Genomic DNA, 72,089 nt, shown 5'->3' on the forward strand with positions numbered 1-72,089 from the left:
GTTTACATGCAACACAGACTGAAATATAAAATAATTAAATATTTATGTTATGTATTCCTCACCATAGTTCTATTGCACACTAAAACGTCACGTCAGGTCAGAGGTCATAGGGGGAAAAAATTACATCCGGGTTCTTCATGTCTGTAAACCATCGAACGAAGACACTGATCATCATGTTTATAACCGCTTATAACACATTTATTAAGCACGCAAGTTGAAAAAAAATACAGTAGTGAGAAAAAAATGTTCTAAGGTTACTATCGAGAGTTCAAGATTATAAAGCTTCATTCATTTTTCTTAAATTTGAGCTTGTAAAATAGGTGAGTGGAACCTATGAAATTGTCTGCTCTTTACTTTCACTTCGCTTTGTTTTCTGTCACACTAGTTAGAAATTTGATTAATAAACCACAAGCATAATTTTTTAAAGAGTTTTTTGGTGACGGGAATACTAATGCATATTTTCAGATATTCAGCACTAATCAATGTCGGTAAATGTGCTTTTTTTGTGTTGTGTTTTACTTACGTTGTTGACAGTTTTATACAACTTCCAAAAGCTTTGTGCTAATAATCACAAACTCTGTTTTAATCTTATTATGTCTAAAAGAAGCTGTTGTGTGAAAGGATGCACAAACAGCTGGTATACATTACAAAAATGGAGACAACAGTTTTGTTCGATTCATAATACAAATTATGGAACAGGAAAATGTATTTGTGAACCTCCATTTATCCTCATTCCATTCCCAACTGTGGCAAAAGACCCTCATGCAAGAGCTGTCTGGGTAACAAATGTAAACCGTTCCTCAGGGAATCGCAACTGGGAGCCAGATTCCTACTACTCGAAGGTGTGCTCATACCATTTTGTAGATGGGAAACCAGCCACACCTAACCCCTACCTTACTCTACACATGGGTCACTCTAATCCAGTAAAGCAAGGAAGAGCTCCCCCGAAAGAAAGAAATTATTTCTCTCATGCAATCAAAAAAAGAAAATTTCAAGATGAAGTGAGAGAGAATGATCATCAATTGGACAAAGATGATATAAAGTAAAGTGTTTCTTTTGATCATGATTATGTTGAAGTTTGTGATCCTTGCACGTACAAAAGTTTTGAAATTTTAAATCTTAAATCAAAAATCAAAGTTCTTGAATACGAACTTGCCAAGTCAAGGGAAGAGAATCACAAGCTGAAGAGAAAAACATTCAATGTAAGACCTACTGACATTTTAAAATCTGACAAAAAAGTGAGGTTTTATACAGGTTTTCCTTCACTGAGTTCATTCAATAATCTACATAATGCTCTTGAACCTAAGCTGAAAAGTGTAAGGTACTAGAAGGGTCCATCCTTCCATTGCAATACACTGAAACATAAGATTTTCAAGAAATCTAGAGCCTCTAGAAAGTTGTCTACAAAAGATGAGTTACTTTAAACCTTAATGAAAATCCGTCTTGGGTTACTGGATGAAGATTTAGCTGACAGGTTTTCTATTTCTGTGTCGTATGTATCAAGAATCTTTACCACTTGGTTGAAGATTCTTAGCAAATATCTTAGTAAGCTAGTTTTCAATCCTCCAAAAGAAGTTGTTCGTGCAAATCTTCCCCCAAAATTCAAAACACAGAGATACTCCTCAGTTCGACACATTATTGATTGTTCCGAGGTCTTCATTGAGAAACCTCAGAGTATGATGGTTTCAAACCAGTGCTGGAGTGATTAATTTTGTGTCAAACTGTTGGGGAGGTAGAGCTAGTGACAAATGTATAGCAATGAACTCTGGCTTCCTTGATTTGATAGAACCTCACGATAGTGTCATGGCTGACAAAGGGTTCAGTAATCTTATTGAAGAGCTGACGCTTTCTCATGCAAACTTGCTTGTTCCTCCAGGAAGGCATGGTATTGCACAGATGACTGCATGTGATGTACAGAAAACAAAAGAAATAGCAAATAGGAGAATATATGTAGAACAAGCCATAAGACGTATTAAATTCTTTCGCTTACTGAAATTTGAAGTTCCTGTTACAATTTGTCAACATTTAGACGACATACTCAAAATTGTTTGTGGAATATGCAATCTTTATCCACAACTTCCTAGGTATGATTGAAATGATACAAAACTAAGATATAAAGAGTTTGTTTCTCTTAGAAACTGTTATATTTTAAAATTTTGCAATAACAAACATGAAATCAGTAGATGACAATCCTTTAACTAATATAAATTACACATTTGTCAATACATTCTTGACATTGTTTTTGTCATTCTCAGAAAGTTCACATTTTATGGTACTTATGCCCTAAGGTAGTACACAATAGATATAAATCTCTCTTTATATATAATATGGAAGAAATTCAACAATAATTTTTTCCCCTATAGTTTGAAATATGGCCCATCAGACCCCTGTAAGAAGATTGTGAAATCAGACATTCGACCTGAGAATGTGTATTTTTTAAAAATTACCAGTCAATCTATTACAAACTTGTGTGATGTTGTTTTTGTTACTAAAATTCAGTATAATATATTAATACCAGTATATCTGAGACAAATGTGATGTAAAAATAAAACATACATAATCCAGAAATGGAAAATTCACAGGTAAATATGCATAAACACAATCCAATATGTAGGCTTCCGAATGACCAATATATAGGATCCAATGTCTTTAATTTTATATAAAATGCGGCAAAAATATGTCACAGCTTATTATTTTTCTTACAAAGATCCTTGACAATTGACAATATAGTGACATTATTTGCTTTTTCTGGTGTACTTAATAAGAAATGACTTAAAACAGATTTCATGAGTGTTTTGTACTACCTTAACACTTAACAGCTGTATACAAAAGTACATATAGCTTCTGCTATTCACATAGAACACTCGCTACAGTACCAAGATAGTGTTTTCTTTAGTTTTGCATCTGTTAGATTAACACATTTAAAGTGGTACCAAAGACCACATAAATCACAACAAATACTTCTATCTTTTAAAGCAGTGACATTGTTAACAATGACTTGATTACAACATGGACAAACATATGTCTCTCCTTCAACATTATTTGCATTTTCATCTACTTCCATTGCTTCCTCCAGTAGTGATTTTCCTATACTGTGGGATTTTAACTCTGGTAACACAAAAGAAAAGAAAAAGTACTGAAGGCTTTGGAGAATATCTGTAAAATAGGTTTCATTGTACTCTATTCTCTCTGTGAAAGTACCATTACAAGTATAAACAAAAAAATCACACCATTTTCTTCTAGTAACAAACATCTGTCCTTGAACTTGAGCAAAATAAGAATGATTACTTTTTAATGACAATTTCCCTGACTTGTTAATAAGATAAACTGATATTTTGCATGTACAAAATGACAAACATGAACTACATTTTGTTATCAAAGGACACTTGATTTCAACACAGCCATCGCCACAGCACGAACATGAAACCAACAAATCTGGACTAGCTGCAATATAAGCGTGTACAGAATCAAGAAAAATACCACATTCATCTGATTTGACATTCTTATGTGCAGTACAAAATTCTTTCAAATAAATACCCTTTGCAACTGGTTCCATTTCCCTACCATATTTTAGGGACCTGATGTTAGGATTCACTTTTGTATAACCCATAATATGTTTCACAAGTGGTTTAACATCATGGACAACAGTAGGTTTATTATTGATAGAACCAACTTTTGTATGAATAGAATAAAAGTTGGAGGATGTCAAACGACCAATCCTCATATCATGCCATGTACTATTGGAAGATTGACCTTTAGTACTATTACTTATATATGTAATGGTAGAGGAAGGGATCTTGATGCTAGTATCAGATTGTTCAAATGACGAGATCCTAGACTTCATGTAGTATTGTTGAACGTCGTCGATCTGTGAGCAATCCTCCTCAATGATATCTTCTCCCCCTTGGCTTGGTGAGGTGGATCAACATCTAGACCTTTAATGAAATTTAACAATTTACCAGGCATAAAATACTACCAATTAATATATAGCTATAGAACTTTTCTTGTTTGCACAATCAAAATTCGAAAATCCAGTTGACAGGTGTACAGAATCGTTTGCAAATCTATTTAACTTTAATCCCGAAACTATCTCCAAGGAAACACTGAAAACTAAACTTTATCATTTTGTTGCGAAGAAAAAGACATTGGGTGGGAATGGTACCAAGCTCTTTATGGATGAGCATGCCAAGAAAAGGTACGCATTCTAGTTTTAGAGCGAACTCAATAAAAGCGGAATTAGCGTTAATCTGTGATTTTTCCCCAGGGAGATGTGTGCGAGGCAATTAATGTCAGCAGTTTTGAGGGAAGGATCTTAAATTTTACTGGTTTGAAATTAAAGCTAGAATACTTACTATTTAGAAGCCTTTGCACCTTTTTTCCTGTTGGTGTTTTTTTAAAGAGGGGGGGGGGGGCGATTTTCCATGCAAATCATATGCGGTTAAAAAAGTAAAAAAAAAAAAAAAAAAAGAAAAAGAAAGTGAAATAAATCGTAGTGAACTAATTAATTGTTCAGTAAAAATTAGACGCCTTTCAAATTTTTCAGTGTTTATATATCAAAATATTTTTTTCCTAGTATAAATTAACATCGGGCACGATGAACTTGGTTGTTGTGGAAGTCTCGCGCCTTATTAAGGTATCATAGCGGTAATTGACCAATGAAAATGAACTTAGTCAATTGTAGTTCCATACATATAAAATTATTATTTTTTCCTTTTGAATTTTTTTTTAATTTCCTTCCAGTCTATTTTTACAATTTTGGTACCTGTGTCTAGTGCATTTTACATATTTTGTAAATAAATAAAGGTTTTTAACAGGAACTATTTTTTTTCAGGGCATAGGAGGCTACTTCCTGGGGTAGAAGTTTATTTTTCTTTGACTAAGAAAACGGAAAACTTAGGATCCACCCCCTCAAATCTGCTGCCGTTAATTGTCTCGCCAGCGTTAGGGGAATATGGGTGATTTGCATCAATTACACTTATTGACTCCATCGCTGTGGAAAAATGGACGGGATTTCTTGGCATGCCATTTTTTTTATTCCCAATGCCATAGCTGGAAAAGAATCGGGGGAAAAGGTTTACCAATGGAAGAGAAAAAGCAAAAGAGACTATTGCAAACATTAAATATGAAAATATTCTTGTGAAGCGAAAACTGAAAAGGACACAGGACAAAATAGATCACTTGAAAGAATCTTCAAAGGCAATTTCAAAACAAAAGGTTTCACATATCAAAGAAATTGAAAACATTATTGTCAAAATGCACATTGATACAATCAAATGTTTTAGAACCAGAGAGAAGACAGGTAGGAGTGCCTTTCCTAGCATTTAAGGTAATTGTTGTGACCGGCGGTTTTGTCTTCATAGATCCCGATAGGAATCATGTTTAGGAGTTTATTTATTATATGCGGAATAATCCCGGACCTCTGAGCACGTCAGAGGGCGGTACTGGAGGAGTAAATCGGTGAGACACGCCGAATACAATCTCATCTTGGGCCTTTCCAACAGAACTCGGAAATGCACATTATATGTAATTCAAAAGAACTTACTTATGTCGATCCATGGTGTAGATCCATTGGGAAAACCAAGTATGATCCCAAGGAGATCACTCGGGTCTAGCTACAATAAGCAGATGTTTTTTTTTTTACCAGATTTTTGAAATTCTTGGGCAAAATTGCTTTGTCTATCAGCTAATTTTGTTTTATACGTCTGTGGATCCTTTACAGTGTTGTATTATACTTAAGTGACCGTTAAGTCCCTTGAGCCTCTTGTATCAAGTTGAAGTTGTCCAAGTAAGACTGTGAATATTTCAAATCATGAAGCTTTAGAGGAAATGTGGAACAATTGTTTTATTTATTAAAACTGAACACGACTCGTAAATCAGCACCGGGGTATACCCATCGCATTCGTTACACCTGACTGCGTTATTGTCACGGGTATCGGCAATGGCGACACATGTTCGTGCAAGTCATCTTACATGACCTTTGTTTACATTTTATTGCAGTTACGTGTATCTGTGTTTGTTTGTTAACTTCACTGACCTGTGCAACTGTTGTTAAATAAAAAAATTACAATATATAAACAAACTGAAGATAGACTAAAGACAATACAAATCCAGAACGGGTCTCACCCTGTACGCTGGAGTGGGGGCCTTTTTATTTTCTAAAATGGCTCTCGCCGTGTACTCTGGAATGATGTTTTTTTATTTATCTAAAATAGCTCTCACTTGGTACACCACGTTGTATTTTTTATTTCAGATCATTTTTTGAAAATTTAGAATGGTTCTCATACACCGGTGTCGCCCGCGTGGCGCAGTGGATAGAGCGTCTGCTTTAGAGTCGCGAAGTAAGGAGTTGATCCTTACGTCGCGGGTTTGAATCCTTGTGTGGGACGTGGAGACCGGTCCTTCGGATGAGACCGTATAAACCGAGGTCCGTGTCGCAGTAGGTGCTGGCACGAAAAAGATCTCTCACTGCTCAATGGCCGTAAGTGCCGAGTATAGGACAAAATTTGCAGCTCTTCACCGGCAAGTGGTGGCGTCTCCATATGAGTGAAAAATTCTCGAGATGGACGTTAAACAACATACAAACAAACAAACATACACCAATCACGGTAGCCTAGTGGTAGGGCGCTCGCCTCCTGATCGGGAAGCCCGGGTTCGACTCGCGTTCGCCGCGCGTAAGACGTAGACATAGGAAGTGACTGTTCCTTCGTCAAGCGCCCGGCACTAGAAGTGAAACTCAAGGGTATTTCGGATGAGACCTTAAAAACCAAGGTCACGGTAGGCGTTGGCACGATAAAGAACCCTCACTGCTCAGTGACCCTGAGTGCCGAGTATAGGTCTAAATTTGAAGCTCTTCACCGGCATATGGTGACGTCTCTCTATATGAATTAAAAAATCTCCAATGGGACGTTAAACAACATACAATCAAACTTGGTTCTCATACAGTACGCCAGATTGAGGGCTTTTTTTTTTAAATTAAGAACGGCACTCTGTGTTACATCTGAGTTGGGGCTTTATTTTTAAAATTTAGAATGATCGTCATCGGGTACACAGGAGTCAGAGTTGTTTTCCCCCAAACGATTGTTGCATCCGAGAAACTTCAACTTAAATCATATCTGAATGTAATTTCTCGCGAAAGGTTCACTTCTATATAAATAGGGATCTGACCTATAGAGTCACTCTATTGTTCTCTATCATTGTTCTCCTTCCATTGTTAGGGGGTGGTATAAATCCTCGTTATGTCATTTAATACCTCTCCTCATTTTCAGTGTAACTAGATCTCGGTCAGGGTCATTTCGTAACTAGATCTCGGTCAGGGTCACTTCATTGTTCTCCTTCCCCATTGTTCTCCCACCTTTATTCTCCCCCATTGTTCTCCTATTGTTCTCCAGCACAATCGACCCCCATTGTTAGGGGAGGTAAATGTCCTCCCTTACTACTCATACAACTGGGTGAGAAAGAGGGTTTTCTACACAGAATCATATCCTTACAAAACTGAGAAGCTGGTTATTAATATGTTCTCTACGGGCCTTTACCGTTCACGGTAGCTCAGTCGGTAGAGCGCTCGCTCCGTGATCGGGAGGTCGTGAGTTCGAATCTCGGCCGCGACAGACCCAAGTCGATAAAAAATAGGTAGCAACTGTTCCTTCGCCATGCGCTCGGCACTTTGAAGTGAAAGTTGCGGGTCCTTCGGACGAGACCTTAAAAACCGAGGCCCCGTGTCACGGCAGGCGTTGGCACGATAAAGATCCCTCACTGCTCAATGGCCCTGATTGCCGAGTAAGGGTCAAAATTTGAAGCCCTTCACCGGTATATGGTGACGTCTCTATATGAGTGAAAAATTCTCGAATGGGACGTAAAACAACATACAATGAATCAATCAATCAATCTACGGGCCTTTACCAATTACTGTAATTGTGTTTGTGCCAATAAAATATTTGTATTTGTAAAAGAGTTTAGTATATTTTTGTTTAAAATGAAAAGATTTAAAAAACAAAATGGGTTTAAAAATAATTCTTCCCTCCGGGTGCATGGGTTTGACTTTGAATGTTTTCCCCGCAACCCCAAGATCTGCACTGTAGATTGCAAAGATGTGGGCTAGATCAAGTTAGCAAAGTGCAGGAAAACATTGTCCTTTGCAACAAACTAACAGAAAGAATGACATGCGAGGATGTTGGGATGAAGCTGAGGTCGGCGAAGAGACTAACTTGCAAGCCCCTAGAAGCCGTTTTATCAAGATCACCCCTAAATGTCTGCCAAAGTTGATGTGCGGGGTACTGACCTGTTAACCTGTGACGATTTCAAGGGGTTTCCCCTAGTGATCATTAACAGGAGGATCTGTGGAGAATCGGTAAGTGGTTTTTATTTTTTATTTCTCAGCTATTTGAATGGAATTGTTCATGTAGTTTATGATGTTCCACTCATTCTTTTAACAGACTACGTTGTCATCCGCCACCCAGTCCACAAGGAAACCTCAAATTCCGGTGAAAACCAGACTTCCCCCCAGCACCACGACAATATATATATGAAAAGAAATACATATATTGTGTTTGTTTTTTTAATTTCTCAATCGCGACTTCAACGACTAAATACATCAATCACCACAGAGTCACTTAAATCAACAATAAATGCCTCCAGCACCGTTGAGTTCTTGAAAACCACGCTGAAACCAGACTTTGATGCAGTCAAGGAGAAGGGTAAATATATTTTTTAGAAATCTATGTTTATTTATTTCGAGGGGAAAAATATCTCTAAATATTATAATTAAACTTTTTAAAAATTTTTAGAGCACGCCTTAATGATAGCTGTCATCTTCCTTTCCTGTCTCGCGTTCTTGATGACGATCCTGAACAAGAAGAAACTGAGGCGGCTAGAAAACTAATTTAATATGTTTCGACAAACGCTATTTGGAATTAGATGCAACTAGTTGTACATTTTATTGCTCGACAACCTACATTTTTTGTTGCTTTTATAACGTGATGGTATTGACCTAAAAGTGTTGTATATAATTTGTGATCTCATTTGAATATGCTACGTTTTGTGAGAAGTTGTTTTTGTATATTATTCTTAATACTTTGTATTGATCTCATTTGAATATGTTACGTTTAAGAAGTACGTCTTCATTCCATGATGCAAAATTTGACTTCATTTGGAAATAATTTAATTCTGGTTGTAACGCTTTATTTGATTGGATAAAAAATTTACTTTACATTGTGTCAAATGGGTTGCCTACGTCACAATGACTTGCGTCAAAAACGTATCGATCCGTCTGACGTTACATTCAAATTTTGTACAAATTGAAGTCATTTTTTAAGGACAATCATCTTTTTTTTCTTACACCAAATAAATGAAAATTAAATTATAAGGAATGAATTTAATAGCTACCCAATTTATACGGTATAAACTGGGTTGGAACAATTTACGTTTTTTTTTTATAACCGCTTCGCGGTTTCTAAAGCGTAAACTGTCCCAACCTAGTTTTTACTGTATAAAATGGGTAGCTATTAAATTCATTCCTTAAAAATGTAGTTTCTAAAGATAAACAGAATCAGGTTAACCTCAAATCAATCTGTATCTACTTTATTTGAAGTAAAAAAAAAACACAACATTCTGCTGTCAACTTAACCAATTATTTGATTAGGGTCAGGTCAGATTTGAGTATAACTGGTACGTTGGTGTAAAGCACGCAAAGAAAGAGTTGGACCCGGTAAGGAAGGTGATAATCTGACGCTATATGTGTTTCTTTTTTCCCCGAGTTTACATCAGAGGGTGCGTGGAGAGAAAGAATCGTCACAAAAAAATCAAAGAGTGCCTTAGGAGAAACGACAAACGTGTGAAAAATGACTGTCACAGTATTTCCGCATCCTTCATTCTTTCAGAAATCAACCAACACTGTCCAAGTGATGTGTTCGACTTTGTAGACAAAAGTGTTCCTAAAACCCTCGGTGTTTGATTTATGTTTTACCCATGACCGTGCAATATATATGTCATGAAATAGTGTGCATCATTTACCAGCTGATTACATGTTGGTTAAACATTTTGATTAGAATTACAAACACAATCCAAAAATAAAAGGGAAAATCAACATTCCCTTTTTTGACTCCTTTTTCATATATGCGGTCAATTTGAGCAAAAAAGACTAATAATGAGCCTTCAGAAGTAAAACTTTGAGGAACGTTCCTCTTTTTTTTACCTTTGAAGGTTCTTGATATTGGAAAGTGTTTAGAAAGAAGATGCTTAAGGAACGTTCCTCTTTCAAAGCTTATATTTAACATCCAAGATTTGTGGAACCTTCCACATTTAATTTTGGGCATTTTCACGAGGAACGTTCCTCTTTCAATTCAATTAAAAGCATTTGGGGAACATACCTATTATTTTGTTTACAAAGATTTCAAATACGTCTCAATTCTTGTTCTCTAATATTTGCTGGTATGTTCCTCTTTTACTTTGAAATCATTTCAAATCTGCCTGAAACATTTTATTACCTAGATTAGAGGAATGTTCCTCTTCTTTACAACCTTTTCAAATTCGTCTGAGATTTGGGGAACGTTCCTCTTTTACTTTCTAAAGGTTTCAAATCTTTCTGGCATTTGGGGAACTTTCCTCTTTTACTTTCTAAAGGTTTCAAATCTTTCTGGAATTTGGGGAACGTTCCTCTTTTACTTTCTAAAGTTTCAAATCTTTCTGGCATTTGAGGAATGTTCCTCTCTTAATTTCTAACGGTTTCAAATCTTTCTGGCATTTGGGGAACGTTCCTCTTTTACTTTCTGAAGGTTTCAAATCTTTCTGGAATTTGGGGAATGTTCCTCTTTTACTTTCTAAAGGTTTCAAATCTTTCTGGCATTTGAGGAACGTTCCTCTCTTAGATTTCTAAAGGTTTCAAATCTTTCTGACAATCCGGGAACGTTCCTCTTTTACTCTCTAAAAGTTTCAAATCTATCTGGCATTTGGGGAACGTTCCTCTTTTACTTTCTAAAGGTTTCAAATCTTTCTGGCATTTGAGGAACGTTCCTCTCTTAATTTCTAAAGGTTTCAAATCTTTCTGGAATTTGGGGAACGTTCCTCTTTTACTTTCTGAAAGTTTCAAATCTTTCTGGCATTTGAGGAACGTCCCTCTCTTACTTTCGAAAGGTTTTAAATCTTTGTGAGAATTGAAGAACGTTCCCCTTTTACTGTACAAAGGTTTGAAATCTGTCCAAGTTTTTTTAGGAACGTTCCTCTTTTACTTTATGCAGTTTTCAAATCTTTCGGAGATTTTGGGAATGTTCCTCTTCTATTTTACAAAGGTTTCAAATCTGTCTCTGATTATTAGCATCCGAATTTGAGGAAGGTGTCAATCTGAAGAACGCTATTTTCTTTACTCATCACATAATAATTTAATTTTTTTAAGAACATTCTTTTTTACAGGGTATCCGGGCTCATTACAAGAAAAATATGATAATCTCTTTTATGACAAAATCTTTGCAAAAAAGTCCTCATTGCATTATATGACTCTAACATTTTTACAGTCTAATTAAATTAATTGATCAATTGTAATATAAAAAACAATTTTAATCAGAACCATTATCTCCATCAGTAATAAACGCAGTCATATACACAGGTTTAGGAAATATAAGTATTTCAAAACACTCATTCATGTATCTTTATGATAGACCTCATAACATTAAATTTGTAATTAAATCCTCTATTTCAGTATAAAAACAATACATGTACTGGTATGTCTGCTTTTCACCAGATTGAAAAATGTTTATACATTGAAAAATGTGAACTCACTGTACATTGTCAAATATTTATTCCAGAGCTTTACCCCCTTATCGTCTTTGATCCATTTATGTACCACTTGTTTAAAATTACTCAAAGAATGTTTAACATTATCACAAGTGAAAAGGAAAGACATGAAAACTATACAAGTCAGTTGAACAAACATCATCAAAAGAGAGCTCTATATTACAATATATACACAAGTAGATTCACATTCACATAAATGGTAAATCTATTTCTAGAGTTTACATAAAGGAATTTAGCTCTCTCATTTCTCATATCTAACATCATATGTATATAAATTTAAAATGTAATTAACAATTCTGAATTTAAAGTAAACGGCTTGTACTATGTACTAGAATTGAATCCCCTTCACACAAAGATGTTTTGTGATAAGTTTGGTTGCAATTAGTACAAAAATGTAAAATTAAACAGACAGACAGATGAACAGCTATACAAATAGACAATGGACGAATCGTAATCAGAAAAGCTCACACTGAATCAATTGTTCATGTGAGATAAAAATGCTCAAAGGATATGTAATGCTTCTTATCCTGAAAGTGCAAAGCTGTGCTTGTTCTCTAAATATTATGAGGCTTAATTTATGTTTTTGTTTTTTTTTAAACACAGATGAAACCTGTGCTTTTAAAAGACTTTGTCCTACATTAAAAAAGTTCCGTTATCAATTATCCTGTTGCATTACCAAGAAAAACTTTTGACCCCATTTGACCAAATACATGTAGAATCGAAAACATATGGCAATGGTTATTTTAAGCTGAAGGCAAAGAAATAGACACACGGATAGATAAAATATTAAGTCAGAAGGACAACATAATAAGTTCCCCCCCCCCTTTTAAATAAATTTTAGGATCTCATTTACAAGATTGCATCTGAAATATTTCAACAAGAGGCCCAGGGCCCACATCGCTCTCTTGAGTACTTTGGCTAGGAAAAAGCAAAAAAAAATATCATTTCAGTATTGAAAAGTTCAGAAGTATAAATATGACCAATCGCAGCTTTGCTGTTTTCAAGAAAAAAGATTTTTAAAGATTTTCCAATGTATTCCTTGTAAAACTTTGATCCCCATTGTGGCCTAACTTTACCCCCTAGGGTCATGATTTGAACAAACTTGAATTTACACTACTTGAGGATGCTTCCATATAATTATGCCCAATCATGGCATTGCTGTTCTTGAGAACAAGATTTTTAAAGATTTTCCCTATGTAGCCCTTCATTTGAATAGACTTGAACCCCCTTTACCCAAGAATACTTTATGGCAAGTTTGGTTGAAATTGGCCCAGTGGTTTTTGAGAAGATGAAAATCTGAAAAGTTTACAAGAACAACAGCGACAGACAAATTCGATCAGAAAAGCTCACTTGAGCCTTCGGCTTAGGTGAGCTAAAAATGTAAATGTACCATTTTTTCAAAATTAACTAAAATATACATCTGGGTTTTCCTCTTCCTCTGTTAGAATCCGCTGAAGATGCTCTGGCACTGCAGAAAGGTCGTCATCATTTTCAAGTGACTCTTGAGCATACTTCGGAATCTTTGAGAGGCCCCAAACAGCTCCTGTTCTTGAGTAGTTTCGTGGGTTGTTTGATGTCTCATCTAAGGTTTTGAGAAAATTCTCCCACCACGCAATATCTTCTTCTGACATCATATTTTTCCAAATCTTCATGTTCTTTCTGAGATTAGGGATGTCAATTTTTTCAAATGTTGCATTTAACACGGCGGGTTGTCTTGTTGGCATGCTGACAGAGCCATCTGATTTTTGATTAAAAAAGCTTCCATGCAGTGCTTTCCAACAATGGTCAACATTTTTGCGATAATAAATGTTGATATCCCCAGTTTCCTCATTCAGTCTGTATCTGAAATGAATATAAATATAGAAATTTTAATTTGTTTTCCTTTCGAAAAAGTAAGAGTTTAGATGTCAACTATGTTAAATGTTCCAAGAATGGCACAGTGGTTAAAGCATTTGCTCCGGAGTCGCAGAGAAAGGAGTTGATTCTTGCATTGCAGGTTCTGGATGGAAATTGAAAATGCAATCTTATTACCTTCTTTATATGTTTAAAATCTTCATTTGTTAACAAAGTTACTGTATACATGTAGGAAAGGTAATATAGAAATCCTTACTAGATACGACTGTGCCATACTCAGTACCAATTATAATCTGTGTGTCAAGTGACTCATACTAAAATAGAATTGTTCAGCTGAATTTTTAAATGATGCTAGTGCAAGGTCATATGCATGTTTTAAAGGAAAAAAAAAGATGCACATTAAGAAAGGTTTACATCGTCTCCGAAAAGTGCTGGGAGGTAGTTAGTGCTATTTGGGAAGTACTAGCAAATCTGCCAAAAATGTGTACAATAGCTAAGAATCCCTACTTCGCTTTATTTTTGTTATGAATAAAGTTATGAAATCATCAGCTCCATGCACTTTTTAAAATAAACATTATATAAGCAATTGATAATCCATAATTCAGCTCAAACAGACTAGTCTATGCCCTTGCACTTTTGGGGCTCATTAGGAATATTCTCATCATGAAAGCAATATTCTTTATATTCCCTGTTGCTATGCAGCCTCATAGCAACTAGATAAATTGATATACATGTATCTATATAATTGTTTTTAAAAAATCCGTTTGTTTTATTGATTAAATTTATAAATTGACAATGGTTACATATTTATTTAAGGATTTTTGTAATTATTAAACCAGTGAATCTACTCCTCTGGATCACTTGTGCCGCGTCACACCAAGGCTAGTGACGTCATTTATGGCACAAGAGTAAGGTCTTATTACTTGGCAGTATTGTTATCAAATATTGTGATTTTTCAGGATTTTATAAATAATCAATAAAATAAATCAATGCAATTTGTTTTTTATATATATTAGGGATGTCAACGAATAGTCGACTATTCGACTGTCAGTCGAATGGACCGACGATCGAATAATGAAACGACATTAGAATATTATAATTTAAAAAATGCAATTAAAGAGTGATAACGATATGGAATTTTCATTACAAAATTGAGAAACCGTCTTTCCTCGAAGACAATTGATAAGATAATTTTCCTCTATAAAAAACTTGATTTTCCGTGTGTGTATAGAAAGTAGAGTAATTATAAATGCTTCATTACCGCGAGAATTATCTATCAGTTACTGCTTGTGTTGTTTTTGTAATAAATCAGCCATCAATATATTTACTGGGCTTTGTTTGTAAAATAATTAATTGGACTTGATTTTATACGTTGTACCAATTATCTTTTATTTTAAGATTGCTCAAATGCAAGGAACAAACCATAGCTGTGATATGTTTTGACGCTAATTATTAAAACAATTCGCTTGCATTTTTAAACTGTTAATAATTAAGGACATTCTGATAGCCAGAGCAATCAATTAATGAATAAGCAGTTACTAACTGTTTAATAATTTAACAACCACCTGGCGTTTGGAAAGTGTGAAATTACCCCCCCCCCCCAATTTATTTCATAATAAGCTTTAAAAAATATCGGCTAGCAATTTTTGAATGCTCACTCTGCATGTACAGACCAATTTATGAATTCGATTGATGGGGAAATCATAAATTTTGGAGAATTAGATTTCTAATTTTTTTTTTTCAAATAATCATGCTATCAAACGTTACGTTGCATTAATTCTTATGTTACTTTTTAAACATATTTAAGTAAAAGGGTTTTTGAGTTATAAATACGTCAAGTACCAGTGAAGTTGGAAATAAAATTTTATTTTCAGAAAATGTTCCGAATAATCGACTATCGTTCGAATAATGGAATCGACTAAGGAAAATAAATATTTTGACATCCCTAATATATATATATATATATATATATATATATATATATATATATATATATATATATATATATATATATGCATCATCATGTGGTTAAATTGAATGTTGTTGTTTGTTAATGTTTTTATTACATCACAATTAAACTTCCCATATGTGACCTCAGACCCTCTGTAACATATTATGTGAGTTTGAATCCCGCTGTGGGACGTGGAATCAGGCCTTTGGATGAGATTATATAAACTGAAGTATCGTGTCTCAGTAGGTGCTGGTACGACAAAAGACCCCTCACTGCTCAAAGTTCTTAAGTGCCAAGTACAGATCCATATTTGCTGCCCTCCACCGGCAAGTGGTGGCATCTCATAATGAGTGAAAATTCTCAAAGGGACGTTGAGCAACAAACATTCAAACATATCAACAACTGCAGATTAAGATTGATTCTTAGACAATACAATAATTAAATACCTGAATGTATTTGTCCTTGTGTGATGTTTAACACCTCTTAGATGAGGACTTAACCAACCCGAGATATCAAAACAACTTCCGAGCTCTTCTGCATCATAGAGAATGTTGCTAAGTACTGGTAAAGTTGTAGCATCCTTATGCCTCAAATGGTCTGCGATAACACTAAACATTTGGTCTATATCTTCTTGTGTATGGCCCACATGTAGAAAAGATAACTGAACCTGTGAAAAGTTTATATCAGTATTTAATATTTCTAGTCCATCAGATACTTTGCTTGTTGTAAAGATATGTCAATACAAGAGGTCCATGGGCAACAACGCTCACCCGAGTTACTTTGGCCCTGCTGACCTGCATCAGATCCCCCCCCCCTCCTCCAAGAAGATTTTTATAGATTTTTTATTAATACATGTATTTCAATCTAAACTTTGAAACTATGATTCCGTATCTTGGCTCCAGCCTACCCCCCAAGGCTTGATTTGAACAATTTAGAATCTATACTAACTAAGAAACCTTCCAAATAAGTTTCAGCTCTTTTGGACAACTGTTTCTTGAGAAGATTTTTTAATGACTGCACTCTATTTTTGCCGTTTGTTGATTATCTCCACTTGAAAGTAGGCTTGGCCCTTCATTTTAACAATTAGGTATTCCCTTCAAATAGTGATGCGTTGTACAAACTTTGGTTAAAATTAATCCAGTGGTTCTTGAGAAGAAGTTTAAAATGTTAAAGTCTACAGATTGGCAGAAGGATGAACACCAGACACCAGGTGATCAGAAAAGCCCACTTGAGCTTTCAGCTCAGGTGAGCTAAAAAACTTTACATTCAGTGCATTAAAATCTGCTTATGTATTGTGTATAGTTAATGAAATTACCTCGTAAAAAATCCGTCTTCTGACTAACAGTTCCAAGAAAGAGAGTACATACTTGTTTTTGTTCTCCCTAAAGCAGTTGTCTGCTTGAAGATGCAGAACAGGTGGCAATGGTTTTCCCTATTAAAGAAGGTTTTTTAAATTTATAAGAAGTTGAACAATTTAATCAAAGCAGTTGTATGTAGAAACATAGATTGTCATACTAAATTATAATATATTTCAATACCTTTGAATGATTCCAAAGAACTTTAAGAAGAACATTCAGTGTTAGATTGGAATCATGCTTATACTGGTGGAAATCTGTGTACAGAATCTTCTTATTGCGGCTATGGCTTAGGACCCCAGTCACGTGAACATTTGTCTTGTAGCTGCGAATTCCTACAGTTGCAAAATATAAAAAAAATTCCAATACGATATAAGAATTTACAATATACTTTATCAATTCACAGTAATAAGTTACAAGAAGTATTTGATTTGAAATTAATAATTGTAAAAACAATACTAGCTAAATCCTTACAAAAATATTGACCTCTGTAAAGGAGAAACTTAAGATGTACTGTTCTACAGTATAATAAAGAAGTGCTGTAAATCACATGTGGATTGATCTTTCTCAAAAATTATAAAGAACTTTTAGAAAATTTAAATTCACCAATTTTTTCTTAAGTCGGTAAGATCAAAACAATCATATTTCCTCAACTTTATAGAACCATTCCTCACAATAAATAAAAAAGTAGCTTTTTTATATTACAGACAACTGCTTTTTCAATAAAGAAGGAAATAGTTAATTTTGTATCTGGGGACAGGTCATGACCTATGACCTATCATTGGGTCGTATTTTGGCTGATTGTGTGTCATACCAATGGTTAGGCCTTTGGTTTTTGATATTAAATTTGAAAGGGGGGGGGGGATTTATGTGTACATGTAACTGAACTTATAACTTACATTGGGATATGTAATTAACCCCACCCCCAGTGATTTGTACCTTTGAACCATTAAGTAGACCCAACTGCTGCCTCCTTATAATTTTGAGAACCCTTTGCTTTACAGGTATCAAACATAGAACACTGGTAATTGCTAGAAACATTGTAAAAGAAATTAATGAAAGTTGAACAAGAAAAAAAAATATTGGTTAAAAATTTTGAGTTATACTGGTTTATAGTTGATATGACCTTTAGTGCTGACACTAGTTGATGCGAGTGTATATGTTTAACAAAACTCTTAGAAGTAATCTCTATAGTTAGAGGAGTTTTAAAGAGGATTTGCTGTACCATATTGGCATTAACATGTAGTTTAAAAGTTTCTTGATATTTATAGTAATACATACCTTACTTTGTCTTCCCTTGAAATGGGGAATGTTTGTTTTAGATTGATCCATTCCATCTATGATTAAGCTAAGGTACTTGTCTGGCCTGCGTCTGCTTACAACCTTTCTCCTATAATATGCTGTCTTTTCCTTCCTAGATTAAAACATAAAAATTCTCACAATCAAATCAACAAAAAACAGATACATGCATATACCAATACAAGACTGCATACAGTATAAGCATATAAATATAAAGGTTCTTAATTATTTTTAATGTATTTTAAGCACTGGATTTGAATAAAAAGTAAGTCTGGTAAATAATAGCATTTATTTAAGAAATAAATAATAAGTTTCAAAAGTTCACAGGGAAATGAACTTGGTTGGTCACAGAAGCCTGAAGGGCTTCCCGGTAAACTTGATCACATATCAACCAATGTCATTTCCCTGTGAACATTTAGTCCCCTCTCAACAAAGTTGAAGGGGATATAGTAATGCACTGGTGTGTGAGAGAGTGAATGAGTGCATGCATAATACACAGATACATATTTGGGGATTGATGTGCTAATTTTGAAGGGGATGCTCCACTTTTCTGTGTCCTTGTTAACCTCTTTATTTCTTACTTATATAAATTAATACTTTAATAGAAATATTACAAGATCAACTTCTCATATCACTATGTTATGACAAGCAATGGCCTAAAATTATTTAAACAATGAAATGCTTTCTTTGGTTGTAAGTATGGATCATGGGAATAAATATTGCAGCTAAATTGCAGAACTAGATGTGTCGTAACGCCATTAATCCCCCCGCAGGCAGCCAAAATTTGAAATGCCATATTTAGTTTTTAATAATTTGCTCATTTTTTTTTCCAAGTTCAAGGGGCATAACTAGCATGTTAACCTTATTAAGGTGGCTTTATGCTTCGATGCTTATACTTTTTTATGACACTGCGTAACAAGATGGCAATTTAAATGTTTGGTGAAATTGTTTGTACATGTATAGATCGATTTGGCCAACTATTATCATTTCATTAGAAATTTCATAAGATATTAGTAGTACATATATTAAGTGGATATAAATATTAATTCATGAAAGTTTCATAGCTTCAACATTTAAATGTTGCAATCAAATTCAGGATATTTCTGTTTATAATCACAACAATCTCTATTTTTAGCTAATCTTACTACTGGATTTAAAGAGATAAATTCTTTATATATTATATATGTGATGTCAAATGAGTAGTATTTAATTAAATGTCCGTATCAGTTAAGGCCTACAAACCTTCAAAGGAAGATTCTTTTGGGTTTAGAAAAAAAAGTGCATTTTTAATACTGTTTAAACCATTCTTCAAACAACGGGAATACCTAATACTAGGCAGGCATCTAATGAGTAAAAAAAAATACCCATTTTTTCAAGTTTTCTATCCCTGTAATCACTATCTATTTAGTTATCAATTTGGTTACAGAACTGTTATGAATTTTACAACTTTTAATACAATGACCTTGAACTTGCCAGAATGACTTTTGGTCAATCTCTGTACCAGGTATAAGCTTCCAATGATTCTATAATATAAATTAATAATCCAGACAAGATTGCTTAGACAGACAGCTAGACAGACAGACAGACAGGCAGATGGCAAGGTGATTCCTAAATACATGCACCTCCAAACTTTGTTAAAAGGGTGGAGGTATAATGAATGTACATGTACCATTAAATTCTATTGATGCTGTTCACATTTTTCGAAAGAAATATATATACTTACATTTGCCTGTGAAGATGATCTTGTTTCTTAGTCAATATGCTTCTTTTTTTCTCTGGATTCAATTGTTTATGCAACTCCCTGTCAAGTTTATCACATGTTGTACATCTTGTGAATAAGCTACTCTGAAAATTAACAAATGAATTTCTAAGCTTATTGACACACCAATAAAATAAGTATACAGGTACATTTACAATAATGAAAGCACATTGTTAATTTAAGGGGGGGGGGGGGAGGGGGTGCTCAAAAGTAACTGAACCATAAATTTTAAAAAAAAGTAAGCATAAACTACTAGTATATAATAAAGTACTTGATATGTTACATTTTTTCTAGTAGTTCACGTACATTTAAAATATAGGTCACCCGTCGAACAATAATAATTGGTTTGTTTTCTTTAAATGCTAAAAAATTTAACCTCATTAACTTCAATATAAATTTGGTTAATTATTTCACAAATTCCTATGATATTGAACATGTTGAATATTATAATATGTTTTGAAATTGACTTTGGTGTGCATAAATCAATGCAATTATTCAACTAAACTAAATTAAAGATACATCTGTATGTAATATATCATATTTAGCACTGAGTTCTGTTAATATTGCACTTCTCAAATTTGAATTGTGTTTAAAAATAGTCTAAGAATGCAGTCTTATCAATATCATTAAAGCTGCATCATGTTTTAAGTGTGAGCCAATAAAAATTACATATGTAATTTCTATACGGAGACCAGATTTGTTTCTCTTACCAGTTTTATTCTTACATGCGAGTAATGATCATTCCAGATGTTCAAAAAGGTTTGGTGTGATACACACTCTTTATCATCCAGCTCCATTTCCATTTTATATGCTTGATATATTTCATTCTTACGAAGTCCAAAAGGAAGCCAGATCTCTTGAACATGCGGAGGATTCTCTCCCCTTGATGCTACATTCTCTCCAAACCAATTCAGTGCTTCCATTTTTTTCTCTCCCAGTGATGCTTGTCGATGACGTGGAACTTCTTTTTTCATCCATATCCTCCTTTGTCTATAGAAGACGGATTTTGAAAGACCATGGGCAATTAACCAGCTCCTGAGGCAGACAGAATGACCCCTTAACTTGAAGACAAATTTTCCTCTCCTTAAACTTTGGAAAACTTCAAATTTTTTTCTGAACCAATGTGTCGTGTCCTTTGGATTTAAACTCCATAATGCATAATGGCACTCCTCAGCTACGTTAAGGAGGTTGGATCCTGCCATCAAAAGTAATGAGCATTTTTTATCAAGTATATTTTTAGAATTTAGACACATAGCTTATTTAAAAATCAAAACAAAAAATGGAGGTCAATGCGCTTCTTTTGGCGCTACAGAGCATTTAGTTTGACCTTTTTGCACCCTAAATACGTCTTACATATAAACCAATTTTAAAAGTTTTTCCTCCAATATTTTTTATTCAAATAAATTATGGGAACAAACACAGTCTTATGTCATCTTGAATAGACACATTAAAATTTGTGACAATGAAAAACATTTTCAAATTACTCCGCATGTTCAATAATTTGACCTTTTTGCACTCAGAAAATTTCATTTTTCTGGCATTAAAAATTTAACAAGCAAAAATGTCATTTGAAAGTAATGACATTTTACTGAATTTAAGAAGAATAGTTTAAAGTATCTTATATATTCAGAAAAGAAAATTAAAAGTGGGGGTCTATGATGTTAATTTTTAGATATTTCTAAAATAGTGCTAATTTAAAGCTGAAAAAAGGGATATTTTTTTTCTTGACTTTCACAATATATTTGCTATATTTATCAAATATGATGATAGAATTCATGACAGTTTATTTAGTATATAATTTAGGACCAGTATAAAACAGTTCACTGCACAAAATAACTCTGTGTGCAGACTGCATGGAAAAATAGGAATTCAAACTTAACATACTTTAAATACTTGGAAAGAGAAAAAATGATCATTTTCTTCTAAAAAACCTTCCGCCACAAAATATAGTTCCTCACTTTATTCTTTTGGTATGGAATTTAATCATGGAGTTTTAACTGAATATAGTTTAATTGGCATTGTAGAATCCAAAAATATTGTAAGAATTAAAACTTTATGCAGAATGTTTGAAATATAGGTTAAGATATAAATCTGCTCAAAAGCTCAGGAGCGAACCTCGTTAAGGAAGGCCTGAGTTCACATTTGTGATGCACTGTATGGGAAGTTTCATTGTGACGTCATTAAAAATTTCACAAGCAACAAAAATCTATTTAACTACATGATAATGCATAAATGAAAACTTGCATTCATTTATTTTATCAATTATTTATAAAAGAATGTAAAATCAGAACATTTGATAACAATACTGCCGAGTAATTAGAAGCAAATCTTATGTCAGAAATGACGTCACTAACCTTGACTTAACGCAGTACAAGTGATCCAGAGGAGTGGATCCATTGGTTTAATAATTACAAAAATGCTTAAATAAATATAAAACCATCGCAAATGTTTAAATCTAATCAATAAAATTGAAAGTCAATAATTTATTTGAAACACATATGTAGATTATTATTTTATCTAGGTGCTATGGAGCCGCACAACGACAGAGAATGTCAAGAATATTGCTAACACGATAATTATATTCCTAATTAACCTCAAAAGTGCAAGGGCATAGACTACACTGTTTGTGCTGAAATACGGAATATCAATTGCATATATCATGTATATTTTAAAAAGTGCTGGGAGCTGATTATGGTCGGTGTAGCATTATATTTATTCATGACAGAATTAAAGCAAAGTAGGAATTTTTAGCTATTGCGCAGCTAGGTTAAGGACTCCCATATATACGTCAGTATATGCAGAGGTTCGGGAAAGCTATTATGACGTCACGTTAAATCAATACAAATGAATCTCGATGAATAAATGCTGTATGTTCTTTTTAAAACCCACTAAATACTTTCGTTTCTTATAAATATTATAAAGATAAATGGGTGTGCAATTTATCTTGCCATAATAGCGCTTAGCGTAAGTAGAATGAAAGCCAGCTTGATTTCGCTGTACTTACTAAGATGACGTCATTTCTTAGTTTGACACGCAGTTTCTCTGTACTTGAGGCGTGGATCAAGCTTTTATCGTAGCTTGTAAAAATAAAAATAGATACGAAACACGCGTAGTCGGACCAAAAGAAAGACATATCCTGAAATATATTAGTCCACATTTTACTGTCAAACTAAATTGATAATGTGTAGACTTTATATAAAGCCGTAGGGAGCACATTTGTACAGTAACATGCTAGAATGACAGGTCCAGCCCCTCGAAAATATCAAAAGTTCAACGATATCCGCTTCACTATAAATTCCGAATTTTTAAACATGTGTAGCTATTATACCTACTATTCTGAAAGGTGCTGGGAGCTGGTTGTGCATTGTTTATTTATTCTGTAATGTAACATCATTTCAATGCGTATTACATTTTTGTCTGGAGTTTATAGAAAGACAGCTAAATTTTAAACAATTCTCGAGCATGAGGAAGTTGCTCCCAGCACTTTTCGTGTTAAGGAATTTGTCTCAAAGAAAACACAATCAATTTCATAGCGGAAAGATACCCGTATATCGTTGAACTTTTACGATCTTTGTAGTGGTACATATATCTTATAATTTTAAACCTGTCACGTGACAAACAGCTGATGTAAGCGATGTCGCTTTGGCCGAACTCAGCAGAGACTCGATATATATACACGTGCAAACACCACAATTTACATTTATCAAAAGTAATGCTGTTAAAAAAAAAATATTAAAATTGTATTCATTTTCCCTGAATATATTAAGGCGTATATCTCATGGGCGTCCTTAACCTAGCTGCGTGTACGCATTTTCAGCAAAATTACGAGCATTTCCGAAGCAGTTCAAACTAGCTCCCAGCACTTTTCGGGTAGCAGATGTAAATCTTTTTTAATGTGTAACAATTTTTCTCTCCAAAAACATGCGTATGCCCTTGCACTAGTGTCATTTTCTACATTCAGCTTATCAATTCTATTTTTATACCAGTCACGTGACACACAGCTGATACATGCGATATAAATGGTACTGTGTGCGGACCCAAACCTATCCATTATGGATATCTATATTACCTTTCCTACATGTAAACAGTTACTTTGTTATAAAGATTTTTAAAAATAATACATTTTAAGAAGGTACTTAGATCGCATTTTTCATTTCCTTCCTTAACATAGCTGAGTCCTCTATCATCTCTTTAGAGTAAAATGTCCTACCTGTGCATCTCTTTGGACAATCACACTGCTCTGCAGTGGCCTTTTTCAGTGTAGCTTTCGATGTTTTTTCTTTTGAAGCTTTAAAGACCATTCACCTGAAATATATTATAAAGGTTTCCAGTGCCAACAAAAATATACATAGACTATTTTATAGCCAGTAATTTTCACATGAATGAAATAAGAATAATTTATGAAACAAGTTCAAAGAAGAAATAATACACACTCTTATAGTAAAACTATCAAGAAGCTTATGATGCATCATGGCAGACTTTATAAACACGCTTTGCTAGCAAAAATATTTTTCATGGAAATAGAAAACAATTTGCCTGAAAAAAATAGTCATTACTTAATAAAAATCAAAGACCATTATTAATAATATAAATAAATGCAAAACAATTCGAAATACATGAAAATGCAGGTCAAGAGAACAATTTGGTCATTCTTGCACCATAAACTCAACACTGAAACTCTTACAAAAATATCCCCCCTTAAAATTGTCAAAGTTAGCGTAAATCATAGTTTCTTCGAGAAAATGTAAAAATGTACAAAATCTACAAAATCTCTAGAATCCAGGAGCTTAAGGGGGCTTCACCCCCTGGACCCACTGGGGGCCTCAAGGCAGCCCCAGACCCCCTGACTACTTTTTCGCACCCCCTCTTACTTCAATTCCTGGATCCGCGCCTGGATATATCTGCCAAACCGTATTTGGCATTGACATCCAAATTCCAAATTGAAAGAACAGAAAAAGTGAAATTAATAAAAATATCATAAATAATGTTTAAACAAGTTTTTTTTTCTATGTCGTAGAGATAAAATACTAATATTAAGATCAAACTAAATTAAACTTATAAGCTGTTGAACAGATGATCAATCCTCCAGTATGATTTTTACAATATATTTGGAACCCCCAGTGAGCTGTGTCTAATCTGCCTGTGTAAATGGGTGGAGTTTCATTCAAATCCAAGCTAACAAATAACATACCAACATGTAGGCACGTGTATAATCTACTAGAAGTTTTAATCAAATTACGTTTTTACTGGTATTTCACATGTATCTGTATTGTGCAGACACGTGTTGTTGCGTTCTATTTACATAACAATGCAATAAAGGTGAATTTTCGCGATCATTTACTTCTTTGATCCGCGCCTCTTATGTATACGCAGACAAATTTTTCTATTAATTAGAAAAACGAGATGTAACGCCTGTAAGGTAATTAATTATATTGAATAACATATTAATGAATAAGAGTTATAATTTATTGGTATTTTAAACTTGTTAAAGTATTCTTTTATAGACGGAAACGATTTTCCGGTGTTCCATGTTGTTTTGGCGGATACCCATGGCAAGAAAACTCGTCCGGTAAAGCTTTGGCTTGAACTCAATAAAAGTGCAATTAACGCTGATCACTCAAATACCCATGATGAGAGTGATTCGAGACAACTGATGGCAACAGCTTTGAGAGGTGGATCTAGAGTTCTTCAGCTTCCCTTGTTGAAGTCAAAACTTCTAAATGTTATTAAATATCATTGTAAGTTTTTTTTTCTTTTTAAAATGCATATTTGGAATGGAATTTAATTAATGCTAGTCGTATTCAATTCAACCCACACAAATACTTATTTGAACTTTATGCCTATTATTTCAAGCAGTCCCGAACCCGACCTTCTTTTTCCCATATGTACACCGTCTCGCCACTGTAGGTCTTATCTGTTTCATATGCTCTAAACTGATTATCTTGATTCATTTAAAATATGAGAAAACCCAAATAAGAAGTTTATCAGAAAATCGGCATTTTTATTTTACATCAATCAAATAACACAAGCTATTTTCTACTCGGCACTTTGCCACACCAAAAAAAAAAATGTCCACTGTACCCGATATTTATTAAAAGAGAATTCTTGTTTTTTATAGATTTAATTTTCTTGCAGTTTCTTCTTTTTTTTTCAATTCAAATTATATGGAAACATTCTAGAAAGTAGAAAGGCCTCTAAATATTCAGTGATCAATTAGCCTGCTATTTTCATATTTGTTTAATTTCAATTTTTTATTTCTTTTTTTTTAATCGATTTTTATTTCAGAGTACAAAATATAAAGAACACCCCCCCCCCAAAAAAAAAGCAGAACAGAGATTGAAAGCCTCAGATTGTTCAGTTCCTGCTGTTAAGTTTAAACGTTTTAAATTTAGGATCCCTTCCTCAAAACTGCAGATATAGATAGCCTCGCACCGCGCTCATGGGAATATCAAAGATTAGCCTAAGGGTTAATTCCGCTTTGGTTATGTTCTGTCTAAATCTAAATCGGAGAAAATGCGCAGAATTTCTTTGGATGGTTCCCCAGGGGTATATAAGTGAGCAAGCATTCTACAGGGATTCCAAATTTTTGGGTTGTTCCAGGGATAAGATGTAGGTAAAATTTTAAGAACTATGGGGATTTTTTTTCTTTATACTACCACACAGTAACTTGAAGAAAGCTAAAGCCTATAGTTATCTATTAGAGTCTTTAATAAATTAGGGAAGTATGAAGTTAAATATTTTGGGGGAATTAAGAGTTAAGTCGACTGCAGTATTGTATTTTTACTGGCTGAATTTTATCACTGATGAAATTTCATTTAATTTGTTAATTAGAGATTAATACAAAATAAACCACCATCTCAAGTTATTTAAAACGTATTTTGATATACTGGAATCTATCATTTAATTTAAAATCAGTTGGTTTAAAGTTCAGTAAATTTTAGGTTAATTGTTCACAGTACCGTCTATACATCTTAGCGTTATTTTGAGTGCCATCCCGTTATACATTTATTATAATATATTTAGGTCAACTGTACTCTTGAAGTTTTATGGATGGCTCAAGGTATTTCCTTGGAGGATGTGGGGGTGTTCTATACAAAGTATTTTCATAGGCACTGCCAGGCAGAAGGTCTGGGGCTGCCTTGAGGTCTCTTAAAGGTCCAAGATGCTTCTAAATTTTGAATTTAAGTCATTGTTATCTTTTAATTAACCTCCATATATAGACATTTTAGTCTTAAGTATAAAATTTTCTTGAAAGGCTATTTTTGTAAAATAAAAACAGCAGATAATTTATTGCATCTTTTTTTCACAGTGGGCGAGGAAGATGGTTGTTTGGGGGGGGGGGGGGGGGGGGCAGGCAAAAATAAATAACTTGGTGACAAAGAAAAAAAAAAACTTAAATGGTAAAGGGGAGTATAGGGAAAATAACTTAACTATTTGGGTAGAGATACAAAGGATTAAGGTGGTGGGGCAACCTTTCTTTGAAAATATAATTCTAAACTGACATTGCTATAACAGCAAGTCAATTCTCAGAAATAAAATGGCACCCCAGCATACCACAGGCCTGATTAGAAAAATTTGTTCAAAAGCCATGCATATATAGATTACAATAAATTGCCTCTTTTTTATTAAATACAGGGTTTTCTGCAAAAATGTACAGGTACATGTATAGCCCCCAAGTCTGTCAACCAGCTTTATACCAGAGAGCTAGAACCACCTAATGTCTGAGAGAAATTGTCTTAAAATGGTTTTGGTATTAATCTAACCGTGAGAGGTCTGCATTGTAGAATATGACAATTTATAGGAAAACATTTCTCTTGTGATATAGATTGCTTGAAATCAAGTACAATCGTGAAAATTTGATTGTACAAAATTCCCAAAACTTGTATTAAATAATAACTGTAAATTCATCATTTCCCTAAAATTATTCACATATTCTAGGAGGAATGCTGTCCAAACTGTATTTTGGGGGAACAAAAATCTCAATTATTAATCATTATAACTTTAATTAATAGGTTACTTTTATCACCAGAACACAATTTCTAAAATACAAAATTTATCCAACACATTGATTTAATTAAAAATTGCATTTCTCTATGAAACCAGCTCTTTGACTGAAAGATGTGGTATATATAGTTCTAACAAGAGCAAGATTAATGCCACAATGTACATTCTTTCACATTGATACTTATATATATTAAACAAAAGAAAGTTTTTGAAAAGAATGACTTACTTTTTGATTTCTTCGGAGTACTGGTCATCAAGGTTTCAGTAAAGTGCACATTTCCAAACGGTTGTGAATCTGTTGAACTCCCACTTGTGTGCAAATCAGATGAAATAAGTGAAACCTCCTTGCTAATGCTATTGCTTTGTTCACTGAAATATTCATACAAATCTTCATCGCAAACGGTGGGCGCACGAATGGCAGGTGGTGTATCGTCGCGAAAAGAGAATATATCACCAGATGCATTATTTTGAGACACAGAATTAAAGGAATGTTCAAAATTTGATATTTCCTGTAATGATTTGTCAGCATGGTCAGTATAAATGTTAATATGATCTAAGGAAGACTCATATTCCTCTGCTTCAATGAGACAATCACCCATTTCTAGCTAAGTAACAAGTGTTACAAGCAACCTGATCTCTGATACTACAAACATCAAATGTCAATCACAAACTGGATGCTGATAAGATTTTAGGGGCGTGAACACTCAGAGTAACTGTAGCCAGCTTTCTACTAAGATATTACAGATTTCGTACTGATACAAAATGTGGTCCATTTCCAAAGGAAAAAATAATGCATTGTTCATGAAACAGAATGGAAACATTGTAGGAAAAATTTGGGATATAGGTGTTGCAAACAATGCGGGATGTGTCAAGGTAATATTTTTTTCTTTATTCATTTGTTCAATATTATTTATTGAATTTATTCCCATGGATTTCCATGAAATAGATAAATTGATAGATTTGCTTGTATGTTTAATGCTAATTTGAAGGAAAAGTTATCTGTTTTAAAACATTACTAGAAAATATTTCACATCTTCTTCTAAAACAAATTGATTAAAGATGGATCATAATAAACTTTAAAGGTTATGATGAATGGCCATGATAAAATACTGCGCCTAGAAGATTTTGATGTGAGTGACAGTGATTTTTGTAGATTGTTTGCTGGGCATGTGACTGGACGGACTGCATTTGTACAAAGATGGAAAACACTTCAAAATTCAGGTTTGTTAATCCCTTACTACATTTATAAATGGATAATGTAATCATATCTCAAGAAGCTTCAGACATTAATTACCACTATTTTAAAAATTGTTTTACTTTTCATAAATAATATATTTCCCATTCTGGAATATATATTGTGCAATAATACATGCACTTGATTGTTAAAATAATGCCATCTGTCCTCGCCACAAAAACCAGGCACAGATCCGGGAATGTATTATGGGTAGAGGGAGTCCATCCCAGTCAAAGAAAAAAATCCAAGAAATTTCTTGACAAACAAAAAACAGATAAAACCTAAACCCCAGATGTGAAAATCCTATTTAGCGGGTGGGGGTGGGGGGGGGGGGGGGTAGCCATCCAATCCTACGTAAGCATCATATGTATGACTTTTCATATCCACTTAACACGGGTTCACATTTTTTTTGGGGTGGGAAGGTCCAAGATCATTTTAGTTGGATTAGTATATACATTTAAACTCTGCAAATTCCAGAGGGGGGACCCCTGACAGCCCCCCCCCCCCATCTAGATCCGTGCATAAAAACTGTTGGTTTTATATCCGATATGTTTCAATTTCTAAATGTTATGCTTTTTTTATTTGCTTACTTGTATTGCAGATCTGATTTAAAATGAATGATTTTCAACTTTATGTTATAAGTTCTTGCAATTTTGACCAGATTTAGTTATAGGGATTTAAAGTACATTCATTCATGTTACACTTGTGTCTGAGAAAAGCTATAAAGCAATGTCATCCCCTTCGTTAAAATATAAATAGAAAGGATTACAAAAGGGGAATTTGAAGACATTGCTGTATAATAATCAAGGATGAATTGCTCCACAGCTTTAAAGAAATAAAAATGTAATGACTGTCAAACAGAAAATTACTATAATTAGTTTTTTATTTTGCAACACTTTTACCACAAAACCGATTTAGGTACAGATGTAGATAAAAAAGCCTTCAAGTGATGTTATCAAAATAAATTGACAATGGTTTTACAGTTCCTTTGCAATGTATAGGAGTATTTAGGAATCTGTACACGATTATTTAAATGATTTTGATACAAAAATTAAAATTAAATACACACTAGGGCTAGGTATTGGCTAGAATTTTTGTATTGCGATATTTTTTACTGTATTGCGATATATAATGCAATATTTTCAACAAAAATTTAAATGGAATTTTCTATATCAACTTCCTTCTACATGTAAAATGTGTACATAACTATTATAAATAACCAATAAAAGTTACCCTGTTGATTGAATTAGTTATGCAACTAAATACACCCAGCTTTTTGTCTTACTGTTTGGCATGATCGCAAACCTTTCTGACAACTTTTCTTTATATTTTATGGTAGGATTCCTGAGTCCAAGCATTTTGCCGGTATTCAGTATTACAAAAAATGTATTGCAATACGATATTTTTTTGTCAACATACTGTAATACATGTATACCGGAATACTGGAATTATTGCCTAGCCCTACTACACACACAATACCCATGCTCTAATGTATAGATCAGGATGACAGTAAAATGAGTTTCATAATAAGTTCGTATATTCAGTTGCCCCTAAAATTTCCTAAAATAGGTAATAATGAACATACAGATAATTTCTGTAATTGTTATTTTTTTTTACATATTGTCTAAATCTGTCTTGTTATACTTTTCATAATGGGTTAGTTTGATACATGTTTAAGATTTACTTGAGCATATTTTTATTGTGACAGTCTATAAACTTTACAACTGGGACTGGGTAAAAGTTCTAAAAAACTTAGAAATATATTTATTTAATTCATGCTTTCATAAGGATTTTGTAATCAGATGGTTTTTCACCTTATTTGCATTGAACAGATTTTATTGATAAGAAGTCAAATTGATTAGATTAATAGTTGTTCTTTCTGAAACCAACACATTAATTCAAAATTTTAATTGAAAGCTAGATCAAAGATTGAATTTAAATTATATTGATTTATAATGTTATATATTGATTTCTCTATTAAGAAAAAGGACTAAAATATTCCAAACAATTTAAAAAATCGATTTCCTTCAAAGTATTTTCATTAGGTTTAACAAATCAAAGAGAAATGGAAACCAATACCGACAAACAATCTCACAAGTGAATATATCAGATGGATAAGGTTTTCAACAGGATCTAAAGATAAAAATAAAAATAATAAACAGATCACCACCACATCATGAGAAGGCACTAGTAAATTTATATTCTTCTTTTGACTGGTCCAGGGTCAAACACTCACAGATGTTTATTGTGGTAATTAAGTTTACACTATAGTCTTGAATGTCTTCATCAATAATACGAATTTCAAATTAATTTTATACTCATTTTATTTCAAATTTTGTTTTTATTTGCAATTAGTTATTAAATTGTAATTAAATTGAGCTGGACATCATTTATTTCTACATGATATCAAACAAATATACATTCTCCCAGACATATCTGTAACTTAATTATTGCTAAAATCTTTTGCCAATGTTGATAACCATAAAGATTTTTTTTTATATAACGAGTTCATTAAAGTCAATATTTATTTTGTTTTTTTTTTAATGGATATCCAGTGTTATTTCAAAATAAGAAACACTTCATTTTTATATTAAAAAAAAAGAGCTCAGAATTTGGTCATAGAAAACTCCACTAATTAAATCTTTCTTTGAGGAAACATTCACTTGATAAGATAAATACAGTATCTCTTTTAATCTCAAATCCCCGGTCATATTTCATCCCTGCTTTATAATTGTTGGACATAGTGAATTATCCCTGCTTTAAATTGGCGAGTCGAAACCCATTAACTGCCTCGCTTGAACAAATCATTTAGAGCTATCATCCATTCTCTACTCACAGACACGTCTAGCTGAGATAATAATTGCACTGGGATTTGATGAGGTGCTATAAGACCAATTTAACTGCATGGAATGGCCAACCTATTCTGGGCGGATCTAGTTATTTTTACTTGGAAGGGTTGGTCTTCACTTTAAAAAGTTATCAAACTGTCCAAAATACAGAATATTTATAGGTTTATGAGTTTTTGTAAAATGTGCTTTATAAATAATAATTAATTTTATCACAATGTATATTATATCGGTAATGATCCTCTAATAAAACTAATGTCCAAGTAACTGTATCTCACTTTCCTTCTCAATGACCGTGTAGTGTAGGGTGATGCCACTAGAATTCCATCGGCATCAAGCGTTTTTGACTGGCCTAGATGGCCGAGCGGTCCTAGCGCGCTGTTCATGTGCTTCTAGGAAACAGGTTCCGTAGATCGAGAGTTCAACCCCGGGTTTGGGGGTATGGGGATATCTTTATAAAAGTTAATATATAATATATGACACTATGAAATAACCTATTTTATGTAATTTAGAATCAACTAAGAATTATCTAGCTGCATAAAATAATTCTATGTTGTCTGCAAACTGGAAGTCTCAAAATATCTCTCTCTCTCTCTATATATATATGATGCAAACTTTTCAGTTTATAGGTTCAGAGAGAAACCTTCCCAAAAGCTCAGGATTGAAACTCCCTTACTGCTAAGGGACAGCTGATAACCTCAAAATGTTTTGTAATTATTAACATAATCAAAAAATACACAATTTATTTAAAAAATAATAATAATTTTATACATCTGTTAATTAATAAAAATATACAGAGTATCGAAAGCTACATATTTTAACATTGACAAAACATTTCACCTATAGAAGTGCCAAAATTGCATAAATCTGTATTTTTCCCTAATTAATAACGACAAATCATATGATGTACTTCTCTTTTCAAAGTATTATATAACGATCGAGTCACAGTTTTTCTGTTGTGTTTAAAGTATTTTTTAGTTTCTGTAGTTTTTAATTTGTTATAGTGATTTTATATTGTTCTTCAAAATATTTTTTCAGCATCATTTGTTTCCTTTCTTTTTGATATACACTGTTGGGTCACATAATAATGCATAAAGAATTTCCCTTTCAAAGACATTTTTACATTATTTCTTAATTCTTTTTTGGCCAATTAATAACACTATCATATTTTTAAGAAACTCCCTTTGTTAATGCTCAAAATTTATAATTTGTTATCATTTATTGACAAACTGACTATTTTAAACAAAATTGAATGAACATTTCTTTGGAATCATTTGACGGGGAATTGACTATTCTTAGCAAAAACCGAGTGAACATTACTTTTAGGTACTGGCATTATATCAATTAAAGCTGTCAAGATTTTAAGGCTTTGTTGTTTGGGATGACAGAAGTAAAATGTTTCATTATCAATCAGCATTTGTAATGAAATCAAATTGGATCACTTAAAAGTTACTCTATTACAGTATTTTGGAATTCAAGATCGGGTCTATCAGTTGCAAAATTATCAAAATTAATTTGATATATTATCAAATCATATTTTTTAAAAATATTTCTAAACAAATTGCTGGGTGTCATGACTCAGATAAGAAGTGATTGTTATAGACAAAAATATATATATACAATGATTTCGTATTTTTTATGTTTTTAGATTGACCATCTTTCATAAAAATACATTTTTCTTACGAGTCAGTATTTATCTACAACCCGTGCGTACATGTTATTGTATCTGAATTATCTCATATTGAACAGTTGTTAATTATTTCAATCTTCTGGCTTTTGTTTCCACTTAAGCTTAAATTAGATGGATAATATCTTAATTTATAATGTATACTTCAGTCTTATTCATAGTCTGTCTTTAAAACATTTAAGATTTTGGAATTTCCAGTTATAGTCATATATTTCCTTGCTATATATAACTTTTGCAATTCATGATGTCAGATCTCAAACCCTTTTGAGACTACCATATTTAAATGTTCAGATGCAACCGTTTGTATCGGATACAGTGATATTGTAGCAGATGGTGTATAGGGAACTTATACTGCCTCGCTAGTGAGGTTTCAGGCAAGTTAATCAACGGCGAGCCTGTATAACACTTGGATGGGTGACCGCTTCTCATTCCAAAATCAAATGACCTTGAACATTGAAAAGTTATCTACATTAAAAATAGAGTAACAAAATATTTTTCAGACCTTTTTTAATTATTTGCCTTTTTAAATAATTTATTAGTTAAACCATTAAAATTAAATGAGGTGATTTTACTTGTGTTTGGAAAAGTTCAAAATAAAGACTTGTTTGATACAATTAGTCTGGTTGTATTTTCATTGTTTTTATAACTTTTACTTCTCTCTGTTATAACTTACCCTTAACTTCCTAGTACAACCATTTACGAAGTAATGAATTGAGAGAAAGAATAAATAAATAAATAAATGATGATTTTGTGACAGACTTTTTTCAAAAGCACATATGCAAAACATATTTAAATGCACTTCTCTAAATCTTCAAATATATTCATCGAAATTTCCTTCTTTTTTTTTTCAGATCCTAAAAAACCAACTGATACCTCTCCAATGAGAAAAGATTCTACAGAAATGAATGAAAGCAGCAACACTGGTATGTCATGAAAATAAGTGAAGTTAACCATCGGTGCAAATTACTCCTCATTTTAACCCTTCAATTTTTTCCTTTCAAGACAACACTCACACCGTCCCTTACACACACACACACACACACACATGAACACACTAAATGCTGCAAATCCTGAGGTCCAATATATTTTAACAAGCTTTAATTACTAAGCAGAACATTTTTTGTTTGTTTAAGTTTCATCTGAGGAACAGAATGTTATGACAGAGAAAATTTCAAATGAAGACAAAAATGTCTTGCAAGAAAACACTTCAAATGAAGAAAGAAATGTCTTGCCAGAGGAAACTTCAGCGGAAGTTACCAATAAAGAAGCTATGGAAGGAATTCATGAAAAGTTTAAAGGTAAAAAATGACATCAATGATTTTTCATTGATCACTAAAATTGATTCTGTATGATGGCAAAGATAATTTTATTGCTTAGAATTTTGATTTATGATATGCATATTGCGGAATCATTTAGACAGCACTTTGAACAATCAATAAAATTTGATTTTATAGACTATAAAGAACTACCAGTGGAGCACTTAGTTCAACCTGATTTCATCAACCTACTTAGAGAGCCAGACAAAAAGCATATTAAAGAACTGGAAGAGGAATTTCTTTTAAGACCACATAATTACTTTCAGTTGATGGTTGTCAACGTCTGTGGCGATTTTGATACCAACTATGATAAATGCCATCTAGAAGTTATTGGAGGCAACCACTCTCGACAAGCACTCCAAAACATATTAAGAAGGGATGACGTAACGAACAAATCCCAATTTGAATTGAGAATGTGCCTTATATACCAAGATCTTAGCCCTGATGAGGCAAAGTACATTGCCAATCAGCACAATGAAGTTAGAAAAATGGGAAGTGATTTTGATTTGGTCAACAGGGCGACCTTGTTTAGGTATGCTTTATTCGAAAAAGCAGGAATGAAGTCTGCCCCTGAAACAATCGCCACTAAAACACCAACAGCTAAAGATGTAATTAGAAAATGGAAAAAAGGATTAGAAATATGCATGGGATCAATCAGTGTAGGTTATTCCATTATTACTTCTTAATACTTATCAGTTACAAAACATTTTAAGTCAACAAGTAATGTTAATTGTATTGAAGAAATTAAAGTGTGTATTTTAATTTTTTTAATCATTTACAGAGGAAAACTCTAAACAACAGATTTGGATTCGAAATGCGGCTGGCTCAGCTTCCAAGTGAAGTCTGGGAAACATTTCTTAAAAGTGTCGAAAAACTGAAGCGGGATAGGAAGATAGAGAAAGTGAGCGGAAGGCTTCTGAAACCAGTGGATTGAGTGAAAGACACCATTCTCCTAAATACATTTCTTCAGAAGTATATTGAGGGTGAAATCAATTTTAAGGAGTTGACTGTGCTTTGCAACAGGTCAAAAAAGTAGGTATATGAGTAAATATATAAAAAAGTACGTATCTGAGTATATATATATATATATATATATATGTCAAAAATATTTGAATTGTGAAATGAATTGGAATTGCAATTTTTAAACATAATACATGCACCTATTAACCTCTACTTTTCTAGCTGCGATGAAGATAGTTTTTTCAACACAGAACCTGAGAAGTCATCTGATTTGCAAGTGGAAGAAGAGGTATTATAATTTTATATATCTAAAATACCTTTGACTAGGGAAAGGTGGACCACTTTCAAAACAATGCAAAACAAACAGAAATTATCAAGTGCTCAAACTAATTTAGCAAAATTCATCAATTTTAGGCAATGAATCAGACCCAGGAACTGGATCAAGTTGATAAAAATCAAGAAGATGAAGACTCGGTCAACTACAAAATCATGTACATAGCATTGAAGGTAAATCGTCCATATACTAAAATCATCTGGATATTCATGATGAAGTGCTAGTGAAATTCAGATGAAATATCTTTTATTTGTCCAAAATTGTTTTCAGATAATTGTTATTTCAATATCTGCTTAGACCATCATTATAGTAACAATTTTTGTTTTCATTATTCTAAAACCATAAGCCAACTTGAAGTTCAAGTGTCAATGTAAGATATGACAATTAAATGTGTTGCATATTGTGTATTCATAATAGGAAAGAGAAGCCAAACACTGTGAGGAGATCAATGATCTAAAAATGAAATCGAAGAAACTGGAGGATAAAATAGAACTGATTTCAGTGGAGAAAAATAAAATAAAAGAGGAACTTTCAGAGAGAAATGCAAAAGCAGAACAACATTTACATGGAATAATTTCACTGAGGGCAAGTTCTTTTTTTCCAGATTAAAAAATAACAAAATATGAATATTAATGCATCAAAAGTAATCTGGAAAAAAAAACAAACAATTTATTATATGTGTATGTATTTTGTTTCACAGGAAAAATTAAATAAAGCTACAAAGGAGTGCAGAATGTTGAAAGAAATGCAAGAAAAATCTTGCAGCAAAAGGAAGAGTGACAGAGGTAATTTCAAAATGTCAATGCCAAATGTCTACATAAGAATGCTAAATGTCTTGTACTCATCTCCTGAGCAGCCTGGAGACAAACTGTTGCTACTGATCTCTAGAGTAGGCATGTTAATTTCACAATGATGACCTGACTGAATCATTGGGGGCTTTATTTGAGAGATAGAATATGCTTGTACACTCACATATGATAATTTAGGTATGACACCTCAATAGACAATCTGAAAAATAACTTAATTTAACCAAAACTGTGAAATCCCTCCATCTTGCTAATAGGTTATAAGACTACTTTTAGCTCACCTGAACTGATCACTTTTTGTCTGTCTTCCGTCCGTCCGTCCAAAAAAGTTCCTCTTTACAAACTGTAGCTTTGTTTGTTCAAATGATGGCCCCAAGATAGAGTGGGGTTACAATGGTGTATCAAAGTTTTACATACGAATATGTAGGAAATCTTTACGAAAAATGAACTCTAGATAGGCAATCAACCAAATTACTTGTTAGAGCCATCAATTTGGAAAAAAAAATGCTAAAACAAAAAAGCCCGATGTTTAGTCATACAGATATGGAAGCATCCTCAGACAGTGTAGATTCAAGTTTGTTCAATTCAAGGTGGGACCACATTGGGGGGTCAAAGCTTTACACAATATATAGGAAAATTTCTTCTCTAGAACAACAATGCCATGTTTAGTCATACTGATTTGGAAGCATCCTCAGATATTACAATGTAATTCAAATTTGTTCAAAATCATAACCCCTGGGAATAGGGTTAGGCCACAATGGGGTATCAAGTTTTACCTAGGAATATATAGGAAAAGGTCTTTAAAAATCTTATTCACAAGAACAGCAAAGCCATTATTAGTCTTATTGATAATGATGCATCCTTAGGAAGTGCATATATAATAAAAAAAAAAAAATGGGTGATGAAAATCAGCAGGGCCATATAGACCCAGGTGAGCATTGTGACCCATGGGCCTCTTGATGTTTTTTAGGCATATACTGAATATGTTTAACAACCATCCATTCTTCTTGAAGGTATTGCTGATTAATAATTGCAACTGTATCAAGCGAAATGGTATATGAAATGAGAAGAGGACAATTTTCACAAGTCTAGATTGGCCCCCTACCTCTTCTGGAATTATTCTGGTTCATATCTCCAATTTAACCAAAACAAGTTTACGCAGCTATGTTAAGGCTTCCCGAAGCTTTAAAATGCGCTCAAAACATAATATATCATTGCGAGGTCGGTTTTGGTTTTAATTTATAAGTATTAAACTTTAGTACTTCCAATTTATATAAAGGGTTTCCTCGGCTATATATTAGCATATTTGTTATGATATCACATGACTTTGTTGATCACGTGACGGTCATTTATAATTTTTTGAAGTGTTTCATATAAATCGCTTCAACGCAGCTGAATAACACAATAATTATTAACATTTTGTATTATAAATAAACTCATTGTATCCTTGTGTATCCGAAATGTGCTTGGGAAAAGTCATAGTATTACTTGGGTACAAAATATTTCCTGAGAAATTCAACTTTCTTATAAATTTGAGGGTATTTTCCACACAATATCGTAATCTGTATTAAAAACAAAGCCAACACACATTTTTCCCAAGCAAGATTCAGTTAGAAAACAACCTCTTCTTACAGATTTCCACAAAAATTCTCAGATTAATCCTCATTAATCACCTGCGCCAGACTCTTTTATACACACAAAATAAATTCTACCTCCAACCACGGGTATTAAACAGAGTACATTTCAAAAGTATATTTTTCATAAGCATTTTGATGAATTTCAATCAAGGGTAGGTAAGCGGTGTATTTTTAAAATATTCGGACATATAAGACTTAAAAAACCTTTAACGACCAGTGAATTTTGCAATAGCTATTTAGCATTTTACATGCAGTTTGAATTAAAGTGTTAAGTTCATGACACTCTCCCCGTCATAACACCTCAAGTTTGCAGTGACCTGACGTCATTTTCCATTATGACGTCATATTTTGGTAGTTCAGAGATGTGAAGGCACAGAGTGCACTGTCATATTCTTTGGGAAGCCTTAACCTACCTGCGTAATATTTTGTTGAAGACCAACTGGATTATGCAAATGAAACTTTATGCAGGATTGATCTGCATTTCAATTCTGAAACTGTCTGATATTTTGAAAACGATTCAGTTTACCTCCTTCAACCCTTACTGTTATACTGTAATAGATTCAATTTTAACAATTAAGAGTTAAAATGTCAATTTCATAATACAGATTCCACAGAAGATCTGGACATTCCACCACCAAAGAAAAGCGCTCTCAAGCCAGATCAGTGGGATTTCATCGATGGGGAACCTTGGTTGGCACTCGTCAATGAGGTCGCGAAATCTAAATTGAAGGTTTCTTGGCTAACAGGAAGTTACAATTCCACGTGGGAACTCAACCCTGAATTTCTTGGATGTGACCCAGATGTTGTCCAGAACACACGTGTTGCCTGCAGATTTAATTTCATTGCAGAGAAAGTTCTGCCTGAATATATCATAGATAAGCTCAAAGCAATCTTTAAGAACTAATGTCACATTGTTAACTGTGTGTGTTGCCTCACAGTGGACGAAAAATGTGTGTTTCTGCTTATCTGTCTGCAGCTATGGGAGTTATTATATTCCGTTTTTATAAAGTTATATATCTTAAAGTGTAGTACATTTATAATAATAAGGAATATAAGCCTGCAATAACTTTTTCTCATTGTACATGTATCATTGAAAACTTATCAATATTATTTTTTTAGTACAAGTAATATTACTTTAACAGGTTTTTTTTTTACAACTATTATATGTGTTTCAAACTTGTTTCTACTGCTTAGAGCTAGTATATGTATATGTCACTTTTGTTTGTTTTCCTTTTCTGTGAAAACTGTCTTTTTTCCCCCTTAAACATAGGAATGGGAGTGCCTTCATTGTCATAAACTGGCACATTTTGTTCTCTGTGTATATTTAGGCATTTGAGTAATAAGGAATTCCAATACAGTATTTGAAAAACCAAGAACTTTAATGTATCTTTTCGTCTGTAAATTGATAAGTATAAGAACCTAATATACAACACTGTTATCATGAAAAGAAATGAAAACTGGAAATGCTTTCGAAAACAGATGACTTTTATATCAATCAAAAGATTGATTCAAATTTAAAATCTTTATTTGTTTGTTTGTTGTTTAACGTCCCTCTTGAGAATATTTCACTCATATGGAGACGCCACCACTTGCTGGTGGAGAGCTGCAAATTTTTTACCTATACTTGGCACTCAGGGCCATTGAGCATCGAAGGATCTTTTTCGTGCCAGCACCAACTGCGACAAGGGACCTCGGTTTATACGGTCTCATCCGAAGGACGGGTCTCCTCTTTCCGTAGTGGGATTCGAACCCACTACTTAAGGATCAACTCCTTACTTCGCGACTCTAGAGCAGATGCTCTACCACTGCGTCATGCAGGCGACTTTAAAATATGAAAGTTAAAACGTTCTTCAATTGCTTAGTTAATGAAAGGTAATATGTTCTCGGTTAGTTTTGCTATTCCAAGGTTTTGCCATTCCAAGTTTTTGTTCAATGTATAGCGTCAGTGGATGGATTGATTATGTGCTTATGAAATTAAAAACAAACACACAAATTAAAATCAATGAAAAATATTTTAAACACAACTTTACTCTTTTGCTATAGGCAACTCTCTCTTTTAAGTGGTGTACCAAAATTTTTATGTATCAATAAACTAGTAGTTTAACTTAGTTACAATGCAAGGAGAATTCTCATATGATGATAAAAATTCTAGAATTGTGCTTAAAGTGTTGTGTTTTTTCCCCTTTTATTTTGTGTGTCATTTCCGGATAGAAAGATTGGTTTTCGAATTTAAGGTGGACACAGACAGAGAGAAAACTTGGAATGGCCTTAGCTTTCTTTTTGATATGAGGAAATTTGATGCTTCTCGCTTATTTTGCTTAGATTTCAGTCCAACTGAAAAGAGGAACGTTCCTCATATTCTTTGTATAGATCTCAGTCAGAATAAAAAGAGTTCCTTGGATGTTTTAATTTCGGTCAGATTGAAATGGGAACACTACTCAAATTCTTTCGCAGATTTGGTCCGACCAAAAAATGAAATATATTTTACAGATGTCTGCCAGACTATAAAGGAGGAACTTCCTCAAAATCTGTTCATAGATCTCGGCACTGAAAAAAGGAACGTTCCTTAGATGTATTGTAAATCTTGGAGTCTGAATAAAAAGAGAGGAACGTTCCCTAAATGTTTTGTAAATCTTAGGGTCTGAATAAAAAAAGAGGAACGTTCCCCAAATGTTTTGTAAATCTTAGAGTCTGAATAAAAAAAAGAGGAACGTTCCCCAAATGTTTTATAAATCTTAGAGTCTGAATAAAAAAAAGAGGAACGTTCCCCAAATGTTTTGTAAATCTTAGAGTCTATATAAAAAGAGAGGAACGTTCCCCAAATGTTTTGTAAGTCTTAGAGTCTGAATAAAAAAAGGAGGAACGTTCCCCAAATGTTTTGTAAATCTTAGAGTCTAAATAAAAAAAGAGGAACGTTCCCCAAATGCTTCGCAAGTCTTAGAGTCTGAATAAAAAGAGAGGAACGTTCCCCAAATGTTTTGTAAATCTTAGAGTCTAAATAAAAAAAGAGGAACGTTCCCCAAATGTTTTGTAAATCTTGGAGTCTGAATGAAAGGAGGATCGTTCCTCAGATCTATCATGCAGGTTTAGCCAAATGAAAGGGGGAAGGGAACGTTCCTCGGATGCCTTGCATAGCTTTCAATGCATTGAAAAGAGGAACGTTCCTCAAATGCTTTGTACAGCTTTCAAGCATACTGAAGTCTTGCTGAAATCTTTTGGACAGTTTTCCTGTTTTCTGAAAAGAGGAACGTTCCTCAAATTTTCTATGAAGTAATTTCAATCAAAATTGATATAGGAAATTTTCTGAGTAACAGACACATTCAATAAGAAGTGTTTTGTATGAATTTATGATTTTCAGTGTCTTTGTAATGCTTTTAGAAGTCAAAGACTGAGGAACGTTCCTTAAACCTTGCCTTTTGAAAGCTTATCCTTTGCTTGTTGCACTGAAAATGACTGCAGATATGAAAAATTGGGTCAAAAAAAGGGAATTTTGATTTTCCCTTTTATTTTTGAATTGTGTTTTAGCAATACTTGATATTTTGAAATATGCATAGTCATTTCACGCTTTAATTAAAGTTGTTCACGCTTCACATGTTTTGTAATCATGTTATTTTTCTTTAGTGTTCATGTCTTTATGATGTATGAAAAAAAAAAACATTAATATTGCTTATATACAAGTAATTTATTATAAAGTTCATCAAATAATATTTGCTGCATTGTATCTTTCTCTAGTTTTTAGATCTTCTACAGTACGAGGAATTAAAATTCCGTAAATCCGTCGTCAGGACATGGGCACAGACAGGAAGTATTAAGTAATAGATATATAGGATCTCCAATGATTTGTAGTTGGATATAATTTTTATCCAACGAGTTGTGCGTTTTTTATCCCCAAGCCTTTGCGATGGGATAAAAACACACAACGAGTTGGATAAAAGTCATATCCAACTATAAATCATGGGAGATTCTTTTTATCCCATGTTTAATACTTCACAACCAATGTTTTACACTGTTTTATATAGGACTCCACTTTATTTTACTTCATCACTCTAACGCAAAAACCATTGTGACGTCACAACTGCACTTAACTGTGGATTATGAAAAAAATTATCCAATGAGTCATTTCCACGGGATAAAGGGGTAAACATGGGATAAAATTATATACACACGTGTACACAAGAAAAACAAATCAGTTCAGTAAGATTGTACACAAGGATATGTTATACCAAGCCAATTGTGTTAAATTTTAATTGGATCACATCTTGTCAATTTAATGATAGATCTCCCGACATCATCAATTACTATAACAGTTCTCTGCATTTGTGAACCCTAATTTACATCACCCTTTGGTTTGCCTGTTCTTATTCCTTTGAAATGTCTACTTGACAATTTCCTTTCTTTTTCAGAAACCAATGAGTCACAGGCAAAACAGTTCAAAAGACGTAGACCTGCAGAAATAAAAATAACGAAAAAGGAGGAAAGACTAAAAAACAGAAGACAGGCATTAAGACAATCAAAATCAAGAAACATAAAACAATTTTAAAAAATTGTCAAATCATTACAAAAGCAAGTTTCCGAACCCGTTGAAACTCTGTTTGTTATCAAAGAAAGTTCTAGAAATTTATACAAGTATTTTGGTTTTGGAGATATTGTGAAGAAATTTGAGAGTGGTGAACCACTCTCACAGGAAAAACCAAAACTGTCCGAAGTCTAGAAAACCCTTGAAGAACAACATGAACAGGGAGGTATTGAGTTTCTTACTCCGGGGAAGTACAATTTCAGCTTTACAAAAAGAGTCTCAAACTCAGCGAGTCTCTCTGTCAGACAAACCGAAGAACTCAGCAATATTAAAATCTGCACCGATGAAACTCAGACCCTCCCAAATGTTCAACATGAGTAAGTGTTTGTATTACAATTAATATTGTGCATATATAACGTATAATATAAAGCATTTACTGAGGTGAAATCATTAATGTACATACATGTGTAAAAGAAAATTTTGTTATAATATTTATTGATTCCTTTTAGAAAACAACCTGCAGGGAAAAGGCGTCTGTTCTCTTCTGAGAATACAAAAGGAGGGAAGAAAACAAGACCAGGTAGAGGAAGACCAGGTAGAGGAAGAGGTACAAGAGGGAAAAAAAAGGGAAATCCAAGGGCATCCAGAGGTGGTGATGGACGTGCCATGTCAATGTAATCAGAAATTTGAGTTTTCAAAAGTAAAATATTTATATTACAGATGTGCAGTATTTTTTTTTTAAAACATCTTACATTTGTTTATTTTATGATTTTTCTTATATAGTGTGTCTGACTCAAGCTTGTCTAGTGAGAGACAATACCTGTACTTCCCCCTCTTGTGGACGATGATGAGACTTTTCAGTAAGTATACTTAAATTGTCTTCTTTAAATTAAGAGGAAGCCGTATTGGATTTGTCACTATTTCTGTTATACAGTTTTATCTGGGCTATAACTGTCATATTTTAATGATTTTAAAAATAGTTATGATTATCTTATTCTTTTCAAAAAACAACATGCAGATGATCTTTCAGAAGAAATTTCAACACCAATACTTCCCCAAGCAAAAGATGACAATTTTGAGTAAGTATCTGTAGATTTTGATATTTGTGAATGTACATGGACAGAGCTTAATATTTACTATTCACTTGGATAGTTACACCCTTGCCATATATATTCAATCATTTCAATATTAATAAGTTTAGCTTGAGGAGATAGTGAGTAAGTACATCTCTGATCAAGCAGGTGTTATCTGTATCTCTTGGGAATCGGGCAAAAAGAAGCAGCCTCATAATTGCTTGTGTTAAAGAGTTCTTGTTGGTCTAGTCTAACTTTCAAGATAAATTTGGTGTGAAGTATTTAAAATTAATTTGATATTGTATAATATAATTAAAACTAAATTGATATTGTATAATATGATTAAAACTTATTAAAACTAATTAAATATGGTATAATATTTTTTATGTCAATTGTTAATATCTTGACAACAAATTGCAGAGTGTCATGTCTCACTAAGATGAGAATTTTATAGTCTAAAGATAGTGTGAAGAATTATTTGTTTTGATGATTTATTAGGCTGTAGAATCGTTAATCAATCATAAAATATGCAATAAACAAAGCTGCAGATGGGTATTTATTTTCTTAACCTCTATCACAGCCAGTTGAAAAATAAATAATGTACGTTATTTGTTATAATTACTGCCTACACTAAAGGAGATGTATGTACATCAAACAATATAAGGAATGGAAACATCATTGAAATCTGTGTATCAAACTTGCATGATTTTCTTGCACTCTGAACATTTTATGATAATTGAACAGTATTTGACGGCGTATCGTGCTGCAGCCGGGCACTTAATTTGAAATGGTTACATGTTTGTTAATCAGTGATATTGATGAAGAAACTAAAGCAGAACTTTATCACGTTTATCAGAGATAGTGTATACTAGTATTCATTGCTATCATCATGATCATAATTTTATTTTCTATATGCTGACAAACCTTTAGAAAAGTAGACAGAATTGATTCATATTGCTTGTATACATATACAGCAGCACAGTTTAAATAATCCTTTCATAATGCACACAAACACTTTCCTCTTGTCATTATTTTTAATTTAAATTTTGATATGATACTACAGACTTGGAAACCCAGGCCTCAATTTCATGGATCCGTTGGATTTCATAAATATTCTAAATACAGCCATTTTGGAGGTTTAAATGATACATTATTCTTTAATTAATGATTATTCATGTTTACATGTTTATACTTACAAATTTCAAAACAAAAGTAGTCATCGTAGATGTAGTTAGGGGGCTTGATTACTTATTGTGATTCAGTTAATGTTCAATTCTTATGATATATCCTCAATTTTTGCACCCCCCCCCCCAAAAAAAAATATGCATGCATTTTTTTATGTACTGTAAACGTACTTAATTTAGCAGAAATCCTATAATGGCAACTTTCGCACTCCTTCTTATCCACTAACTTATGTAAACTATAAAATCAGTATAGAATAAGAACAATGCATGTCATTTCTAAGTCTCCTGTACACGGATTTATTATTGTTTAAGGAGGCTGGGGGGTCAACAAATTAACCATAAATTAACCACCAGATTTAACTTAATTTTTTAGATATGATATCTTAAGCTGTCAACTATCATTTGGCAAAGAAAAATTTCAAAATTTTTAGTTTTAAAATTTGATCATTTTCTATATCTTCATATGGAGCTCTTCTTCTAAAGGAGATCAATATAGTCTAAAAATGGCCACAGCCCCCCAGCCTCTTTAAGAGGAAGATTTTGCTAAATTTTGAGGGTGCTTAATTGCGTACGTTTACAGTAAAGCCATCTTTAAAAAATTGTGTGTTTACCCTCTCCCGACTGACTGACTAAAAATGGCCCGACTGAAAACTTGTTAACCTCAGGAAACTATGTAATTTTTGTTATTCATTCCGGAATTTTCTCATTCTATCAACAACTAATTTAATTGTATTAATACCTACAATTCCAACAAATTTCGAAAATTTATTATTGATGTTGAATGTTTCGGGGGGGGGGGGGGGGGGGTCCCACTAACCGTCCAACCCATTTTTTTTTTATTGAGCAAAAAAAAAAAAAACATCATGTAGAAGTGAAAAATACCATTTTAATATTGAATGACAAAAAAGTTCTATATACAACAATGGGGTTAGAAAGAGGGTCTTACATGTAAATATAAAGTATTATATATCTTGGACAAAATATTGCATAATCTGACCCAATGCAACATACGTGAAATGAAAGGAGGGGACAACCATTATTTAAGCAGTAATTTAAATATTATCGACGCTTTTAAATACATTTATAAAGAAAACTGTCAAGCACATTTAAATTAAATATAATTCTTTTCTGCTGATAGAACAGCTTTTGCTGTTTTGAGGTTTGTTTTAACGAGAATAATCGTAAAAATCCAATTTGATGGCCTAGATCTTCAATAGCAATGGAAGTGCAGGATAAAAAGATATTTTAGACTAAATACATAAAGAACATAAATTAGTCAGCGATAATGTTTTTAAATAGGTGTGTGCGTGAGGAAGGGTGTGTGTGTTAGGGTGGGTGGGTTAGTTTCGGAAGGGGGGGGGGGGAGAGGATGGGTGTGAGAGGATGTATGTGTGTGTGTTTTGCATCCATGCTGCATTATTGTTTGAGAAATGATAAACATTTTCTATCGTGGCTCAATGTTAAGTGTTCAAATAAACACATTTGTCATTAATTTTTTTTTTCGAAAAGTCTTTTGTTTTTACGTAAAAGGGCAAATAAAAATTAACACATATTCATTTGGTAAGCTGATGCATGTTGTTTGTTTTCTCGGCGTGATTGCGATCCAATTTGCTAAGTTCACAAAATATCATTCAACATACGTAAAATGATGCATAATACGTGAGTATAACGAAGCATATTCTTACCCGTAAGGGAGGTGTCCATGAAATAAATATACATAGCACTTTATCATGTGTTTTGCACAAGCCAACCCTGAAATTGTTTTCTGTAAATGTAATGGCCTTGACCTTTGAACTTTATTAGATACTGAGATAGATAAAGTATGTTTTACGATGTTTATTACAGCATCCATCAACTTGAGAACAATACTAATGAATCATGCACTCATTACTGACCTGTCGCTCATTATATCAAAGAAAAGTAGGGCTAATTTAAAATTAAGAGAATGTGAACAAAAAAATAGATAGTACTATTTTTTTTAAGATCGGACTCGGTGTGCGCAATATGTTAATCTTTGAGACAGCATACATCGAAGATGATATTTCCATCCTTCCTAAGTCCCTATATATTTACTGGTGAGTGTTTACCATCTAATAAAATTCGTAACCCCCTTTTCTCTTTCAATATATATAATGTTTTAACAAACACGTATAAATTTAGGAGAAAGTAAAACAATTAAGAATTCAATTTAAAAAAGGGTAAGATGTTAGAAGAAAAGTCCTTTTCACTAGTACCATGAAATATATGGAGATAACGAACAGTACTCAAGCTCAAAAGTCCATTAAACAATACAAAATAGGAGCAGAGCAAACACGGACCTCTAAACATCAGAGGTGGGATCAGGTGCCATGGAGGAGTGAGCATCCCCTGCCGACCGGTCACACCCGCCGTGTGCTCCTTGTCATGATCGGGAAATAACGGAAAAATCCGTCGACAATTCAGTGTGTAAATAATGGCCTAACAATTAGTATGAAAAACGTCAGTCAGCATTTGACTCAATGATAAATTGTATTTGCTGACAATGTCATTGTATCGACCATAGAACTTACGAAATGATGACTTTAAAAGAGACAGCTGATATTCTTGTTTCATCAACTTGTTTGTCAATAATTTACCTCGTTTTAGAAATTGTTCATACGTAGAGCATGCTCTTGCGTATGGAATCAACTGAGAGATACATACCCCGTATGCAGGTGATGAAGGTATATTGCTGCATAAGTAAGGGAAGTTGACGATTGAAAAGTTAAAGTCATCACGTTTATCATAAAGCTTGGTTCTTAGATTACCATTAACGTCTTTTTCAAGTAAAATATCCAAATATGAAACAGATGTGTCAGACTCTGTGGTATCTTTCATCTCAAGCTCACCAGGATATATCGTATCGACAAAAGAATGAAAATAGCCATTGTTAATTGACAATACATCGTCGATATATCTAAATGTCGAGTTGAAGGCCACAGCAAGTGTTTTCTTCTTATCACGTACAAGATTTTGGACAAATTCTGCTTCATATGAATACAAAAAAAGGTCTGCTAATAACGGGGTGCAATTGGTACCCATGGGAATTTCAATAGATTGTTGGAAGACCTGGTCTCCAAAAACCACATAGATATTGTCAATCAGAAATTCAAGCATCTTTTTAATGTCAACTTCAGAGTACTTGTGTGTACAATCAGAATGTTTTTTAACAAAATAATTTTGCAAATGACCAATGACAAGGTAAATATATTTACGAGTTCCATTTTTATTGAAAAAGCAGCTGTCAATTATATCAAAAAGCCTGGACTTTAATTTATCGTGGGGAATGGTTGTGTATAAAGTAGAAAAGTCATAAGTTTTTAAGCTGTTGATTTTGGTAAAATCTTGCGATTTCAAATTTTCCAAAAGTTCCTTGGAATTTTTAAGTATCCACATCTGATTTACCCCACTTCTCGAATATATTGTTGCACAGTACTCTTGAAGTTTCTCCTTCACCACTGTTAATATCCTAGTGAGGAGTAAGAAAGAGGCTTGGTTGAGCATTTACTGGAACCCGCTATGTATCTTTGTTTGTAAGGATTTTTATGAAGTTTCGGAATCCAATATAAATATGGTAATTCAAATTCATTTTGGTCATTTGGAATATTAAAAATATTCAAAACTGACATATGATTTTGAAGAATTTTTTCCTTGGAAAGGGAACTACGAGTATAAGTTGGATTACCACTTGTAGAATTAAATCCAAGTTCATCTAAAATACATTTAATATAATGAGCCTTACAAACAAAGACAATGTTGTTACCTGCTTTGTCAGCAGGGACCAGTACGTACTGATCATGTAATCTATCTAATTCTTTTTTCACTTCTGGATTATTGAATACAGAAGGATAGATGGTTCTCATATTGCCCATCAATCTTTTAATGCGTGATATTAACATACATCTGATACATTTAATCCATTCTGACAAAGTGTCAAGGTCTTCTTTTTCATGTCTGGCCCATCGCCTGGCGTAGTCCTCTGCAGAATCCATAATATTTATGAAATTCCGACGCCAGTTGAAGGATTGGGGTTTCCTAAATTTAGGACCTTTTAAAATTAGTGAATAAGGTCCTCATTATTAACTATATTAACGTCACCAGTAATAACGTGTCCAGCAGGACTATAGTTATAGGGTGAAGAAGAACATGAACACGATGGAGGATTATGTTTCAGATATTCGATATCCAGGCCCTGTAAAGTTTTCTTGTAATTAAAAAGTTTGGAAGCAATAGTCGATGTATATTTGTAGGAAATACAAGGTGTAGTCTTTAACTTGAAATATGGTGGAATACAAGACTGGACCCTTTTGTGATTAAGAATATTACTTATATTAACCGCGTCAATTCCTTTGTTGGCATATTGAAGTTTAAGGAAAAAACGGATTGTTTTAGCTGCACTTTCTTCTGTAAACCGCGGGGGTTTGAAAAGCCTATGAATAGCAATATCCATAATCACAGATCCGAGCCTATATTCTGGTGTCGAGGAATCAAATAATGGACTTTCCTTGACCTTTTCAAGAAGACTATTTAAAAGTTTCAAAGGGACAGAGTAAAGTTTGGTGCGAATATGATGTAGACCTAACTGTTGATTTACGTAAGGTAGTAATGAATCAAAAGAGACATCGTGTATTAAAGGTTTATTGTAAGACCGATGCCCATGACTACGCTTACGTCTCTGTGTATGGTTAAAAAGTCCCATCACATTTACATTGTTACACTGTGGACTGGAAAGATTTCCAACACTATCGACATTGTCATTACATCCATAGGGAAAGACTGTCCCTAGCTTTCTAATCCAAAATTCTTCTCGTTGTCTACGGAAAGGTGTACTCGGTGATGGACTGTTTGTGTGGTGGTAAATCTTTTCTAGAATTCTAACTTTCATTGACAAAATAGAGTGATCAGGTAAATTAAAATCTTTGTATAAAAGTTGCTGACCCCCGTTATTTATCTGAAATCTATGACCTGATGTTCTTTTATTGAGTGATCCTTCAGTTTCACCAACATAAACAAGTCCACAAAGATTACATTCTATTCCGTAGACAACATTAGAAGATTTGCAGTTCAGATTTTCCCAAGTTTTGGTACAGAAGCTCTGTCCAGTAAGATTACTGGTGAAAGAAGTGTTAGTTATCAAAATGTCACAGGTTTTACAGTTTTCGCAGAACATTTTGAAATAGAAGACATGGGATCGGAAAAGGAGTCTTCGAATATATCTCTAATAGAAACTTTACATTCTTTCAATTTTTTGTATGAACTATTGGTTTTATACCAAAACTGGGAATCTGAAGACTGTACATATGACGTATGTTTAATATCTCTGAGGATAATCCGAGGGGCACCGAATGAACTCCTCGAGTCTGTGTCCCTTATAGACTCAAAAGAGTGACGCCTTTTTATACTGGGCGACGCGTCTGCCAGTATCATTTCGTTATTCTGTGTACTCATGAATGAATAGGTACCGAACGACAAGTATCCTCGGGGACAGACTGTCCACCAGCAGAGATACATGTTCGGTGGTTAAAATGAAATATATGGAGATAACGAACAGTATTCAGTGTATACAGTATTCACCATATGAAACGGATTTACGTATTAGTGAAAAGAAGGTCTGATGTTTAATGTCAATATTAAGACTTTTCAAGCTAGTTCAATTGATTTCAGGTCCATTTGAAGTTTGGAGGGAAAGGGGAGTGGCACTAGCAAGCACAATGTTGCGTGAAGCAATAAAAAAGTACTCAGACGTTATTATTGAGGGGGTTACAAGCATAAAGTAGCCATTTTTTTCTATAGTATATATTAGTAAAACTATTGTCGTTCCCTTTCCCGGTTATTAAGGCCATGCAAAAATCAATTCAAGTTGTTGAAAAATATATATTACTCCAAACTACAAAAAATGTGAACAACCCAACGAGGACATTTTTTAATCATTTTATTTGCATTCTTTGTTGTCTTCGACTTCTCTGAAAAACAAAAAAAAAACGTTCAATTGAATGAAAAGAAATTGAAGTTATAGAATAAAACAATTTATTTATACAAAGTAACCCTAGATAATAACTTAATATATTACTGATTCAAAATTGCTTACATTTCCTATACTTCAGATTTTCTTTTCAGCCCGCGAACCTTTACCCCCTCTCCGAAACTCTTGTCTGGAAATATGTATGCCATCTATGAATCTGACACTGAGAACACATCTTCGCCGACCTCAAGAAAATTGCTACAAAACATTTTTAAAATAATTTAATTGAAATGTAGAAATAACAAACAGTAATCAATTTTTTTTAAAGATGATTGATTGATTGATTGTAAGTTGTTTTACGTCCCATTCGAGAATTTTTCACTCATATAGAGACGTCACCATATACCGGTGAAGGGCTTCAAATTTTGACCTTTACTCGGCACTCAGGGCCATTGAGCAGTGAGGGTTCTTTATCGTCCCAACGCCTGCCGTGACACGGGGCCTCGGTTTTTAAGGTCTAATCCGAAGGACCCGCAACTTCCACTTCAAAGTGCCGAGCGCATGGCGAAGGAACAGTTGCTACCCATTCTTTATTAACTTAGGTCAGTCGCGGCCGAGATTCGAACTCACGACCTCCCGATCACGGAGCGAGCGCTCTACCGATTGAGCTACCGTGAACGGTTTTTAAAGATGAATGAACAGATAAAAAAAAATGAGTAAATACTTCTCGTCAATAAATAAATGGGAAAAAAAAATAAAAAAAAAAAAATAAAAAGGTAATAAAATTAACCAGACTCTAAATATCCAAAATAAATTTACCTGAACAAAAGCCTCTTTAATAAATAAAAGAAATTATTTCGAGAACAAAATATCATCAATATTTATGAAAGTTTATAAAATAATTTATAAATTGAAAATGATAACTGAGTAAATTCTAATTAAAATATTGAAACAAAAGATAATCAGTTTTATCTATTTATTAATTAATCAATAAAACAATAGCCTCTATAATTTATTTCCCTATCACTAATAAATATATACCTTTCAAAAGACACGGAGTCAACCATTTCGTTGAACTCTTCTTCAGATGCTTCTAAGTCCTGTATTCCCTGCAGTTGTTCAAATTAAAACTTGAATGTCAGATACTGATTTAAACTTATTTCAAAAATAACACACCCGGTGGAACCTTAACAATAACAGAGCTCGTGTCCTGTTTACAAAACAGTTTACCTTTCACCGGGTGTATTCAATTTGTTTTAATCTTAATATGTAAATAAATAGCACATACATTTTTTAGAATGAATATTTCTAACTCCCAAGATGATTCCTTCAATTTCTGAATTCGCACGGCTTCTCGAACAAACCTTCTTCCCAAGTCAAGGCTTTCTGATCCACTCAGGTCCACATAAACCCTTACTGAATAAACTGAGTTTGACGGGATGTACTATCGCGCCGTCTAGTGAAATCACACATTTTGAACATTATTGTCTGCTGCTATTGACCAATCAGAGTAAGCGATTTAAGTAGAGAATGCGAAACAATATTGAAAGTCGGTTATAAATTCAGCAAAACCTTAACTCCACGGTGTTTCTTGTGATAGTCTACAGCCTTCATTTTAGAAGCCTCTCCCTGTCGTCTGCGGTTGAATAATTTCCCCTTTATTCAGCACCCTGAAAAAAGATCATGATAGAGTTTTATATACACCTGTATTGGATTTTCTCCGTACTGATGTAAAACTAACAAAAATATGACAAGATAATAAACTGAGCACAGGAAATTCAAATTTTAGATGTGGAATATCTTGACTATTATTTATTAAGCATTTAAAAGATTGTCTATATAATATTTAATTACAAATGTATGATAAAAAATTGTTTTATCTTCGTTTCTTTCTGAAAGTTATTATGATATGAAATGTTAAGTTCAGTCATGTGTTTGTATGTGAATATCATACAAACATGTAACATCTTTAAAATAAACATGTTTGTTAAATCAAATTCAAATTATTCAACATGTTAAAAATCTAAATTTCACTTCAGTTTGTACTCAGGTTATGGTCCTGGGGACAGTTCATGACTGGAATCCAGACATCCAAATATTTGAGTGTCCTAGTGTTGTCAGGAGATTGTTGAGGAACAGTTGGTCTGAGTGCCATATTTCAGTTACCATTTGTATGTGTGAAAATTTAATCAAGTTATGTTTAAACTTAACAGAAATAATTCCATAAATCTTCACGGTCAGATCAGATAGATCGACAGCAATAATTATTGCAGTCAAGAGTAAAGACACACGTTCCTTAGATCCGATAACACATATACTAGGAGCCACAGTAGTTATTCAGAACCCCTATTTAAGTAAATCTTGTTTTTGACCGTGACATTTGATCTTCATTGTTATTCAGGGTCCAGATGAGGAACAAACATACAACTTGAATGATTAAGTTCACAATACTTATTCAAGGTAATTGCTTTTTCAGTATATATATTTTTCCTGAACTAAGTAAATCTCATGTACAATTCATGGCCGTAGCAATACAAACGTCTCATGACCTATTTTTTCTTTTTTTCTTTCTTTTTTTTTCTTTCTGCTTGTCAAGAAATTTTTGACTGAAAATGTATGGCTGTGCCCCCCCCCAACTGAAATTGCTTCCTACGGGCCTGCAATTCACATGTACATGATGTATAATAAATCATGGACCCTCTCCACCCTAAATGTAAATGTTTTTTGGACATTGAGAAAATTATATTGTATAAAGGTGTAAATATTTAGCTTACTTATATCATCATTATAGGATGCCTGGTTTTTACCCTCGGGAAAATTTTTCAAAGTTAACTAAGTTTTGATGAACAGAAATCATTGTTGTTTAAGCTAAGTGGGGAAAATGCAGATGAGGTGTTCAATTAAAATGTTGAGAATGCTTTAAATGATGAGAAATTGATTAATAAAATGTAGATTTCGATTTATTTCATTTTAGATCTAAGGGCAGATTTCTCTAACTACATAAAGATACCACAGAATCAGAACTCTTTAGTATGCAGTGTATAGAGGATTCTAAATGTTGCCATTATAAGACAAATTCAGTGAAGTATACATGTATTTCAATGCCAAGATCATAGATACATGTACATGTAGTTGGTTTAAATTCAAGTTTATCATTTACATAACGTTTTAACTACATGGCATTTTGCATGCTTGTCTGTCGATCAACGTCGATTTCAAATTATTGTTTACTTCTGGGGTGTCAAAGAGATGGTCATTAAGTAACTGAACAGTTTCACAAATGTCAACATTGCACAAAAAACAAATACTTCACACACTGATATCCTTAATAATAAACACCAGGATTTCAGACTCAAGGGGGCTCTTGGAAAGTGGTAAAAAGAGATTTTATTATTTATTCCAGCAGCAGATAAGATGTACTGCATTGTGTAAAACTACAAATATGCAGGATTGCCTCTCCAAAAATAATGCATTCGAAGAAATCAAGCAAAATCAAAACTTTCACTGCAACTTTATAGTCTTATCTTAATTAAATAATCATAATTTGCTTGTAGATTGTATTCCTTTCACCTTGTTAATTAGTATTGTGTGTGTGTGTGTGTGTTTTCTTCTTTATTTTCTGTTTTTATTCAATGACATTTTTTTTAATTTTCTTTTTCACATAGAATTTGAATATCAAAAATATGAATTTACATGTAACATGACATGAATAATTACACATTGTTTTCAGTTTTACTCTCAATTCAATTATTTGGAAAATCGGCGAAAAACTTCATCTTAATTCAGATAATGCTTTGTATGTATTTTTAGGTCACATGAGTCACTCAGGTGACCTATTGCTATCTGTTTTCGTCCGTCGTCGTCCGTCGTGCGTTAACTTTTGAACATTTTTAACTTCTTCTCTAAAACCGCTCAACCAATTTCAACGAAATTTGGTATATAGCATCTATGGGTGAAGGGGAACATAAATTGTGAATTTCATGATCCCTGCCCCCCTGGGGCCTGAGGGGTGGGGCTAAAACCACCAAAATTAATGCAATCTTTAAAAATCTTCTTTACTCCTGGACATCAAGCAGTCAAACTGTTGGCATCATTGTAATAAGCATGGAGCCCCTCTACCAAAATTGTGAAATTCATGGCCCCTGGGTCAGGGGTTCTGGCCCCAGGGTGGGGCTATATGGATCATATAGTGAAAGTGCATTATTTCTTTGAAAATCTTCTCTGCTCCTGGGTATTAAATAAAGTTACTAAGTACATAGTTATGATGAGCAAGAGTGCCTCTTCCAAAATTGTGAAATTCATGGCCCCAGGGTCAGGGGTTCTGGTGTTAGGGCGGGGCCCTATAGATTATATAGTGAAAATGCATTATTTCTTTGAAAATCTTCTTCTCTGCTCCTGGGTATTAAATAAAGGAACTAAGTACATAGTTATGATGAGCAAAAGTGCCTTTTCAAAAATTGTGAATTTCATGGCCCCAGGGTCAGGGGTTCTGATGTTAGGGCGGGGCTCTATCAAGTATATGGTGAAAAAGCATTAATTCTTTGAAAATCTTCTCCTCTGCTCCTGGGCATTAAGGTGATAAACTAAGTACATAGTTAAGATGAGGAGGTGGGCCTCTTCCAGAATTGTGAAAGCCATGGCCCCTGGGACAGGGGTTCTGGTGTTAGGGCAGGGCTCTATTGATTATATAGTGAAAATGCTTTAATTCTGTGAAAAATCTTCTTCTCTGCTCCTGGGTATTATTTAAACAAACTAAGTACATGGTTTTGATGCATAAGGATGCCTTTTCAAAAATTGTGAATTTCTTGGCCCCAGGGTCAGGGGTTCTGGTGTTAGGGCGGGGCTCTATTGATTATATAGTGAAAATGCATTGATTCTTTGAGAATCTTCTTCTCTGCTACTGGAGATTATTTAAACAAACTAAGTGCATGGTTATGATGCATAAGGATGCCTTTTCAAAAATTGTGAATTTCATGGCCCCAGGGTCAGGGGTTCTGGTGTTAGGGCGGGACTCTATAGATTATATAGTGAAAATGCATTGATTCTTTGAAAATCTTCTTCTCTGCTACTGGAGATTATATAAACAAACTAAGTGCATGATTATGATAGACAAGGATGCCTCTTCCAAAATTTTTAAATATATGGCCTCAGTTTTTGGGGTTCTTGAGGAAGGGGGGGGGGCTCTATTGATTATATAGTGAAAAAGCATTAATTCTTTTAATCATTAATTAATCCTGTCTGCTCCTTAGTGTTGAGCTGATAAATAAATTGCTTAGCTATGATGAAAATGGGAGCTTCGAACAGAATTTTTAAATCTTGTGGTCCTAGGGTCAGGGGTTCTGGCATAACGAGGGGGGGGGGGCTTTTGATAATATAGTGGAAAAGTGTTAATTCTTTGAAGTCCATAGTTATGATGATGAGGGTAACTCTTCCAGATTTGTGAATTTCTTGACCCTTGGTCTTGGGTTCCGGTGTTAGGGTAAGGCTTTGTTGAATCTGTAGTGAAAATGCATTGTACCTGTGAAATTCTTCTCTGCTTCTGGGCATATTGGAAGCAAACTGAGTAAAAGTTTAAATGATATGAGTAAGCGTATTTCTACCAGATTTTTAAACATCTGGACCATTGGTCTAAGCATTCTGGTCCTGGGCAGGGCTCTATTAATTTGTATTCTACTGAGAGAAGTTATTCCCCTTTTCCATTCACCTTTGATAATTAATCACTGTAAATAATGTATTTGAAAGGTTAATAGAATAAGATAATTATGCAAGAATGTTTATCGTATAATTAAAAAAGTACTTTCTTAGTTTTAATGAACAGGTAGACCTGTAAGTAATAGATAAATAAAAATGAGACAAAAACAACTTATCTTATTAAAAGTTCTTCAAAGACCATAAGAGAGGTCAATTTTAGAGGTCTTAATATGGGTTTAAAAATAGTACAGAAGCACTAATAGTTGTTAATAGTCTGCATAGTGTTAAGTGGGGGACAGATTAGAACTTAATTTATGAGTTGATACTGAATACTAGACTAATTATTTTGTTGATCCTGATCTTCCTACTTCTCTTGCTTTAGGGCAACAAAGCTTCAACTATCAGTGTATTTAACTTTTAAATTGTTGTATTATACTCAGGTGACCGTTAAGGCCCTTAGGCCTCTTGTATGGATACCCAATGACATGCATAAATAATCTAAACATACCTTCTTTTTTTTAATGTAGAATCTTGTTTATTGTGATATGGGCAGACAAAATCAGGAACCATTTCTCTGCAATGAAGTTTAATAAATGATAAGTTATTACTCCAATACTCAGAATTTGTCATGCAAATTTAAACATATACAAATTAAGAGCATAGGATAAACATGTACATGGTGGGCTTTTTATACCATTTAAACAGTAGCATAAGAAATTATTTTGAATTATTATAATTGCACTCAAATAAAAACGTGAAAAATATTTTAAAATCATCGTAAGTAAATGATAATATAACAAAATAAAAACATAATACATCTTACTGTTTTAGGACACATTGAATCACGTGACAGAATACTTGTAAACCCCCCCCCCCCCTCTATCTATCGTGAATCCTACATCCTATCCAAACAAAACCAATGTCAACTTGTAGGATAGCAGCACTGTACCCGATTTTACATTAGAAAAATATTAACCCCCCCTTCTTCCTCCGCAAAATAGTAAATTTCATGGCCCCAGGGTCAGGAGTTCTGTGTTTGTGTGTCGGGGGGGGGGGTTATTTAATACATACTGAAAATAAATTGTTGCTTTGAAAATCTTCTCCTCTGCTCCTTGTTATTAGGTATACAATCTATATGATTAGCAAAGAGGCCTCTTCCAAAACTGTGAAAGATGTGACCCTAGGATTAGGGGCTCTTGAAGGGGGGTCTAAAGATTATATAGTGAAAATGCATTCATTCTTTATAAATCTCCTTCTCTGTTCCTGAGTATGAAACAAACGAACTAAATGCATAGTTATGATGAGGAAAACGTGCCTCATCCAAAATTGTGAAAGATGTGGCCCTAAGACCAGGTGTTGGGGGGTCTAATGATTATATAGTGCAAATGCATTAAATCATTAAAAATTTTGTCTTTGCTTCTAGGTTTTTAGCAAACATACTAAATGCAAAGTTATGGTGAGCAAAAATGCCTCTTTCAAAATTGTGGTGTAGATAGCACCCCCGATATAGATAGCAGACCGGTCAAACCCGCCGTGTGCTCCTTGTCGTCAACGTTAAAATTCGTGTACAATACAGTGTATAATTAATGGCATAACAATCCGTATGAAAAACGTTTGAAAAGCATTTCACTTAATGAAAGATTATATTTGCTGACACAGTCATCCACACTTACAGGAACATTACTGAGAGCTAGGTCTTAAGGGTTCTTCGCGTGGCGGAGAAGATGACATTGGGTTGGGTTTTTTTTTTCTATTCAATTTCGCGGATCCTGTGGAGGTTTTGATTCACTTGGAAATACCCCGAGTACCATTACGCGAGATTTCAACTTATCTTATTGATAATGGAATCAACATTTATGTAATAGAATCCTCCAATCTAGTCAAAAACGTGAAGATAAAATGAACAGTGTGTGGACATTTATTTTTTTCCTTGGCAGTCAAAAAGATGAAGATCCATAAAGCGTATATTAGTTTAAGTATCAGATATATTAGTTTAAGTATCAGATTTGCATTTAAACATCGTCTACAGATTTGTAGAGAGACTTTCTCAATGATTTTGATATTTATCCTTATTTGAATTCATTTTGAACTTGAAAAATTGAGTTAACAGTTTGATGGATATTGAAAGCGGGAGTGAATGAAAAAAAAAAAAGGAATGTAAAACTCCCCTGTCAGTGACCTTGAACTTGTCCAAATGGCCTTGCGTCAAGCAATTAAACACTCTGTAGCTGGTTAAGAGCAAACCCCATCTGTATTTTACCGACTTAAAAAGTTCACAGTCACGTATTCTTTCAGACTATTCATCAAAAACATCACATTCTAAGTGACCTTGAACTTAAGGATATGTATTAGTGTATGTATCTAGGCAGCAAGTAAAAAGATAGAAAATAAGGCTGTATTATTGAAGTCAAATTTTGCTTCCATTTTTAGATGTAGATAGAGGAACCCTTGGGCATTGGAAGTAAAAATTTGTGGAGTTGGCCATGTAGTTGCCTACAGAAACGCAAGCGGCGAACAACGCTAATCAGCAGTGATCGGCTTTGCAGATACTGCAATGGCTGTCAAAGGGGTTCTTTACGACATCAACAAACTGAACCTAGTGAAAGTTGGAACAATAGTCATGTTGCTAAATGTATTCATGAAAAATGAATGCATTAAATTAATAGTGACCACAAACAGGAGTAAAATCCTCTGGAAGTCTAAGCATCCTTGATTAAACAGGAGACGCTTAATTTCTATCTTAACTGTTTATGACAGTATTGAGTAATGTAATTTATTTATATTTTTAGGTCACCTGAGTCACTAAGGTGACCTATTGCTATCCGTTTTTGTCCGTCGGCGTGCGTCGTGCGTTAACATTTGAACATTTTTAGCTTCTTCTCTGAAACCACTCAACCAATTTCAGCCAAATTTGGCATATAGCATCTATGGGTGAAGGGGAACAAAAATTGTGAATATCATGGTCCCTGCCCCCCTGGAGCCTGAGGGGTGGGGCTAAAACCACCAAAATTAATGCAATCTTTAAAAATCTTCTTCTTTACTCCTGGACATCATGCAGTAAAACTGTTGGCATCATTGTAATAAGCATTGAGTCCTCTACCAAAGTTGTGAAATTCATGGCCCCAGGGTCAGGGGTTCTGGTGCTAGGGCGGGGCTATATGGATCATATAGTAAAACTGCATTATTTCTTTGAAAATCTTCTTCTCTGCTCCTGGGTATTAAATGAACTAAGTATACAGTTATAATGAGTAAGAGTGCCTCTTCCAAAATTGTGAAATTCATGGCCCAGGGTCTGGGATTCTGGTGTTGGGTGGGCCTTTATTGATTATATAGTGAAAATGCATTAATTCTTTGAAAATCTTCTTCTCTGCTCCTGGGTATTAAATAAACTAAGTATATAGTTATGATGAGTAAGAGTGTCTCTTCCGAAATTGTGAAATTCATGGCCCCAGGGGCAGGGGTTCTGGTGTTAGGGTGGGGCCTCTATTGATTATATAGTGAAAATGCACTAATTCTTTGAAAATCTTCTTCTCTGCTCCTGGGTAGTAAATTAAGTATATAGGTTTGATGAGTAAGAGTGCCTCTTCCAATATTGTGAATTTCATGGCCCCAGGGGCAGGGGTTCTGGTGTTAGGGTGGGGCTCTATTGATTATATAGTGAAAATGCATTAATTCTTTGAAAATCTACTTCTCTGCTCCTGGGTATTAAATTCAGTAACTTAAGTACATAGTTATGATGAGCAAGAGTACCTCTTCCAAAATTGTGAATTTCATGGCCCGTGGGTCAGGTGTTCTGGTGTTAGGGTGGGGTTCTATTTATTATATAGTGAAAATGTTTTAATTCTTTAAAAATCTTTTTCTCTGCACCTGGGTATTATTTAAACAAACTAAGTACATTGTTATGATAAGCAAGGATGCCTCTTCCAAAATTGTGAAATTCATGGCCCCAGGGACAGGAGTTCTGGTGCTAGGGCGGGGCTATATAGATCCTATAGTGAAGGTGAATTATTTCTTTGAAAATCTTCTCTGCCCCTGGGTATTGTTTTGACAGACTTAGTACATTGTTATGATATGCAAGGATGCCTCTTCCAAAATTGTGATTTTATGACCCCAGGTTTTAGGGTTCTGACGAGAGGGGGGGGGGACTTCTATTGATTATAAAGTGGAAAAGCAAAATTTCTTTGAAAATATTCTTTTCTGCTTCTGGTTAAAAAAGCAAAGAAGCTAAGTGTATAGTTATGTTGAGCAAGAGTGCTTCTTTCAGAGTAGTGAATTTCATGACCCCTGGGTCAGATGTGCTGGTGTGAGGGTGGGGCTCTTGATAATATAGTGAAAATGCATTAATTCTATTAAATAATCCTGTTTGCTCCTAAGTGTTAAGCAGATAAACAAAGTGATTAGTTATGATGAGCAAGCTTATGGTCCCAGGGTCAGAAGCTCTGTTGTGTGTGTGTGTGTGTGGGGGGGGGGGGGGGGCTCTATTGATAATATAGTGAATCTGTAGTAAAAATGCATTATTTCTTTAAAAATCTTCTCCGCACCTGGGCATATCTGAGGCAAATAGAGTAAAAAATTTTATAAGGAAGGGAATTTTTACCAGATTTTTTAACATCTGGACCATTTGGTCAAGTGTTCTGGTCCTGGCCAGGGCTCTATTAGTTTGTATTCTACTGAGAGGAGTTATATCCCTTTGCCATTTACTTTTGATAATTTATCACTGTAAATAATGTACTTGAAAGGTAAACAGAATAAGAGAATTATGCAAAAACTTTTATTGTATAATACAAAACGTACTTTCATTGTTTTAATGATCAGATAGACTTGTAAGTAGCAGATAAATAAAAATGAGACAAAAATAACTTGTCTTATTAAATGTTCATCAAAGACCAAGAGAGGCCAATGTAAGAGATTTCCACAAGGGATTAAAATAGTACAGAAGCATTGATAATTTGTTAATATACTGTATGGTGATAGTGATAAATGGGGAACAGATTAGAACCTAATATTTTGTTGATCATGATCACCCTATTTTTTTTTCTTTTGGGCAACAAAGTTTCACCTTTCAGTTCATTTTATACTCTATGCATCCTTTAAATTATTGTATCATACTCAGGTGACCGTTAAGGCCCTTAGGCCTCTTGTTTTAAACGTAGCTGTTCCAGAAGTTTCCAAGATCCTTCAGTCCATTGCGTAAGATGTGGCCGACAGCCAGCATTTCAAACTAACAGCAAAAGAGGTTGGAGATACCCGGAATCTAATGAGGGCCTCCCTCTAAGTTGCTTTATGGTGTGAAGTTGTAGATATATAGATCAAGTTAAGCAAGAAATTGTGTCCACCACAGGAACAATGAAAGAAAACAACATTCTTCTCATGACAATTTGAATTTCCCCCAATCTCTTTGCATGTTTTGTAATTTCCTGAATTTAACATTTTTACTTACAAGTTGCAACTGTTAGCATATGGCCCTAATGTTATGTACTTCACTTTTGCTTCATTTTGATGAAGATTTAATTAATGAAATCAATAGAACTTTTTTTTAATCTAACATTTACATGTTGATTTCTTATTATTCAAGTTATTGTTTTGAATGTTTTATGAGAAGTAATCTAGAAAAATCTTAAGACTGACAAATAGATTGTTGTTGTAATATCGGGGTCCAGCTGATTTAATTGCAGAAAAACATTGTCTTCATTACCCCATTTGCTCATTTTGCCCTAAATACTTGATGTGTATCAGCCAAAGGGCAAGATGGTCAACATGCAAACCAGCATAGTTTCCCCATGTCTCGAATCAAAGTGCCACGAATTATACGAAAAAGTGACGCAAAAACCTTATCCCTACTTATTAAGAGACCCGACAGTCAGTTGCAACAGAGACTACGCATTACGGACGGGAATATTTTCAGGGGATCTGTTGACAGTGTACATGAAACGATGAGCACAAGACATAAACGAAACTGGGCTTTCTTAAACTTATTAGCTACTGCGTCTGTCAGACAGCGACGAGTGCTGCTAGAAACCATTACTATGCAGCAACTGAAAGCGTTACTGGAAGTCATTTATAACGTGATTCATGATCGGGCAGTCATTCCCTCGGATACATTGATTAAAAGTTTGTACAAATATCGACACGTTCTTCGTCAACTGGCTAAGAAGAAGGGTAAACATAAGAAATCATTGTTACGGAGACGACACGGATTTCTTCCGGTCTTGTTAAAACCACTACTTCCGGAATTGTCTTAACATGTACACTGAATACTTTCTCGTACCAAAAGAGGAGTATCTACGATTAAAGGAATCTAAACCATCAGCTGTTGTGACCAAAGATATCAAAACTGATAAGAGAATAGGTGTTGTCGGGAAAAGTGGAGATTCTTCAGCCCTCCCCCCCCCCCCCTCCCCCCAGTCAAAATTCCTTTAACCTAGATTTCTATATGAATGTAACACCAACAACAGAATCAAGTTTTTTAAGTCATTTAATTTTTATACGCTCGTCTTAAGAGGGGACGTATTATGTTATAGCCTTCATGTCCGTCCGTCCGTCTGTTAGCTTTTTCGTGTCCGGCTCATAACTTTAATACTATTAGGCCTAGAATTATCAAACTTTGTCAGCCGATACGTCTTGGGAAGAAGGTGTGTGGCGCATTAAAAGGAGGTCACTATGACCTTTAATTAAGATGCTATGGCCAAATATGGAAAAATCCTGTCCGGCTCTTAACTAGAAAACTATTAGACATAGAATCATCAAACTTGGCCAATTTATGCATCTTAGGTAGAAGGTATGTTGCGACCTATTTCAAGGTCACTGTGACCTTTAATTTAGTGAAATTTTTTTTTAAAAACTGTGTATCTATACTATTAAATTACACAATCCCCCAAAATGCAAGAATGTTGCAGTATCCTTATTAAAAAAAATGTTAAATCAAGAAAATACTTATATTTTTTTCATTATGTACTTTACAGCAATCTATAACAAATGTAATGTTATAAGAGAAATTCCACCTCTCCCATGGGTGTAATCATCAAGCACTGGTCAAGGTGAATTTTGATAACAGAAAATTACATGTCAAATTAGAGAGAAAATAATGAGTTTAGTGTGAGGAACTAACTGGTAGAGCATCTCTGATCAAGCAGGTGTTATCTATATCTCCTGGGAATTGGGGAAAGGAATCAGCGTTGGATTAAAGGAATAAATGAATCTATTTGGCTAGCCTTTTAACTTTTAAAATGAATTTGGTGAAAAGTAATTAAAACTATCTTGATATTGTATAATAAACTAATTTGATATTGTATACTATAATTAAAACTAATTATACCCGGGGGGAGGGGATATTGAAATCAGCATGTCGGTTTCTCTGTCAATATGAACTGCAGCTTAAAACCAGTCTGACATTAAATCTAAAAAATCATCAAGTATTTTTTTAAAAATGTTTGATGGTAGATATATTCTACAAATCCATGAGTCATGCAGTAACCTTATTAAAAATATTGCATCAAGATTACACAAGTTTTTGTTTCTTTTTATAAATCTTTGTAACAAATTTTAAAAAATCTCTGTTTTCAACGGAGTGACATAAATATGCATTTTATTACAATACAGACTATTAAAGCAGATAGTGCAGATCCATTCATCCCTTGGGAGTAATGAATGGACATGCATCCAGTTAAAGATTATAATTAATGATTTCAATGTATAGGAAGGCTAGCTGTTTTAATTATTTCTGTTACAGCATCTCTGATCAAGCAGCTCTGATCTGTATCCTTTGGGAATTAGAAAAACTGGTTGTCTGTTTATAGCATATGTCATTTGATGGCCAGCCTTTTATTTTTAAAATTAATTTGGTATAGATTAAATTGTTAACACTATTTTGATATTGTTTAATATGACATTTTTATTTAATTTTTTCGAAAATATCAAATAAATCTGAAAGATGGGGGGAAGGAGGGGGCTACAGATAGGTATTTGTCAAGGTCTAACACAACCAGTTGAGAAATTTATTATAATTAGTGCCTGCACTACAGGAAATGTTTAAACATCAAATATTATAAGGAATGGAAAAATTATTGAAATCTTTGAATTAAGGTTGACATGATTTTCTTGCACCCTAAACTGTTTAATTTATGATAATTGAACAATATTTGACGGGCGTATCATGCTGTGGCGAGCACTTTATTTTCCATTGCGATACAAGTTTTTTTTTCCAGAAGTTGTTATAAATGTATAAATTTTTTTTTTTACTTTATGCACAAAAAAGGAAATGTTATTAATAATAAATGCAACATAAGATTTTTTTTTAAATAATTACAAATAGATTTTTTTTTTTAAGATAAAAGATTGTACAAAACGAGATCGACGAAGATGACCCAGAGATAATTGAAATCATTGATCTGACAAGTTGTACAAGTATTAAAAAAAAAAGAAAGTTTTAATGCAACACTTTCTAGGGAAGTTTACAAAAAATTGTATAAACAGTGTGTTAACAATTTTTTTTCTACAACAAAGAAGGCTTAAGACGAATATTTTGAGGAAGACAATTGGAAAGTGAGAAATTTGAATCATGGCGTGAGGAAGTACAAAACGTAACATATTCAAATGAGATCAGTATAGCGTTATATACAAAAGCAGTTTCTTACCAAACGTAGCATATTCAAATGAGATCAATACAAATACAATACAAAGCATTAAGAATTATATACAAAAGAAAAAAACGCGCTACAAATTATATACAACACATTTAGGTCAATACCTTCGTGTTCTAAAAGCAACCAAAAAAAATGTAGGTTGTCGAGCGAAAATATGTACAACTAGTAGCATCTAAATCAGAAAAGCGTTTGTCGAAACATATAAAACAAAACAAGTTCACTCAAATTTCGTCTCTGAATAACGTCCCGTCCTACGCGTGTTTATGAAAATCACACCCGAACTGCCTAGATCTGCCATCGGACGTTTTCTATTACGTTTTAGCCGCCTTAGTTCTCTTTGTTTAGGAATAGACAAATCAGGATCGTCATCAAGAACGTCAGGCAGGAGAGAAAGATGACAGCTATCATTAAGACGTGCTCTAAATAAAAATTTTAAAAAGTTTTATTATAATATTTAGAGATACCTTTCCCCCTCGAAATAAATAAAGATAGATTTCTAAAAATATATTTACCCTTCTCCTTGACTGCATCAAAGTCTGGTTTCAGCGTCGTTTTCAAGAACTCCACGGTGCTGGAGGCATTCATTGTTGATTTAAGTGACTCTGTGGTGCTTGATGTATTGGTCGTTGACTTCGCGACTGAAAAAATATAAAAATAAAAATAAAATTCACACACACAATGTATATCTATTTCCTTTCATATATATATATATGTATAACGTACCTCTCGTGGTGCTGGGAGGAAGTTTGGTTTTCACCGGAATTCGAGGAGGTTTCCTTGTGGTCTGGGTGGTGGATGACAACGTAGTCTGTAAAAAAAAAAAGTGGAACATCATAAACTACTTACCGATTCTCCACAGATCCTCCTGTTAACGATAATTAGGGGATATCCTCACAGGTTTACAGGTCAGTACCTCGCACATCAACTGTCCTTAACTTTGGCAGACATTTAGGAGTGATCTGATCAAACGGCTTTTAGGGGCTTGCAAAATTAGTCTCTCCGCCAACCTCAGCTTCATCGCAACATCCTCGCCTGTCATTTTTTCTGTTAGTTTGATGCACTTGCACTTGGCAAAATTGATCTAGCTCACATTTAACGCTTGACAATACACTCAAAATCGCTATCAGTCGCCACATCTTCGCTTTCTACAGTGCAGATCTTGGGGTGGCGGGGAAAACATTCAAAGTCAAACCCATGCACCTGGAGGGAAGAATAAGTTTAAACCCCATTTTTTTTTAATCTTTTGATTTTAAACAAAAATATACTAAACTATTTTACGTGATGAACTTTATAATAAATTACATATTTATAGGCTATATTAAAGTTTTTCCCCCGATATCATAAAGACAGAAATATTGCCATGATCATAAAAGAAAATTAACATGATTACAAAAGAAAATTAACATGATTACAAAAGATGTGAAGCGTGAACAACTTTAATTAAAGCATGAAGCGTGAACAACTTTAATTAAAGCATGAAATGACTATGCATATATTAAATATGCGGCGTATTGTAATTCTTATCAAAATGTTTAAATAACACATGTAAACAGCTGGTAAATGATGGGCACTATTTCATGGTATATATATTGAATGGCCATGGGTAAGACATGAATCAAACACCGAAGGTCTTGGGAACACTTTTTATCTACAAAGTTGAACACATCACTTGGACAGTGTTGGTTGATTTCTGGAAGAATGATGGATGCGGAAGTACTGTGACAATTCTTTTTCACACGTTTGTCGTTTCCTCTAAGGCACTCGTTGATGTATGTGACGATTCTTTCTCTCCAAGCATCCTCTGATTTAAACTCGGGAAAAAGAAACACAGCGTCTGATTATTTGGTTCCTTACCGGGTCCAACTCTTTGTGTGCTTTCCTCCACTGTACCAGTTACACTCGAATCTGAGCTGGCCTTCACCACAAAATTCTGGGAAAAGCTTTCTGGTTATGTTGACAGCCTTGTGACAAGACCTTTCTTTGAGTACCATTAAATTTGACCTTGACCTTGGAGTTTGACCCACTTTTGCAAAATTTTATGAGACTTTAACCTTGGCCATAACTTTTGAACAGTTGGTGATCGGGGTTTCAAACTTCACATGTGTATTCCTTGTGACAAGACCTTCCTCTGGATTTCAACATCTTTGACCTTGTTCTAGGAGTTTGACCTACTTTTGTAAAACTTTAACCTTGGCCATAGCTTTAAACAGTTGGAGCTAGGGCTTTCATACTTCACATATGTAATTCTTGTGACATCACCTTCCTTTGGATACCAACCACTTTGACCTTGACATAAGAGTTTGACCTAATTTCGAAAAACTTTAACCTTCGCCATAACTTCTGAATGGTTGGTGCTAGGGCTTTCATACTTCACATGTAATCCTTGTGACAAGACCTTCCTTTGGATCCAACAACCTTGACGTTTTACTTACTTTTAAAAAATTTAACCATCGCCATAACTTTTTAAAGTTGCAGCTAGGGCTTTCAAATTTCACAGGTATATTCCTTGAGACAAGACCTTTCTTTGGGTACCAACATTTTTTTTATCTTTTGGCCTGGATTTTGAATTGCATTTGAGAAACTTTAACCTTCGCCATAAGCTGCCATACGGGGGCATCAGTGTTTCACAAACACATCTTGTTTTTTGCAAGAAGCAATGCGCGTTTTATGGTATACATTCCTGGAGACATAGCTAGCTTCTTATTGAGCTGTTTTAAGACATATTTTAAAAAAAGTGGTAATATAATGCTACAGTTTCTACATACTAGAAATTGATATGTGATGCAAAAAGTGTACTTTACATTAGGGTGATCTAGCTTTTACATCTTATACACATGGTGATGCTTATTTAATAAGAAGGTTTATTTAAAAAAATAAGCATGACCAAGATAAAAAATTTGAGAAAAATGTTCTCATTATTCGTGCACAAATCTTTTGCATAATTTTGCATTTTTATAGCATATATATATATAAATGTTCTCATTATTCGTGCACAAATATTCTGCATTATTTTGCATTTTTATAATACAAGTATAAATAAGTATAATAAGTATAAATTAAAAAAAAACGGTGTTGGCATGAAAATAAACAAATGTAATTCAACAGAACAAGAACATAGAATTAGTATCAGTTGTATTGAAACAACATAAGTTCAGATAATGTGAACAGTCAGAACCTGTCAAAAACTGAAGTATAGTAACTCTAAACACTGGTGTACTTTGGCTATATAGTTATACCCATCATTCTTTTGGCTTCCAATAGTCCTTCTCTTAAATCCTGAATGCACTTGGTCTGAGGTTCTTTCTTGTCTTCTTTTGCTAGACCAAATGCTATGTCCACTTGCTCTTCCCGAACATGAAGAAATAAGGTGACTGCTCCGTTGATTCATGTTTCGTACAATTATAGGCATGTACCATAGTCGCATCGTCTCTTCTATTCTTTGCTTGTCTCATTCGAGATTTTTCACTCATAAAGAGACGTCAACATATGCCGGTGAAGGGCTTCAACTTTAGACCTATACTCTTCACTCAGGATCATTGAGCAGTTAGGGTTCTTTATCGTGCCAACGCCTACTGTGACACGGGACCTCGGTTTTTAAAGGTCTCATCCGGAAGACCCGTGACTTTCACTTCTAGTGATAATAAAAATAAATAAAACAATATATAATCAATCAATCATGTAGTCTTTCTTACTGAAGACAGGATAGTAAGAAATGGAGAGAATTAATATACTAAAGATGCAATGAACACTGTTTCGCCCTGTAAGGGCTCATCGGGGCGCCTGACAGACCACTACAGTGTTTTTTTTTTTTATTTACTGAAAATATATACAATTACATCAAAATATACATGATCGATTATAATATTTGGTTAAATGGACACAAGATTTAGTATTTTTTTACAGTATACATAACGTGCATATGTAAATTAACTATTACAATGATAGATTGGTTTTGTTTATTATATTGTAGATACGTATTTACAGCATTGCAATGGACGGACAGTTTTATACGTTTCTGGTTTGCAATGAACACAAGTTTATCACGTTTACTTGCATGCATATTAAGGGTATCAGAAAAGTTAAAACAGTTACATTTCACATTCAACAAGGATTATTACGTGAAAACTGTAATAAATTGGTTTCACAGTCACTCTTGGAAGCTGATCGAACCTTTGACTAATGCTAGGTCGAGACATGTTCCCGACTGTTGTCGGTTCATTTACAAGCTTTTGGAAACCACATCTTGTAAATATAGGCTGCAGAGATGGTGTTGTGTTGAATGCATTATCATTAAAATCCCCAAGAATAATAACTGGTGAAGATATCTCTGCGGCAATCCGGGAAAGAAGACTCTCTAGGCTTTCTTTGAATTTGACCAAAGGGTGTATTGGAGGACGGCAAATAAAAAACACTGCTACACCGATTGGTTTCCTTATCATTATCGCTGTGCATTCTAAATTTTCAATCTGAGCATTGTTTATAATACTTTCCTTGTCTCTTGTAACTATTGCAACCCCTCCTCTTTCCATTGTCGCTACATGTTTGGTCAGCAGATGTATAGGCTACTTTTCGAGGCCCTGAATATACCTTCGAGTTTGGGAATATTGACATTGGAATGTAATCATCGTTCTTCAACCAGGTTTCTGTTAAACATACTACATGTGCATATTTAAGACTTCGTGCGTTATCAACGTCCTTTTTGTGTATGAGAACGCCTTTTGTATTATGTAAAGCTATCTTTAACAAGCCACTTCCACTTATTTGGGCGTCTTAGGACAGAAAGTCTGTTTTCTATTTTCTAATGCCATTTTTTTCTTCAGAGGTAAAAATGCTATTCATATCAAGGTTTATATACGCAATCCTTCAAAAGCAGTTGCTCTGCTGAGTGCGATAATTGCCATTCCTGGTTGAAATACTCTATAAAGCGAAACAACTAGACGATTGCATGTCATTCCCTGTACTTTGTGTATTGCTGCCCAACCAAGCTTCAGAGGAAATTGCCTTCTAACTGCGTTTTTACCAGCGAGAGAATCTTCAAAGAGTGTGATTTTAATAGCACCTTCTGATCCTGGAATCTGTGAGGCTGCTTTTTATACCCCCCGCAAACGAAGTTTGGGAAAGCATATAGGAATCACCTTGTCCGCCCGTCTGTCTGTCTGTCTTTGCAAATGTGTCCGGTCCATGTCTTTCTTACGGAGGAACATTAGTATCTCCTACTTCACACAAAGAATGTTCATGACCTGATGGTGTGTCATGACCTTGACTCAAAGTCATTTGGACAAGTTTAAGGTCACTGAAAGAAAAAATTCATAACTCGTGTCCGGTCCATATCTTTCTTACGGATAAACTTGGTGGGTTCCCATTGTATACAAAAATTGCTTATGACCTGAGGGTGTGTCATGACCTTGACCAGTGGTCATCTGGGCGGTTCAGGGTCACTGAAAAAAAAAGTTCATAATTCGCGTCCTGTCCATATCTTCTTATGGATAAACTTGGTGAGTCCCTATTTTACACAAAGATTGTTCATAACCTGAGGATGTGACATGATTTTGACCCAAGGTCATTTGGGCAAGTTCAAGATCAATGACAGAAAAACGTTCATAAATCTTTTCCAGTCCATATCTTCTTATGGATAAACTTGGTTAGTTCCATTTTACACAAAAATTGTTCATGACCTGAGAGTGTGTAATAACTTGGCACCTTCTCTGAAAATCCTGCGGGGGGTATTTGTCCCGTTTGGACAGTTCTAGTTTGATTTTGCCTTCCGTCCAATTGTCAAATTCTACGAAAATAGTTCTAACATCATTTTCCTGAGGTTTGTCTAACGCAGTAATAGTTCTAAATACGCCGTTGACAAGGCCGTCTTCGGTATCGATATTCTGAGTAAACATAACTCTTGCATTCAGTCTTAATTTTATCTTATCTGGTAGGTCTTCTTGTGATGAGGAACAGTAAGGTTGGCGTCTTGGAACCAAATTTCCAGTCACATTTCTTTTTGTGTAATCCTTTGCTGTGGATAAAATACAAGGATGACAGACTGTATCGACCATAGTTTCCTTATGCGTTGCAACATCTTTATTCAGAGAATAAATGTATAAAGTACCTTTCATCTCCCTGGGTACCAAATCACAAGACACTGATTGCAGCATTTCAATATCTTGTTGAAGTAACGACTCT

General features: G+C 33.9%; 1 protein-coding gene and 2 pseudogenes across 1 annotated transcript; 1 reads left to right on the plus strand and 2 right to left on the minus strand.

Annotated features, from left to right (window-relative positions):
• Positions 1-2,486: 2,486 nt before the first annotated feature.
• On the minus strand, positions 2,487-3,895 carry LOC133199763 (uncharacterized). The gene has a single exon (XM_061335614.1). The coding sequence runs from the start codon at positions 3,842-3,844 to the stop codon at positions 2,852-2,854; it is 993 nt and encodes a 330-aa protein (XP_061191598.1). The 5' UTR covers positions 3,845-3,895; the 3' UTR covers positions 2,487-2,851.
• Positions 3,896-13,181: 9,286 nt separating this feature from the next.
• Positions 13,182-28,605, minus strand: LOC133199801 (uncharacterized; annotated as a pseudogene).
• Positions 28,606-28,869: 264 nt separating this feature from the next.
• Positions 28,870-39,730, plus strand: LOC133199802 (repetitive organellar protein-like; annotated as a pseudogene).
• The last annotated feature ends 32,359 nt before the right edge of the window (positions 39,731-72,089 follow it).

The sequence above is a fragment of the Saccostrea echinata genome, unplaced genomic scaffold (assembly GCF_033153115.1).
Source record: "Saccostrea echinata isolate AGI-Se365-2 ecotype Australia unplaced genomic scaffold, CSIRO_AGI_Sech_v1 ptg000036l, whole genome shotgun sequence".
Taxonomy (NCBI): domain Eukaryota; kingdom Metazoa; phylum Mollusca; class Bivalvia; order Ostreida; family Ostreidae; genus Saccostrea; species Saccostrea echinata.

Coding starts and splice junctions, on each gene's coding strand:
- LOC133199763 (XM_061335614.1), bottom strand. CDS start 3,844: ATGAAGTCTAGGATCTCGTCATTTGAACAATCTGATACTAGCATCAAG.